Consider the following 60,948-nt stretch of genomic DNA (forward strand, 5'->3'; position numbering starts at 1 on the left):
GGGATGAGATGGGCTGTGCAGTAGGCTGTGCAACGAATGCTGCCCTCCAGCCATGAACAATCCCAGAGTAGAGATGGTCAGAATGGCCCCCTGACATCCATTCCCTCTTTCCTGCAAGAAAACAAGTACCCAGACTCTCCACCCAGCCTGCCTGCACCTACACACTCATCCCATCACTTGCTGTCTCTACAAACAGTGGAGGGGACCCTGGTGAATAGTGAGCTGCAGTATTTTGCCATAAATCAGTTTTTTTTCACCCAAGGAATTAGGCAATCCTGAGCAGTGGTCCATATCCCTGGTTCCAGCTATGTGTCCAGTGAATTCTCTCTTTGTTAGCCTGGATCAGTTGGGACTGCTCTCCTCATTCCCTTCACATCCTGGAGCACATGGGAACCAACAGACCTCACATCATCCCTGATCCACAGGACCTGCTTACTGCAAAGTCACTGTGACTTACTGCAAAGTCACTGTTTCCCTACTCAGCCCCTAATCCTAAACATAGCAGAACCCAGCTGCACAGCACTGCATTTCCTGGCAGGATCAGACCCTGGTTCCTGCCCTCCACTGGGGCAGCTCACCCAGGATGGGGTAGGGGAAGGCTGCACAGCATCACCTGAATGTGCTGTGAACTGCCCACGTGGGAGGGAGGCTCAGCTCCAAGGAAGTGACTCCTGGCTTTGGCAGATGAACCCTCCCACAGCCTGGGATCCTCCCTGGAGTGTTTGGCACTAACCTAATATGGGGGACAAGCCACGGGGAGAGGCTGGGCAGAGCACTCTGGGGGGTCATGGGGAGAAAGGGAACCATGGACAGGCCATGGGGAAGGGCAAAATTCTTCTCCCTCTATCCCACCCTGAGTCAACACCAGGGACTGGTAATGCAGAGCCATCCCTGCTGATGTCTTGGGGGATGGAGCAGGTTTGGTCTCACCCACATGGACTGGCCTCCCCCCTGCCTGCAGACCAGCCAAGGCACACTCTCCGTGTCCTTCATCTCCTGCTGTCATAGGACAGCCAGGACCCAGGGTTGTTCCACCTGATCTGTAAATGCTCCTCAGCACTGTTTGGTGAGCAAAACCAGAGCAGGAAGGACAGGGCTGTGCTCTCAGCAAAGCCTTGTGCACAGAGGAGCACCCCTGATGCACTGCCTGCCTCTCCCTGCACACTTCTACAGTGCAAAGACACACTGTGGGACCATCTCACAGAGCTCACCTGCCAGGACAGGCTTGTTCCCCTCCCACTGGTGCAGCAGAGAGATCCTGCTCCCTCATGGAGGGGCCCCCAGGCCTGGGGTCTCCACCAGTGGGAGTGTGGTCACACAGCCTGTGGGTAGGACACGCTGCTGGTGCTCCTGGTGCCACCCGAGTGCTCTGTCTGTGCAGGGTGGCCATGGCAGGGTTTCACAGAGCCAGCCTGCCCTGCCAGGACAGAGCCCCCTGCAGTGCCACAGAGAAAAGGGACACAGCATCATATAGGCCCTTGATGTGCCCCACAAGAGCACCATCCCAGGCCAGAGCCCAGCACTACCTGCCTGCAGGCTGGCTGAACACCCCAAGATACAGCACAGGGTCCAACCTCCCTTCTGTGTTGGCTTTCAGTTGCTGACTGCAAGGCGCCACCGGAGCTGGAGCATGGCTTTGTCACCTTCTCCACCAGGAACAACCTGACCACCTACCAGGCAGCCATCCAGTACCACTGCCAGCACCCCTACTACCACATGGCCCCCAACAGCACCGGTGAGCAGTGGGGCCAGGCCACGTCCCCACGGCACAGCCAGGGTGGGCACGTGGGATGCAAGAGGGGGAGCTTGGGATGGCAGCTCCAGAGTGTTCTGCAAACAGGCTGCACATACCAAAAAACCTGTGTCTGCCCTGCCTGGACTGTCAGACTGGACAAATCCTGCTCCACAATGATGTAGGATGGAGCTGGCCCTGCTGGCTGCTTTGCCTGGGTGTTTCACAGCCTCGGCAGAGCGGTGTGGGTGTTTGTTTTGCATTCTGCCTTCTCACCCTGCCATCTGCTCCCTGCAGACTACAAACTTTTCTGTGTCTCTGTGAAAGGAGCTGCTGCTGGAGAGAGTACCAGGTCCAGCAGCCTCTGGAAGGGCTCTGCAAGGCTCCTCATCCCAGCACCCAAATGTTCAGCACAGACAAAGCTGAACAGATAGTGGTGGGATCATATCAGACTGAGTTTTTCCTGCCATCCCCCTTAGTCCACAACCACAGAAAAACCAGAAAGTGGTTTATCAAGCACCACAGTTCTCTGTACCCTCCAGATCCAGTTCTGGACAGTAGAAAGGGTGCATACACAGCCCAGCCCTTCTCCCTTCTCCTCCCTCAGCAACCAAAGCCAAAAGAATTCTTCACATTCTTGTCTTCCTGCTTTTATCTCCCTGCATATGGTCCCAGCATCACATATGAATTATCAGAATGGGCATTGGCAGCATTTTTATATGGAGGCAGCTGCCAGCAGAGGCTGAGGCCATAGCACAGCCCTCCAGACAGCTCCAGGCAATGAAACTGAGGATGGAGACATGTTCCTGCATGGAGGCAGGGCTACCATGGCCAGGGCATTAAAAGGGAGGTCACTTCCTGCTCTGACAAAGGGTTCAAAGGGCCCTGACAGCCAGGCAAGGTCTCCTCACTGGAAAAGACAATCCCTCATGCCAGGACCAGAGCCCAGCTAACACTTTGCTCTCTTGCAGCCACCTACACGTGCGATGCGTTGGGGCAGTGGAGGAGTGAGGAGCTGGGGACCAAGCTGCCATCCTGCAGACCAGGTACTGTGCTGGGGTGGCTTCACACAGCCAGGGGTGCAGAGCAGGGACACAGGGAGGGGATGCTGCCATGCAGGAACCCTGCTCCTGGTGACACTGCCAGCTATATATACCCAAGTGCCACAGTGCATGGCCAGCAGGGTGGTGGGGACAGAGGCTTCCTGCTATCCCAGCAGGCCCAGGGGGTCAGGGTGCAGTGGTGGCACTGGGGTCACAGCCATCCCAGCTGTCAGGGCTCCCCAAGCTCCCCACTCCAGCACACAAGGAAACCAGCCACCCACTGGCCATGCTCAGCTGCCAGCATCCCTGGAGATGGCTTTAGCCAAGAGCAGAGCATTACCTGGCTGTCAGCTCCTGTTGGCAGTGTGCACACATCCAGTAGCAATTATCACCTCTTCAAGCCTTCCAGAAAAAAACAAACTGCTTTACAGGGAAGGAAAAGTCCCAAGTCTTTGAGCAGTGGCAGAAATGTTTGCAGCCAGCAAGTTTCCAGGCCAGGCACCTGCTTGGGATTAAACAAAAGTCTCTGGGAGTTTCTGACCAAGCATGGGGCCAGACTGGCTGGCACGTCAGGGGCCTGGAGGCAGTTTGGGTGTGGGCTGTAGTGGGATGTGCAGGGATGGTTCTCCAGAGAGGTGCAGGCATCCATGCCATGCAGCAGCTGCAGCTGCAACCACCCTGGGTTCAGACACTGGCCCAACCCCATGGAGGGTATCTGCTCTCCGGCCATGCTGAGACACTGCAAGGCTAAAGGAAGGACTCCTAAGATTCTCTGCATCCCACAAAACTCCAAGACCAGGGCTGTGGCTGCTCTTGTTGTGGCAGCTGCTCTCTGCATCTCTGCTTGATGTTTCAGCCTGAACTAATTTGAGCTGGGAGCATACGGGGACAGCTTTGGGGCCATAGCTGCTTTCATGGGCCATTTCCAGGCCTTGTGATTAGTGACAGGAGTCAGAGAGACTTCAGGAAAATGGAAAATCCCAGAGAGAGGGTGATGCTCTCCTGAGATCGGCATCTGCCGGCAGCAGCTGGCCAGCTGCTCTTCAGATCTTCCCGTGTCTCACGCACCTCCCCATCAATAGGAACCTCTCTTCCAGGAACCTCTGCTCCATGCCTGCCTCTGCCATTAGTGGGAGCATTTGCAGCCTGGTCAGCATTTTTGATATGTAATTTAATAAATATTTGGCTGTATGCACTTCCTCTAAAAGCATCTCCCTGGGACAGTCATCGGCTTCAGTGCAGCAGAGCAGCTGGGCTGGACACAGGAATTCTTTTCCTGAGCATGTTTTTGATTCCTTTCAGCACTGGGAAAGACAGGGGTGTGGAGCACATGCAGAGACACATTCACCATGTTCTCTCCCTGCTAGAGTTACATTTTTCCTAGAGACAGACCCCAGCCTCAACAAATCCACAGTAGCAGCTTCCAGTGCTCCTGCCCTGGTTCCAAGACTGATTCTCACCCTGACCCCACCACCTGAGGGGTCAGAGCCTCTGTTTGTGAGGCTTTGCATCCTCCCCTCACAGCACAGGTGGCATTGAGGCAGAGTCCCAGCACTTTCCATGGAGGATCTGGGGTTTTTTTGCAGACTGAGGGGGATGAGACCAGCACCTGAGTTGCTGTGATTTGGGACTCTTTCAGATGTAGGACAAGCCCAAATAGGCTTCCATAACCTCACAGTGACATCAGCATTCCCAAGCCACCTGAGAGACATGTTCCACAGTGCTGCCACAGGCAGGAATCAGCCCCACCACCAACAGCCATATCCCAAGGCTTAAATTCCCCAGGGACAGGATTGTCCCTCCCCACCCTGTCGAACCTCTCAGAGCCACCTTCAGCATCCTGATTCCCTCATCTTCCTAACACCGTGCTTCTGGGAACAAAGCAGGCAACATGTCAGGGCTCTTCAGGCATTAATTCTGGTCTATTGAAGAGCTGAGCAGAGAGCTTCTGGTTTGGCTGCCAGAATTGTGGCTGATGAGACGCAGGAGTAAAGCCCATGGTGCTAGGCAACATCCCATGGCTGAGCCTTCTCCAGCCACAACAGCTCCAGGAGGGCAAATGCCATGGCTGTGAGAACACAGACCTCGTGACAGGTCTCAGTGAGGGGTGAGACTGGGTTGATGTCAAGCTCCAGTCCTCCCACCATCATTCCCCTGGGTCTCTTGGCACACTGAGCAGGAGCCAAGCAAGAGCCTGAAAGGTCTGGGAAGGGCTGGGTGAGCTCACAGGTCACAATGAGGCTGTAAGATTACTCATTTGGCCTTTCTGCTTCTGAAGTGGTGTGGATCTAGCCAAATCCCTCCAGAAACTGAAAATGGAAAAAAAAACCAAAACCAAAAAGGACAAAAGAGAGTGTTTGGTTTGGAGATAACCAGCCACACGTCTCCTTTCATTTGTTCCCTAGATAAATAAGCTGGAGGTAACTGTGCTGTCCCTTCTGTCCCCAGTGTGTGGCCGGCCAGCTCGTCCTCTGCCTGGCATCATCAAGCGCATCATCGGCGGGCGGAACGCGGAGCCCGGCTTCTTCCCCTGGCAGGCCCTGATCGTGGTGGAGGACATGTCCCGGGTGCCCAACGACAAATGGTTTGGCAGCGGGGCCCTGCTCTCAGAGTCCTGGGTGCTGACAGCCGCCCATGTGCTGCGGTCCCAGCGGCGGGACAAGACCGTCATCCCCGTCTCCAAGGAGCACGTCACCGTCTACCTGGCCCTTCATGATGTGAGGAACAAGATGGAAGCTGTCAACAGGACAGTGGAGAGGATCATCCTCCACGAGGAATTTGACATCCAGAACTACAACCACGACATCGCGCTGGTCAAGCTGAAGGAGAAAGTGACCATGGGGAAGTACGTCATGCCTGTCTGCCTGCCCCAGTTTGAGCACGAGTTGGAGGGGCCTCACCCCAACACGCTGGGGCTGGTGGCTGGCTGGGGGATCTCCAACCCCAACATCACGGTGGATGAGATCATCAGCTCAGGCATGAGGACCCTGTCTGACATCCTGCAGTACGTCAAACTGCCCGTGGTGCTGCACGCCGAGTGCAAGACCAGCTACGAGTCACGCTCAGGCAACTACAGCGTGACCGAGAACATGTTCTGTGCTGGCTACTACGAGGGGGGGAAGGACACTTGTTTGGGGGACAGCGGGGGAGCCTTCGTCATCCAGGACCCAGGAACACGGAGGTGGGTGGCCCAAGGGCTGGTCTCGTGGGGCGGCCCAGAGGAGTGCGGCAGCAAGCAGGTGTACGGTGTGTACACCAAGGTCTCCAACTACGTGGACTGGGTGGAGCAGAAAACAGGCTCCTCAGAGAGATGGACATTTCTGGACCCAGAGCTGGAGAGATGAGTGACTAAGCAGCCTGCTGCCACCGCGGCTCCCTTTCTTCTTGTTGTTATTGTTTAATGTGCTCCAGACTCGGGTCTTTCGCAAGCAATAGCCACGATACTCCGCGCATGCCAAGCCCTTGCCAGGTCATTTGTTTCACTTGGTCCCGCATCCCTTCACTCGCATTCTTAGGAAATGCTTGCTAGGGAGCTGGAAGGAGGGGGCGAAGGACAAGATCTCAGCTGGTGTCCTTTGCATGTGCTGCCCATCTGCAAACCTCACCCACACTCCAGGGAACTTCCCTCCGAGCCAGGAAAAAGGCACAGCGATTGAGGCAGCGTTTCCCTGACACCAAAGCTTTGTGCTGTGTACAGGGAATTGTCCCCACCCCCAGGACTCTCTGGCCAGATCTCTCTATCAGAAGATGCAACTACAGAGCTTCAGAGCCTATGGACAGTGCAGGAAACCCATGTGGGCAGGCCTGGACCTCACAGGTTCCCCATGCTGGTGAAGCTCTTTTCTGCGCAAGGAGTAGTGAGAGAGTCCTGGGAATTTGCGATTATTTTTATAGGCAAATAAACATCTCTTCTTGGTAGCATCTCAGGTGATATCCACCTGGCCCCAAAGATGTGAGGATGCATCCACATTTAACCCTAAACTTCAGCCATGGCTGCCAAGACAGCACCAGCCCAAATGGGATACCTGTATCCCACCATGTGGGATGAGTGACCCACAGAGAACATGAGGACACAGAGCAGGGTTTGAATTCAGCATGACCCTGACCTCCAGCCACAAAAATTTCTCCAATCTTCTGTCACCTGAAGCCCTCTCCAGTCCCACCCTGAGATTAGCTCTGTGGTTTCCAGCCACAGCAGATCTCCCAAGGAAAATTTTCCATTACAAGACAGCTTCACATCAGCTGTATCTAAGCAATACTTATTTTCAGCAGAATCATTTCATATAAAACACCCTTTCTTGCTTTCATCTCTTTCTCAGGGGCCTGGTTAGTCCCACATGACAGTTTATTCATTCTTGCAAGAACCTAGTCCCTTTTCACTGCTTTTGAGGCCCCTGATTTTGCTGATTTACAGGTTACCAGTGATGTTCAGTGTTTGTTCATGGCTCTTGTGGCCTATTGCAGGTGTCCAAGTCCTTCTAGACTGACTCAAATCCATCTAATACACCAGAAGTATTCATATCTCCCCAGCTCCTCTCCACAGCCCATGCAGACAAATCCCAACAAGGAACAAGGTCAGGCGAGCTGTCCTTCCTTCAGCAGGACCTTCTCCTTTATTTGCCAGCATAGCTGTAAGCAACATGCAAAAACTGCCTGCTGTGCTCTCTGCGTGCCTGTAGCCTTCTTCAGGCCTCTCTTTCTCCTCCTCCTCCTCCTTTGGTTTTTCCATGAAAGGAAGAAGCCAACAGTGGATGAGCCACTCTGACATTTTGCTATCACCCAAAAAGCCATTTGTAGAACTTGTAGAGGAGCAGAAGGCCTAAGGAAGGTTGAACTTTCAGATACACTATGAACTGTACTCTTGGCTATGTCATGTAACTGCAAGGTATTTTTTAATATATATGTATTTCTTTTTTTATATATATTACATTCAGTAAAATACCTGATGTCAGGTAAGGATGGTTCTCTTAGTCTTCCTCCTGAGAACAAAATAAAACTTTTGTATGTACTGAGCTTGTGCCCTGTGGCTTTTATTTCAAGAGGAACATGGTTAAGGCCGGTTGCTGATATCTGCCATGCACGCCTGCACTCCCAGGAGAATCTTCACACCATCCCTCACTCTGACGGCTGCTCAGCCTTGGCCTGTGCAGCTTCCAGGGCTGAGACAGACCCTAGCAGCCCCTGAATACAAATCACAAAAAAAAGGCGACAGAGGAGATCCTGCCTTCAATTATTTATAGCCTGAGCACATCACTGAAGATGGGGGTAGTGGTAGGAGCAGAGGGCAGCAACCTGTTTGCTGAGAATAGCAATTAAGTCTGGGTTCAATTAACATGAGGGATGTGACTTTTGCTTTAAAAGGTGTGAAAAATCAGCCCATTCCCACTCATCATTGGACTGAAGGAGCATGTCCTCACAGCAGAGGACCTGCAGTGAGCTCAGATGTGAGCTGAGGCAGGGGCAAAACTGTGCTGGACATCTCTGCATCAGAGACTGTGAGAATCTCCACTCTGGAGAGAGCTTCAAATAATGGGGGTGTTTCCTCCCATGTGCCTGTATCTGGGCTGGGAGCTGGGTTATTGATCCCTATTTTCCTATGGCACAGAACTGAAAAACAGCGCCAGGCTCCTCTGCACTGATGGCAGGGAGGAGGGCAGTGGGTCTGGCTGGCTCACAGGTCTGCTAACAGATCCAGAGACATCACGGGAGTAGAGGAGAGGACAGAGACAAAGCAAAATAAAGGCCTGGTCCCCTGAGCATTAAACCATCCTCTATGAGATCTGAGCCTAGACAGCCCTGGGGCACATTATAAAATATTGCTGCCCTTTAACAGATCGCTGGTGAATACAGACTCTCCCCGCCTCCCATCAATAGCTCTGCCGGGAAATCCTCGACCCAGCTCAGCCCTTGCCCCCTGCTCACCAAGCTGCGGCTGCCGAGTGCCAGCCCCGAGTGACCCACGGGCACTGCGGTGGCTGCAGGGGGCTGGGGACAGACAGCCGAGGAGAAAAGTGGGACCAACAATGGGCTTTGCATTTCTGGCACCTCGCAACCTGCCAGAGTGGTGAGAGCTTCTCTCCAGGGAGACAGGCGTGGAGACAGCTATTTATCAGTCTGGCTGTGGTGGAAAGCCAGCAAAACATCCCTGGGTGAAGTTTTGCTGTCCCTGGCTGCAAGTGCCAGGCATGAGCTGAGAGTTGGCTGTAGCAGAGCCCAATCTCAAACAGACTGGGGGGGCAGACAGGAGCTGCACAGAACCCACAGAGAGAGCATCCTTCTTCCCTCATCCCCTGGGATGGGCTCGCTGCTCCCATGACAGATGGGGGCCTGGCCAGGCCAGGAGTGCTTGCTCTGAACCTCAAAAGTGCCAGGAGCCACAGAAAGCAGAATTTTGAAGGCAGTTTGCTAAGAAACTAGTCATGGCCACAACTGCATGTTGGAAAGGGGTATCCTGGAAAGGACCCCAAAAATGAGGCCATGGCTGAGAAGCCCATGCATGCACAGGTGGCTCTGAGTACTGGGGAGGAGATGAAGGGGTTGCATGAGGGAGGGGACATGCTTGCACAGGATGAGGACACAGGCAGGCAAGAAGGCAGCAGCAAGGAGGGGACGAGGGGAAAAGGAGCATATTCACACAAGGCCATGGAAGGGGGAGCACAGTGGGTGTGTAAAAGACTTGCAGGGGAGCAAGGGGTGGGTCTGCCCTTGTAAAAGAGCAGAGAGACTCAAGCAGGAAAATAGGGATCCCTGCAGGGATGTAGTCTCCACCAGAGCTGGCGTCTCAGGCAGAGGTGAGGGAGTTCCCCCTCGGCAGCTGGGTGGCTGGGAAGGCACAGACAGCCCAGACACGGTCACTGGGGCTGGGAAACCCTCAGCATGGAAAGAAGAGGGCCATGGGCAATGGCAGCAGGAAACTTGGCCGTATCTTTGCTGTCGGGGAGGGGCGGGCTGCTCGCAGCACAGGAGGGAAGGAAGCTGGTCCGGGCTGCCTCGTCTGAGCACAGCAGAGAGCTCATCAGAGCCACTCAGCCACAGACCAACCCCGGACACACGTAGGGTGGGCTCTGGGGGGACCGTGCTGCCGGGCAGCAGCTGGCCACAGAAACGGGAGGGAGAGCATCCCCCATGCGGGGACTGCTGTCCCCTCCCAGTGCTGGCCGGTCACTGGTCCCAGTGGTTCCCGGTGCAGTGCCGGAGATCTGCAGCTCCATCTGGTGGCCCCACGGCCAGGGCTGCTGAGGCTGCAGAGAAGGCGCTCCAGAAGAGAAAGGCTGGTGGGATAGAAGCAGATTAGAACATTTAAAAAACCATATCCACACGGCGTCTGGACCACACAGTGTTTTCTTGTTATATTTATTTTTTAACCAATTTCTTGTTATATTTTTTTTTAACCAATTGCCTGCAGGTTGCCTAGCTGAGAATAAAGAGGAACCTTACAGTAGCAGAAAAAGCAGCATAAAGGGCCCTTCAAGGTACAGCAGGGAGGAGGGGACAGCACCTGGGAAGCTGCACAGCCAGGGATTGGTGCTGTGTGAGCCACACTGAGTTTGGTTATTTTTTTTCCTTTGGTCCCTCATTCTTCCACTAATTCAGTCACGAAATCTTTAATATCATACCCATCTTCAGCATCAAATCATTTGCAAAGCAAGGAGAGGACGGATACAGCTGCCTCAGTGGTTCTGCAGGTCTGCTTCTTGCTGGAATAATTTGACAGGTCTAAAATCTATTTCAGTACCCAAAGTTGTTTGGAGGTTGTTCAGTTCAACTCTTGCTGCTCAGATAAGCAGCATGGCTGCATCTCCTGGATTCTCCTGTGGCCCCATGGAGATGGATTTCCCATGGCATCCCTGGTGTCCCCAGGGCACTCCCAGGTGACAGTGCTCACAATTCTCTCTCTCACAGGGTACACCATGCCCCCCACCACCACTTGCTCACCCCAGGATCCTGGAGAAGACAGACCTTGGTAACCATGGTATTGTTTGAGGCTTGTGATGTACAGGCTACAGACTATTTCAAAAGTTTATTCACGTTGCTTTGGTTTAAGCTCAGCCAGTAACTAAGTACAGCACAACCTCTCACTCAGTCAAACCACCCTGCCCCAGTAGGATGGGGAGGAGAATTGGAAAAGGGTAAAGTCTGTGAATTGAGATAAGAACAGTTCGATAATTGAAATAAAGTAAATATTATTAATAATAACAATCATGAACTGAGAGATAGAGAGACATAATAAAGACAAGAGATGCACACTACAGTTGTTCATCACCCTCTGACCGATGTCCAGCCCATCCCCCAGAGCAATCAGCCCATCCCAGCCAACTCCTCCAGTTTATCCACTGAGCAGGATGATCTATGGTGTGCAAAGTCCCTTGGGCCAGTTCTGGTCAGCTGTCCTGGCCCTGCTCCCTCCCAGCTCCTTGTGCACCTGCTCCACTGGCAGAGCACAGGAAACAGAAAACTCCTGGACTTAGAGTAAGCACTACTTGCAACTACTAAAACATCAGTGTGCTATCAATATTATTATTCCCATATTAAATCCAAAGTACAGTGCAGTAACAGCTACAAAGAAGAAAATTTTCTCCATCCCAGCTGAAATCAATTGTGGCCACAGGATATGCTGTGCCCTTGGGTAAGTTCTGCAGGAGCCCAGCTGCCCTGCAGGGAAGGTAAGAGTCAGGGTGTTGGGCTGCATGGGGACAGCACGTTTCCTCCCAGCCTTATGACACCCACCAGGTCCCTAAAGCCCTGAAGGGTGAAGTGGCAGAAGGCAAGAGTCTGCATCTTCCCCTTTGCCCAGACTCTGTAGCCCAATATTTGTAATTTCTGCATAATTGAGGCATAGACTTTGGACTTGCTGCCACAGCCTTCTTGCACTTGCCAAGTTTGGCACCCTTTGACCCCTCTGCAGGGTACCCAGACAGCTGGCCAAAGGCAGGACAGACTGGGCATGTGCCGCTCTGGAAGCAGAGCTCTGCTGGGAGATAAAAACAGCCCCAAGCTTCCCTTCAAGATGCCCACACACACCTAGAAAAGGCTTTTGAGACATTAAAAAGTGCAAATGTATTCCTGAGCTGAGAAGAAGGGGGTTGTTTTGTTCTTGCAAGTAATAAACCTCATCCTGTGCGTGGGGTAGCTGGGAGATTCATCCTCATACAGAGTATGTCCCATAAGAATCCACCAGACCCATCAGTCTTCCAAAGGTTGTTGGGTAAGGTGCCTGGCTGAGGCATCCCAGTGTGCTCCCATGCCACCAGCAGCTGGGGAGCTTGCTGAGCCAAGAACAAGGGCTGACCTTGGGTATCCGATTTTCCAGGCAGTTCATCAGTTTCCCTAGCCATAGCCTCAGCTCCTCTTTGTGATCCCCAGGTCCCTCTACATCAGAGTAAAATAAAACACAATGAAGATGATCAGCGCCAAAACACAGAGCAAAGAGCTGCCAATGCAGCAGCACCATTTCCAGGAGAAGTTGCTGTTGGAGGGTGAGGGGTGGTGGGTCGAGGCTTCATCGGTCCTTAAGCCCTGGTGTTTCAGGGTCTGAGATGTCCTGGATTTGTTTGTATTCCAGGCAACCCATGCCGGGGCTGGCTGCAATTTAGTGTGATGGGTCCTGGCCTTGCCCACACCAACCAAGGGCTTGCAGTTCTCTGATCCCAGGGATGACCATGGCTCTGTGTGATGGGTTCCAGCCTCCCCTGTATTTGTTAAGGACTTCCAGACATCTGATGGCCAGGCCAGCCATGGCTCACTGTTGTGCATCCTGGCCTTGTCCTCATCCATCAAGGGCTTCCAGGCATCCAGTGCCGGGGGCCTCTGTGACCTGTTGCAAATGCCGAGCTCACAGGCCTCGCAGTGGGCACAGTCATGTGGCCCCGTCGCTGGTGTATCCACCACGACTGCCAGGAGGTCAGAGGGCTGGACAGGCTTCTTGTAGAAATACTGGAGGATCTTTATCACCAGGTTGTGCAGAATTGTCTCCACAGTGTCCAGGCTGAACTGAGGATCCTCCAGCCGGGAGTTAGGGCAGCGCCTGCATTTCTGGCGAAAGATTCGCATCCACACCGTGCCCCAGCCTGGGCAGTGGTACATGTGGAACAGAATATGCACTTTGGCAGAAGACCAGTTATGAAAGCACTGGGAGCACTGAAACCTGTCAGGGCAAAGAGGAGACCAGCTCATCCCAGGTGCCCCATGCTGAGCTCTACAGATGTGAGCTGAGGGCTGGCCCCAGCATTAAATATTTCAGAAGCCAGGCTGTCTTTTGGGATCCTGGCCCCACTGCCAAAAGCAGGGGCTCTTGGGGGGGTAGCATCAGGTCCCTATTCGGGACTCCAGCCTCTCACCCATGCTGGCTCATCACAGCTCAGCAGAAAGACAGCATCAAGCCCAAGACTGGGTGAGACAATAAAAAGCAAAATAGAAGGAAGGTGTGGGTGGAGGGTGCAGGGCAGGTGCAAAGATATCTTGAGGAGCCAAAAGGTGTGCAGCCCACAGCTCCTCATCTTGCACAATCTGCATGGGGGCTGGCAACCAAGGTCTTCATTTGCTGCCACTCAGGCAAGGTGTCTGAGCAATGCCCAGGGTGGAAATGTTTGGGATGGGGCTTCTCATGAGCAATGCAGAGCCACAGCCTCCCTCTGCCCAATGCCCTGCAGCCTGCTGCAGGTGCAGGGGCTGCTGAGGCATCACTCCATGTCCCAGAACACAGTGGTTCTCCCTCTCCTCACACTCTGAGTGCAAACCCAGAAGATTTGGTTCTAGTGAGGTATAACTCCCCCTACTTGCTGAAGGAGTTCTTTTCATCTTAACAATGACATGGAGAAATTCTGGCCAAATAGCAGCTGCCCTTTGGACCTGCTGACCTATTCTCCCCTCCAAATATCATGTTTTTCAATTTGGCAATAACCCACCGAGATTCAAACAAAAATGAGGAAACCCTTCACAGCCTCATCCACCTCCAAACTCCCCCTTTTGCTCAAAAACCTGTTTCCTGCAAGCAAATTTTGCAAAAGGAAAAGGTCCACATGGCAACCCATCAACCCTGATCCCCCTCCAACAGGGTCTGTCAGCAGCCCCCTACCTCCCAAGAGCACGGCGCTGCACAAACTCCTTCCAGCCAGGCCTGCAGGCCTCCACCTGCAGGGCATCATCCTCCAGAAGTGTCCACTGATCTGTTATGTGCATTTCTTCAATCTTCACTGCAAAAACGTCCTGCCACATACTCATAGTTCCACTTTGTCCTGGGTTGATAAGGAAGTGAGTTTTTCAGGAAGTTGTGGCCAAACCAGTGGGTGCTCAAATTTGAATATTGGCACCTGGTGTGGCCACTGAGGACATGGACACGCCTCTGAGAGCACAGGGAGTTAAAAAGCAGAGAACGGCCAGGGGAATGCTCTCTTGGTTTCAGTTTGTGGCAGAGGTCAGGCCTGCCCTGGCCAGCTGCAGGCTGAGTGCAGTGAGGAGGGGGGAAGCCATGTGTAGGCCGGAGGCCCTGCAGGACGGAGGGATGGAGGAAGGTTTTCATTTTGAGTTCTGTGTGTGTTCCTTTTCACATATTCTAAGTTAATAAAGTTTTTTCCTTTAGTCCTAAGGTGGAGCCTGCTTTGCTCTATTTCTGGTCACATCTCACAGCAGCCACTGGGGAGAATATATTTTCATGGGGACACTGGCATTGTGCCAGTGTCAAACCATGACACACTTGAAGCTGGGGAAGGGGTAGCGACCAAGCTTGCAAGTCAAGCTTGCAGCTTCTAAATGCACATGTGCAACTGCCTTTTCCTTATACTATTCCTCCTTGTACAATGCTTTTGTGCTTGGAGAGGGGAACCTTTGCTCCTGCATGAGCAGCACCACCCCATCCCAATCTCTGGGTCAACAGTCTCTGCTGACACTGCACCAGGTCTTGGCCAGGTGAAATGTCTCCTAAAGTAAGGACAAGGTGGGTTTCCTCAAGATACGTACATGAACCCCTGACCTTGGAAAGCCACAATGCTGCTCTGTCCATAGGCAGAAACACTGGAAACAAAACCCCCTGCCAGGCTGCCCACGCCCATCACATTCATGGCAGAGGGGGGATTTTAAGAGAGATTTGCCCAGCTTAGGAATAATGAAACTGAAACCCATCGAAAAGCAGGACTCAGCAGCTGATAAAGCTCCAGATAACCTTATCTATCTCAGTAGCTGCCACCAACCATGGGCTATTTTTACCTATTTTCAGCCAATTTGAGCAGAAAAAGGCCTAACATGAAACTTCAGGGTGGAAAGTTGGGGAGGACAGCATAGTACATAAAACCAAAAGAGATGAGGTGTGCTCTGAGCTGAGAGCACCCAGGCAAGGTATAAACAGCAGGGCTGGGGCCGCCTGCTGCCCTTGCACCCGAGCTCACCCATCTCAGGGTGCACAGGTCCCCCAGGAAATCCCATGGAGAGCAATGCAGGATGGAAAGCAGGTTAGATAAGATGCCAAATGATAACAGGACTTGTAAGGCAGGTTTAACTCCAGGCAGTCCATGTAGGTAAATCCCAGGAACTACAGCCTGGCAGGGAGGCTCTGATGTTTGCTGCTGGAAGAGAAAAGCCTGCAAGTCCTTTGTACCAAGAGCCCTGTAACACCTTCACAACGTGCCCTGCCCCTCCTGTGACAGCGGAGGCAGGAGACCCCAGGAGATCCCAGGGCAGAGCAAAACTTCAGCTTCCACATTTTCCTTCTCTGAGGTTCCTTCCTTCCACTCTCAATTACACCTTGATACCATCATCTGGAGCAGGACTGGAAGGACAGAAAGTGCTTGGAAGCAGAGAAGCCAAGACAAGGTCTTCAGGAGGCTTATGAAGAAAGCCCTAACCTATGGATAGACCCTGAGTCACCCCCTTGCCAAGACCCTTGCCATTGGTTCATTGGGTCCTGCTTGGGCTGGGGCAGTGAACTACAAACAGGGCAGTTTGTAGGAGGGATCATCCCACCAGTGTTTTCAATGTTCATAGAAAGGAGCTGGGGGACATCCCTGGCTCAGGGCTGGTGCAGGAGGAAGAGACGAAGCAGCAGATCTTTACAGTCTCCTATCATTCCTTTCCCTGGGGCTCCCATGTCTATAGGATCATTATAGAAAACCCCTTCATGTATCCTGCCACAGAGGGGTCTTCAGGGCTCAGGGCTGCAAATCCCATAGTGCAGAAGGTGGAGCTAAGTAGGGAAAGGGTTGGCCTCACAGCTGGCACCATGGCCAAGCATGGCATGGGGACCCAGCCAACAGCACAGTGACAAGGATGGAGCTCCCATCCTGCAGCATCTGCCTCTCCACTTGACCGCTTCTGTGTTATTGACCAAGATTTACCCTGTGGGGGTTGAATGCAGGCAAGACCTAAAAGTTTTGACACCTTGCCTTTATATCTAGGGCATACCTGTGTTAAACATCTCCAGCTATTTTAAGGAAGAGAAGCCCCCTGGGGACACTCTCATATTCACCCAAACAAGGATCTGTGATTTCAGCCCAGCTCTTCCTCCTCGAGGCTGCTGACACAAGGCATTCTTCCCACAGGACAGGCACCACTCCCCATGCTTCCCACCCCAGGGGCCAAAACACTGCCCCTCTGGCACACTGCTCAGTGGGGATACAGTGGCATACCTGGTTCCTGGTGTGGGAACAGGTCCCTGCCTTCAAAACCTGGCTGTGATGGAAACCAGTGTCCTGTTACGTCATGGCAACACAACTCAAATCATGACCCACAGTGTGCTGAGCCCTCACAGTCATCTCTGACACAGCCGAGTGCTGGTCCCTCTATTAAAGCTTTTGACTTGCTTCTACTAAAGGGACTTTCCTAGAACAGCCCACAGAGACGAAATTGCTTCAACATCCTGTTCCATTTCACACACACCTCCTGGCTCTGCCCAAGCACCTTGCTGCTTATCAGTACCTGCCTGGAAACAAACACCGTTCCTACAGGATCTCTCCACAGCCTGGCCTCAGCAGGGAGTGGGGACAAGCTCTGTCCTGCACACAGTGTGACCTCATTGGGCTGGCAGTTCTTGCCAGGGTCAGACCCTGCCAATCCTCTTCACTCCAGCACGCTGGCCATGGCTGCTCCGTGGGATGCATGAAGGAAGCACACGAGGTGCAGCCTCAGTGGTAATTTCCCTGCTGTTTTTGCACAGCACAAAATTATTTTTGACTTGAGCTCCCACCCCTGCATGAGCCGCCTCTGTGTGCACAGGAAGGTTTCCCAAAGTTCTTTCTCCTCCTCTTCATCTCTCACTATGTGTCAGACTCCACATTCCCCACTCTTCCAGCCAAGGGACCAAGTGCCCACATTGCCCATAAGGACAGTCCTTGGCCCACATGCGCCCCATTCCTGCTGGGACATCCATCCCTTCCTTTGGCATGGATCACCCCATACCCTGGTGGCTCCATCCTGCCAGCACTCTCTGGAAGGGGCAGAAAGGGGCATTCAACCCCAGACCCCATGCAGGACTGCAGAAAGGAACATCCCCTCAGCAGTGGGGATGCTGTGTCCATGGGCACATCAAGGTTTACAGGACAGATGAACTGACATCTAAGCAACAGGGCAGAACCCTAAACACTTCTCACTGCTTGCTTCATATTGAGGCTTTTTCCCATTCTGAAGACTTCCCTCATTTTTTCCTGTACTGAACAAACCCAATTATTTTCCATCAGTCATTCTTTCAGGAAATTTTTGCTCTTTCTTCCAGGTCATGAGGATGAATTCAATTTTTAATCCCCCACCCAAACAGCCCCTACACCCTCTTTCAATAGCATCTTGCTTTCATATGAGCCTGGCTTCCCCAGAAAATCTCTGTTGGATGTGTCTGCTGCACGAGCTATTGATAACTGCTCATGGGATAGAGCTTCTTGAGAATCCATCCACCCACAGTGGCAGAATTTCCCATTTCCTCATTTGCTTATGAGAATGTCATGTAAGGCAGCACAAAGATAGCATCACTCCCGCTTTCCCTGTGGTACCCAGTCTGCCACCCTAATGAAGAGAAAATGAGGATGGTTTGACACAAGTTCCAGCTAAATCTGTGTTCTGAGCCTCAGCACTGCCCTGTCAGTGTTTGATACTTGGTGGTAATTTGTTCCAGCAGTTTTCTGGGTACTGAGGCAGGTTGACTCATCTAGAATTTCTTGGATGCTCTTTTTTCTGCTTCCATGAAGCAGATGGTGAATTGGACATTCACATCCTCCTGAGACACAGCTCCATGACAGCTCTTTGTCCCTCAGTCCCCCTCCAACCTTGATGCATTTGACAATGAATGGCTGTCACCCCTAGCCATGGTGAAATCCACCAGCTCTAGGGACAAGCAGTGGCTTCAGGTTCCCTTCCATGCTGGACTCTCTGCACAGCTGAACCTTAAGAGCAGAAGGGTCCACCTGTCTAAGGGTGGATTTGAGGAAAGAAGGATCAGTTCCTCAGGAATTAGGGCTATGCCCAAGCTGGACTGTAGAGAGGGCACATTGCCCCATCATCCTGGACTTCTGGGATGGAGAGGGATGTTGAGCAACGGAGAAAGATTTAAGGGGGCAAATGGATGTGAAGATATGGGCAGGTATCACCCCACAAGGGTTTAGGCTCCTTGTTCTGTACTGGTCCTTCCAGGCATAAGGAGTGAACTCAACCCCCTCCAACAAGGCTCTGTGCCAGTACCATGGGCAGAGAGTTTGGCCTTGGGACAGAGGAGCAGGCAGGCACGGGGCTCCTGCCTGGCTCTCCAAGCCCCATGCACCAGGATCTGGACTATCAGCTTCTCATTGAACATCACATCCTACCAAAGGGAAGAAGAGAGAGGAGAAGAAACTCTGGAGGCAACTCAAAGCAAAACTAGAGAAAGCAGAATGAGGGCGGGAGGAGGAAACACAGATACTCTGTAAGCTACAACAGCTCAGTGACAGGTAGGGTGAGACTCTCAGTGGGACAGGATGGAGGAGATGTTTTGGACCCAGACCCCTCAGGACACACCAGAGCTGTGCAGCCTGGCCATGGTTAGGGGTCCAGGCAGCCTGCACAGCAGCCCACCCCTCCCACCACCAACCACAGCACCCACCAGCTCCCTCCAGCCTTTCTCTTCCAGGAACAGCAGTCACTTTCCCAGATAGTCAAGGACATGGCAATGCTCCCAAACCACAGTTCCTGACAGACCAGTCCCACCCACAAGCCATCTCATGAACCCAGTGGACAAATAACCCACACACCTGATGCATCACCTCCAGTCCAACTTCTCCTAATCAAAAACTTCTGAGACATCCCAGTGACCAGGACAATGCTCACTTGAAACTGACCCTGCTGTCCTACAGCCTGACCACCCCTTCTCCCCTCAACATCTGCAATGCCCTGGTGATCAGGAACAGTCATTTGCTCCTTCATGGCATGGCTCTCCTCAAAGACACAGCTGTAAAGTGCAGGAGAGGATTTCCTTTCCATCTTCATCTGCCTGTACAGTTCTCCCAAGACATGGTTTATGAGTTCAGGTTTCTTGAAGAGAAGCTTGCTCACATGTTGTTTCCAGCTACCTTTAATCAAGGCTGGGGCGTATAAGGAGCCAGGCTGGCTCTCAGGCATCATGTAGGAGGTTTTTGTTTGCTTAGGTGTAGCATGTTGCCACACATCCAGCTTCCTGCAGATGCTGACAGGGACCAGTCCCAGCTCTCTGAGGTTTCCCAGAGGGTTCTTGCCATTCCCCATCATCAAGACCCTAGTGTAGGACCAGGCTGAGGCTCTCCAGAGGTCTCAGCAGGTGTGTGGTCTCAGAGGGCTGACAAAGCATTTTGGCACTGAGGTAGTGGCAGCCACTCCTCAGGGGTGCCCGCGGTCGGAAGCTGCTGCTTTAACTGCCAGACCAGACTGCACAGGAAATGCAGCAGCTCCAGCACACACAGCCTCCCCCTGCCTGGTCCTGGGTCCCAGCACAGCAGATGGGGGGCTCAGGGATGGGAGCCTGAGGGGATGTGTGTCTGCAGGGGGGTGGTATTTGGTACAGTAGTTGTGCAAATCTGGGGGTGTGCACACAAATTTGTCTGGTGACTTGTTTGCACATCTCTGTGTCATGAGCATTTGTGTGTGCTTGCACGTGTGGGCACATTTGATTCCCCATTCCCAAGAAGGATACTGAGGTGTGGGGCCTGACACTCATGTCAGGGCACTGCTTGGTCTGGGGATGCTCAGGCAGCACAGCCAGTGCCCTGCCAGGTGCAGGGGAGTATAGCTCATGTCTGTTAGTGCTGGGCATCCTGTGCTCCAAGCAGGGATGGGAGATGGTGTCTGGCAGCCTGGAGCATCCCCAGCACTCAACCCATGCATCTTGAGGCCCCAGCCTTCCTCCCTGCAATGGGCAGGACTGTAGCCACGCTGATGGGGATTGGAGGAGCACAGGCACTGTGGCAGGCTGGATGCTCTCCCATCCCAAAAGGCAGTGGGAGAGGCTTTTGCTACACCTCCAACCCCACTGGATGGCTTGGGAGCCTCTGGTCAGCTGCAGACCACCATCCAACCAGAGAGAAAAGGACTCAGCCCCAACTGCACCTGGAGGAGTCATAGCTGCAGCCAGGGAGTGCAGGAAGTGCTGAAGATCTGGCTTCTCTGCTGCCTGAGAGGTAGGATGGAAAATATGAAGCAGGGTCCACCCTCTGAGCTATGTCAGTGTCGTGTCTGACGGGAAAGCAAAATGCAGAAGTGCTGACTGAGCTCCCACTTTCCCACTGCAGCTGCCTCCTGCCTCGTTTGCTGGCACAGCAGGTCTCTGTCAGGGCTGCTGGGGCAAGGAGCAGGGCTGCTGCTGGCAAACAGCCCCGATGGGCTGACCCATGAACTGCCACGAGTTGTGTGAGCTATGGGCAGTTACGGCACTGCCTGTGGAAGTTACTGGGAGCCTTCAGCAGCACTGGGGACCAAAGGGGACACCCTGTCCACTGTCCTACCCTGAAGAAAGGTGAAAGCTATCCCAAATGGATATTTATCCCATCTAGTCCCGTCTGGAAGTTTCTCATGGACTTTCCAGTCCCCACAGAGTACAAGATATGGTGCCTGGCTTGCCTCACCCCTTCCCCCAGTGCCCAGGTTGGCTCCCACAAGGCTGTGCTGGTTTTACTGGGGGGTAAGGGAGGAAGAAACCTGCTGACAGTGCTGCCAAAGTGTAAGATGCAAGTGACTCTTCTCAGTTTTCACTGAGTTTCACACTCTCCTGGCAAGCCTCTGCTGCCTCCAAAGCCACTCCTTACTGGGGTTTCTCCTCTCTCAAGCAGCTGTCACTTCTTTCCGCTCTGGTTTCTGGCACGTAGCGCATCTCTTTCAAGAGAGAAAGTGGAAGTTTGAAGCCAAAAAAGCTGCACTGAGCACCACGGTATGAGCTTTGCCCTGGCTAATGGCAGCCAGACCCCTGGCACAGCAGGGATGCTCATCCCCATGGAGTGGGTGAGTGCCCCAAGACAAGCCTGATTAAGGAAGAGTGTTGGCTTGCAGCCATGCCTGGGTGACATGGCAGGGGCAGCCATGCCCCTGCAGCCATGCCCCTGCTCAGACAGGGGCAAGGAGAAAACGAGCATTGATCTCTCTAAATTCTTAAGAGCAGCTTTGTGGAAGAGCAGCTTGCATATGTCACAGAGAGGCCCAGGAACCACAACAGATGCTGCCACCTCCCAGCTCTGCCCTGCACTGCAAGAGCCGTTATTTGCCTGCCCACGCACTTGCCATCACGAGTTAACAAACTCCTGGATGCAAAACTCTTTATTCACCCCCATGGCCATATCTGACTCCCACCTGGGGAGGGAGGGACACAGGGATAGATTACCCCTCATGTAGAGGAGGAAAATGCCTGGAGACAGGCAGAAGACCAGCTGCCTGCTTCCCAGGGATTTCTGAATAGCAGTACATAGGGCAGCCTCTGCTCCGAGCAAGAAGCTTACAAGAAGCCTTGGGCTCCTGTGAGCAGCATCTCACAGGATTCACTCCAGTTCTGATCTCCAGCACTTTCTTCAACAGTCATGCTTTGATAGTTGGCTCAGACCTAGGGCAGGGAAGCAGCATGGCTACTCCAGAGAGCACTGGGTAGAGGTAGAATACTGTAAGTCACCTTTGGGACAGACCTGTTGGCATCACTGCTCTGCCCCAGCCCATTCTGCCTGCCCTGAGTGAAGAGGCAGCACATGGAGCACAGCAGGGGACCTTCCTGATCCTGTGGTACCCACCCCATGGACACAACAACATTGTGGCCAGGACTGTTCAATATTGACTCCAGCAGCAGCATCTCCGTTGCTTTAGTCCTGATATGCTGGATTTTCCCAGACTGAGGGGCTGGGGCAGCCTGTTCATGCCCACATCCTGGTGAGGAGGGACCCTGACCCTCAGCAGGGCTGTGATGGCAGCTGTCGTGTCCTCTCCTCCCGGTGTTTCTTGCCGCGCTCTGGTGTGACAGGTTTCTCCTCAGGGAAGATGATGGTGGCATATTCAGTCTGCTCAGCTGGCTGAGTCTTGGGGGGCACTGGGCTGTGCTGGTCCCGCTGAAACTCCAGCACACCATAGTCCACTGTGGATACGAACACCTCGGGGGGCTTCTCTTCCTTCTGCAAGGTAACCTCATCGTGGTGGTGCAGCCTCCAGAGGTACCCACCATCCCCACCACAAGCCCATTCTTACAGCAAGTGCCAAAATCAGCTCTGAAGCATCATGGGAGAGTGAGAGTGATACACAGCAGAAAGATGCACAGACCAGGGGCAGAACTACTCACTCCCTTCAGCCACCTAATGAATGGGTTTGGGAGAGAAGATGGAAACAGATCCCTCCTAGAGGTGCCTGGCTAAAGAGAGAGGAAAGCAGGCACCAGCTGCAGCAAAATAAATTTTATCTTGATACATTGGAGGGAAACATCCTCCCATTCTCTACAGTAACACAATCCACTCTCAAAGAGAAGCCTGCTTTGAAGAAGAATTGGATTAGAGAGTCACATCCTATCTTAGGTAGTTTTATTTTGATTTTGTGAGGGGGCTGTGCTGCTCCAGGTGCAGAAAAGCAGTTGTAGCTGTGCAGAAAAGATCAAGCAGCAGCAGAGAAGACAGACGTGAGATGCTTGTGAAGAGCTGATAAAGGAAGGCCCAGCACCCTCCTTGCCCCAGTGATGCCATAGTGCTCTCCTGCAGCACAGCAGGGTGACAGAGGCAGAAAACTCACCACTGGCATGTTTTCACTCGCTGGTTTCTGCACATCTGCAAAGTAACACACTTGATTAGAATGGGTTTGTGTGCCGTGTAAGCTGGCCCAGCCCCACTCAAGAGCACTGGACACCACAATCTTTTCACCACACATCCTCCTTGTCCACAGGGCCTAACACCCTGAGCATTATGAGGACAAGTGAGACATCAGCCCACAGTCTAGGGTTTGATTTGGGATTAGTGGAGTGCAGCAGAACTCTCTGTGAGTCCTTGGGTGCCTGTGGCATTTCTGAGGTGATGCCCTGTGCTGCAGCAGGGTGAGGTGCTCCAAAGGTACCTGGGCAAGGTGCATGGGAGGGATTCGAGTGCACCATTAAGGCACAACATTAACGAGTGATGTAGAGCCACTGCACATGGTCCGGGGGCTCTACAAAGGGCAAGCGGGGCTCAAAGCACCCCTCTCCTCCCAGCATGGAGATATCTGTCCCACAGGGGCATGCCACAGCTGAGTTTAGCACATTGAACCAGTCCATGTACCCCAGGCAGCTGCAGACATCTGGCTGACCCCAGGTTCCAAACTGGGTTTGCGTGGCCTCCAGGGGAATCATACCTCCTCTCCTGTATGTGAAGGTGAGGTAGCCGAAGATCAGCAGCACAACCACTCCAGCCAGCAGGAGGATGCCCAGGAGCATGGCCTTGATGTGCTCTGAGGGGGTGCCTTCCTCCATCTCCGGCTCGTCAGTAGCGTTCACCTGGGGGGTTGCTGCAATAGGCATTCAAAAAAGGGGGAACAAAACAGCAGGTCAGGTGTGTAACATGGCCTCTCCAGTCCTTGTGAAAGGCACGAGGGGAACATGAGGCTGTCCTCAGAAAGGGCTCAGTGCCAGGTAGGCTGCCATAGTCCCATTTGTCCTCCAGGGTGCAAAGGAGACAGGACAGGGCAGGGCTGTGCTCTCCTGACCCATGTCAGGTCCTCTGCCAGCAGATTACTGCCTGCCTTAACCACTGGTGCTACAACAGGCTTCGGACCCATCCCCATCAGCTCAGCCCCCAGGCTGACCTGTGACTATCAGCTGGGCCCTCTTGCTCTCCATCACTTTATCAGGCTCATAGAAGGTGATCAGTCCACAGTAGTAGGAGCCTGAGTCATTCTGGTGGAGGTTCAGGATCTCAATCTCAAAGACAGGAGTGTGGTTGATGAGTCGGTACTTCTCTGTCTCTGTCATGGGCTTGTATCGGCTGATCTCAGCAGTTTTCTGGGCTTGGCTGTGGTTGGTCTCCTTGTACCAATTGAGGCTGTACTCTGAACCAGAGTCATTCTCCATGGAGATATTGCAGAAGAAAGTGGCTTTGTCACCTTCAGAGAGAGTTAACACTGCTGGGGAGATGGTCACTGTTTGGGAGAGAGGATACAAGGAGCAGACATGGTTACAGCAGGCACAGGTCTCAGAAACAGCCATACCCTGTGTGGGAGCCAGGGATGCAAGCCCAGTCCACATCATCACTCTGGGACATGGGCAGGTACATCACTCCATGTCTCTGCCATTCCAAATGTATGCCTGCTGGCTGGAGAGGGACTCTCAGAGGTAGCAACTGTACTGTGAAACAGTTTCAGCAGACCAAATTGTGCTCTGGGCTACCTAAAATTAGAACTGAACACCTGTACCAGGGAAAACAGACTTTGGGGGTTGTATTATTTTTAAATATATGCTGTATGCTCATGTCTGAGTCATCATCTCTCCAGCTGAGGTTGACTTTGAAAGTGAGCAGAAGGACAGAGTCCCAGGCTGGGGCAGTGGTGTCCTGTGGTGCAGCCCATCACATGCCTGGCTGCCTGCTGGGATGCTCTGGCTCTCTCCACTACACAATGCTGGGAGCTCAGAGCAGGCAGGGGCTGCCCATGGCACAGTATTTGTCATCTCCAGCCTGAGACCACCTGACAAGGAAGAACAACCTGGAGCTTACAGTGCCATCCCTTTCCAGGGGCTTGTCCTCTCCTTATGTGTGCGTGGGCAGCCAGGTCCCGGGGCTCCAGCTGGGCTTGCCAGGCTGTTCCCAACACAGAATCCAGCCAGCCACAGCCACAGGCTCCTCTGCTTTAGCACCAGCCCTGCTGCTTCCCCTCATTTCCCTGCCCACTATTCCGGCGGGTTCATCCATCCTGCGTGGTGGGAATGCTGTGAACGTGGGCCAGGCACACAGTGTCCTCCTTCAGCCAGTCCCACACAGCAGAACAGCTGCTGTAATTATTTCTGTTCAGAACAATGAAAAGTGGGAAGAAGCCTTTTTCACAAGGGTCACCCAACCAAGCTATTCAAACCACTATGGCTTTGAAAAGTGTGTCAAAGGAAATTTGCCTTCCCCTTTTAGAATTCACCACTGAAAGCAGCCCCAGGGCTTGCACACAGAGTCAGAAAGTCCCTCCCGTCCCCCAACTCTGCCCTGAAGCCATTAGGACCATAACCTCAGCATCACCAACCAGAAAAGGAACCTGGAAATTCTGTGAATAAATACAAGATCAGATGGAAAACTGAGTTGAGAAATGAGGGTTGAGACCAAACAGGAAGAGGGAGAGAAGTGCCCCAATTCCCACAGGTGGCACTGGCTGTGGCAGTGTCCACACCAAGAGATGGGATTTCTGCCATGTTTTGGATTTCTTGTGTTTAACAGGAAATATTTGGCAGGTTCAGGGCTTTATTTCCTACCAGTGCCACTGCCAACAATGAATGAAGCGTTCAGACAACTTCTGAAAGTAGATGTTGGGTTTACACGTTTTCCTGTATCTTCCCAGCTCCAGAGGTAACATCTGCTCCAAGGGACACCCAGCCCTCTGCCCACCCTCTAGGCAAAAAATACATTAATCCACCAAAGAAACAGCGGGCTGGAAGGAAAGGGAGACACAGCTTCATCAGAGCTCTCACTGACCCTGCCCAGACTCACACCTTCCATTCAACCTCTCCTTCTCCCACAAAGTTCACCCAGAGCAAGGACCCTGGATCCCTCAGGATCAAGTCCAAACCAGGAGTTGCAGCCCAAGGGCACAAACTGAAGCCACAAGAGCTAGAAAGAAAACCCCACACCCCACTGGCAAATCCATAAGTTCAACACCAAGCTCCAACCACTGTCACCGTGTCACAATACAGTCTGGTGTCCTGTCCTCTTCTCCATCCTTTAATCCCATTTCTGCCCCAAGAATCCCCAAGTCCTTTGCTTCAGCTGCACATACCGAAAAGCTTTGAGGTTTCTGCCTTCTTGATGCCAGAGCTAATTTTTAACTACAAAGCTCCCTGCCCTTAGACATTTTCCACCAGCATCAAACGACATGGCCATGCCAGTGAGCCTGCCACACTCCTGTACCTACCCCGGCGGCAGCAGGTCAGCATCGGCCCACAGCAGAGCAGGATGGCACAGAGGTCAACCAGGGCCACCTCCACACTGCTCCACGACTTCTTTGAGGCCCCTGGAGCCATGCAGAGCTGCTGTGTCCCCCGCCCAGGCAGGAGGGAGGTGCTGTGCTGTGTGCGCTGTGCCGCTCCCGGCTCTCTCCGTGCTTCCTTCCCCACAGCAGGCAGTTTGTTCTCTGTCGTACACAGCGAGGGCTGGGTGGAAATGAAACGTACCCATCTCTGCCCCAGAGGGAAACCCGGGCTGCCTCCCGCCCCCAGCTTCCTCCCCACAGAAGCAAGGATCAGCTGAGCCAGACCTGGCCCCTTCCCCTCCCTGCACGCTCCTGGCATGTGCCCATGCAGGTACCCAGCTGCCAAGCAGTGGGGACAGCTTAATACAACAGCTGTTCTGAGCCTGCACCCCTTTTTGGGGAAAGCTTCCAGGGATGGAAGAGGCAGGGACCACAAGGGACATGTCCTCAGCTCTGAGCCTGGCCTGTAAGTAAAAGTCATCTTGGGTTCCCAGGCATCCACAGGTGCTCCCACGGGGTGCCCAAGGCAGTGGGGTTGTGGGACATGTGGCACTGGGTGGACAGGGTCTGAGAAGCCATGGGACTCCCTGTAGGGTGGACAGGGTCTGAGAAGCCATGGGACACCTGTTGTAGGCTGCTCCCACCAGGATGGGATAGCTGGGAGATGAGGAGGGGGAGGAGGATGAGTTTTGCCTCCTTAGGTGTTTTTCTTCTCAGATTTGAAGAGAGCAAGGGTAGGTGCCCAGGGCCAGGGTGCTATTATTGAGGCAGAAGACTTCTGTAACTTTTTGCCATCCATGCTCCCCTCTCACCACACTGACTTAATACTGGCAAAGGAAATAACCAGCGGTGAAAGCACGCTCTTCCATTTCTCTAAAACACAGCCTCGGTGCCCCACAATTTTGGGAAGTGTCAGGGGAAAATTAGTAACTGAAAATTAATAAGAAGGATGTGATTCTAATGATGACTTCATTATTTTTCCAAGCTTCCACAAACAAGCTGTGGGGCTGGGGCTTGCTCACCTATCACTTTCAAATACGTCCCTGGCAGGCGAGTGGGCTGGGGCAGCCACCCCTAATTTCATAGAATCATGAAATCATAGAATCATTAAAATTAGAAAAGACCTCTAGGACCATCAGGTTCAGCCAAAAACACCATACCACAAGGATGGCCAAACTGGGATGGCCAAGGAGGGGGTTCTGAGCTGGGGCAGACAGGGCTCACCCTGGGACGGTGGCTCAGTCCAGCCTGTCTTGGTCCTCTTTTCAGTCTCCTCCTGACATTTGCAGCATCACTCCTTTCTCATGAGCTGCTGGTACTACTTGAGCTGCAGAGCCAGACTGGGTGCTGTGACCACCTTGTCACCTCTCTACCCCACCTGGCCAGAGGCCACCATGCTGCCTGGATGGGTGGCAAAAGGAAGAGCTCTCCATCATGTACAATGGTGCACGTGGGTTTTGACTTGGACATCACCTCTTCCTTCATAATTTCCTAGATTCCCACTAAAAAAACCCTGACTAAACTAAACTAAGCTGAAGTGAACCCCAGAAAATAAGGAAACTGACAGCAAGGACGTTTTTCCACCTTGAGGCTTTATGTCCCCAAATGATGACACCAGGCACTTGAGCCAGGTGTGGGGAGGCTTGTTTGGCACTTGCCACATGTTTTGGTTTCTAGAAGTGGAAGATGTGATGGATATCACTACCAACATCACAACTTAGCAAGCCAGGGGGATAGGCAGGAAAAACTGGCTCATCCTCCCCACCCCGTGTGGCAGCAGCAGAGGGCTGATTAGAATCATAGCACAAATTGCTCAAACTTTCCAATGCACACTTGCAATAGGTATAAACTGGTACCCAGGGCGAGGAGGCTGCTGTGTCCGTGAGAAACTAACAATGGCAAGATGCCCTTTTCTCTGAAACAAAAACCCATGGTGATGAAAAGAATAAAAGAAAAGAAAAGATCAAGCTGCTAGGAAGCTGCTGTGGAGGAACGTGAAGTGTGTCAGCATTGCAGCTCAGGTGTCAGCATTGCAGAGGAGCACGGCCCCAGCCCCACAGCAGCCCTGGGGCTTCAGGCAGGCTTTGAACCCTGCTTGCAGCCTGCCAGACCAGCACAGCTCACCCTGGCTCCTCCACCAAGTTGTCCAGCATGAAGGAAAACAGCCTGGCTCCAACCATGATGCAGCTCCCTTCTTGTGCTGGTAAATCTGCCCCAGCCCAATGGGGTAGATGGTACATCTTGGAGTTTGCTGACAAGGTCATAAAAAGGTCCTTTGGTGCTTAAAAAAATATAAATTCTTTCTGTGAGTTGGAGCATGGCAAATTGCATAGGACAGTCCTTTTCTATTTGTCCACCAAAAGATGAAAATGAAGTCTAAAAAGTAAGGACAAGCAGAAATAAGTGAGAAGACAGTTATTTAAAACTAAGAAACAGCAACTTCAGCAAGCACGTGTCACACCAGTTCATTGGAGCACAAATGTCATTGTTTTTCTCCAGCCAGAAGCTGGTGAGTTCTATCTGAGACCCAGAGGAGGACCTGGTCTTCTGCAGCCATCACTGCTGCAGCACACAGCTGTCACCTGAGCACTCACCTCAAAGGGTAGAGAGTCAGCCCCAAAATGGTTTAAAAGCAGCTGGGGTATTTAAGGAGCACTGAAAAACTGGATGAAAAAGAAAGCTGTGATCAAACATCTCTGATGGAGCTGACTGAAGCCCAGAGGTGCGTGACCTTGAAGTCCAGGGAAAGCATTGCTTCCCAGGTGAAAGAGGAAACACAAACTGCCACAAAAAGATGCTGAGGAAGAGAAGCCCACATGTTCCAAAGATCCTTCCCCCAGCGGTTTAACTGAATTCACATCTGTGGGTCTGACCCAGGCAGCTGAGTGGCTGGGGTGAGAGGAGGAAACGGTTAATAGTGTTTGCAAATAAATACAGAATCTTGAGGTCTTTCAGATACTTATCAGAAATTATGAAGGTCTCTGCAAACGATTTGCATGAGCAGCAACATCTGACCCTGTGGGGACAGGCAGCGTCCTGTGGTTGTGAGTAAGCAGCGGTAAGCAGTGAGTAAGTACAGGGATGGAACAGAGACACAAAACTGTTCCTTAACAAGCAGAAACCAGCGGGGCCTGGGCAGAGCAATGGTAACTGTGATGGGAAGGTGACACATGGGTATGGCAAGGGACCTATGTCACTTCCAGCATGGCAGTGAGTGTTCCTGCTGGCGGGCAGAGCTGACACCCAGCCCAGTGGTACTAAGGACTCTGACGGTCCATCTCTAGCAAGAGGTGCTGGTAAAGTCTGTGGAAATTATGAGCTGCTGCTGCTCAGGGTCTCAGCAACCCATCCATGCTCAGAGCAGGTTGGGGCAGCATCTGGCACCAGCTAGGATATGCCTGTGCATCCCAAGCAAAACTCTGGCAGTGATCCCGCTTTCCTCCTGGGGCAACCTCACACCTCCTGTACCTGAGGGACACCTCCAGGCACACCTAGCCCTGTCACAGTTCATGGCCCACTCCCGCCTCTCATCTGGGGCAGCAGCATCACTCCACAGCAGCACTGGCTGTGCCTTCACACTGTTTCCACTCGGAGCTGGGTGAGGCACACAGGGACCTTTCTCAGCCGTGTCATCCGCTGCACGTGGGAAGCACAATCGATCGCAAAGATCGCTGCTTCGAGATAACCTGCAGAGGAAACAGAATGTCAGCTTCTCAGCAGGGGCTGCAGCACATGCAGCCTTCCCTCTGACACACACCAGCTATGGGCAGGGAAAAGGGCACAAGGGGTAGGATTCTGGGGAGCAAGAATTTTAGGCCTTTATGGAGGATTGAAGAAGTTGCTGGAGGAAAGAAGCAAGGCTGGGATCTCCTCCCTGATGTCTGGGATGTGTTGTACAGAGGCAGGAAGGGAGCCTCCAAGCCCTGGCCAAGGCTGAGTGCCGGGGCTGTGGCTGCTGGCTGGTTTGGGGCAGAAGGAGGGCACCAGGGAAGCACCCAGTGAGGCCAGGCTGTCTTACCCCGCTCTCTCCCCATCATACCTCCAGCCACAGCCCAGGCAGCAACCTCTTCAAACCCTTTACTTACAGAATCACAGAATGAATCAGGCTGGGGAAGACCTCTGAGATCGTCACATCCAACCTATGACTCAACACCACCATGACAACTACAGCATGGCATTAAGTGCCAAATCCAGTCTTTCCTTAAACACCTCCAGGGACAGTGACTCCACCATCTTCCTAGGCAGTCCATTCCCATATTAATCACCCTTTCTATGATGAAGAAATTCCTCCTAATGTCCAACCTAAACCTCCCCTGGAACAGCTGTGCCATCTCATCTTGTTGCTGGTTGTTTGGGAGAAGGGGCTGACCCTCGCCTGGCTGCACCCTCCTTTCAGGGAATTGTAGGGAGGGATAAGGTCCCTCCTGAGCCTTCTCTTCTCCAGACTAAACACCCCCAGCTCCCTCAGCTGCTCCTCACAAGATATGTGCTCCAGACCTTCCCCAGCTCCACTGCCCTTCTCTAGACTTGCTCCAGCACCTCAGCATCTTCTACAAGCCATTGCAAAATTTTACAATTTTTACAGCCTGCAATTATTTAACACTTATTTACCAACTACTTAATTTAACAAGTATTATTGCAAAAAAAAAACCACCTTTTCTTTCTTTCTCTTTCTTTCTTTCTTTTTCTTTCTTTCTTTCTTTCTTTCTTTCTTTCTTTCTTTCTTTCTTTCTTTCTTTCTTTCTTTCTTTCTTTCTTTCTTTTCTTTATATCTTTCTTTCTTTCTTTTCTTTATATCTTTTTCCTTTCTTTTTTTCTTTTTTCTTTTTTTCTTTTTTCTTTCTTTTCTCTTTTTCTTTTTCTTTTTCTTTTTCTTTTTCTTTTTATTTTTATTTTTATTTTTCTATTTTTCTTTTTCTTTTTCTTTTTCTTTTTCCATTTTTCCATTTTTCTTTTTCTTTTTCTTTTTCTTTTTCTTTTTCTTTTTCTTTTTCTTTTTCTTTTTCTTTTTCTTTTTCTTTTTCTTGTTTTCTTTTCCAGTACAAAATGACACCCCAGGCTGCAGGGACACACTCCAAGCCCAGTACCGCACCCCGGGCAGCCGTGCCCGGGCGGTGCCGCGCGGCGGAAGCGGCGGCGGAAGCGCCGCGGTTGTCCCGGTAACCAACGCCGGGGCCTGCGGGGCCATGGGCGAGCTGGGCCCGGACGAGGGGGCCGAGAGGGCCGAGAACACGTACAGCCTGCGGCCCAGCCTCCAGCACCGGTGAGGCCGCCGGGGAAAGAGGGGCCAGCACGATGGGGAACTTTGGATTGGGGCGGGTGGGCCCCGGTGGGAATGTGGAGCTGCGATGGGAATGGCGGGAGGGCGTCCCTGGGCGTGAGGTAGAGCGGGTGTGGGGAATGGGGAGAACCGAGGGCTTGGGGGGCACCGGGCTCCCACACCAGCTTTACACCCACTCGAGTGGGGGGTGCTGCTGGAGGGGCAACTTCCAGTGCGGCTGGTTTCACCCCTGTTGATAGGTGTTTGGCTTTTGGCAATATCTCCATTTTAGTGGAGCTTTTTTTTCATCTATCACTTTTCTCTAATACACGAAAGCTGTATTTTCCCAGGAGTGGCATTGCGTGTGTTTCTACACATTGTGTGCGAAGTTTTCCACTTTTTTTTTTATTACTGTTTTTTTTTTTTTGCCATGATAGATTTAAGTCCTCCACAGTAAAAGAATGCATCCGTGCGATACTGAAGGAGAAGCTGACCGATGTACAGTACAAACCAGAAGAAATGCCTGAGCTTACAAAGTCTTTATCAGACACAATAAAAGACAGACTGAAAGGTAAGGAGGTCTGCTGGGGATGTAATTTCTTTTCTTGCCATGTCCTCTCCCTTTTGACGTGATCCCTCTTTCTTCCTTTATTCTTGAAATGTATTCCTTCCCCGTTGCCTGACTCGTGTCTGCTGGTATGAAGCAGTCTGCCCTATATATGTGCATTCCTTGCCTGCAGAACTGGAGATCTAATTCAAGCAGACAAGATTTGTTTTCGTATAACTTGGCAGGTGTGTGATGTCAAACTTGGAGGGTCTGCAGGGGGAAAGCAGCTGCATTAGAGAGAAGAAAGAAGTGATGTTTCATTGCTTTTTGATTCTATAAACAGAACCATTCCTGCTCTTTTCCTGCTGTGAGTTAGATTAGAGCTGGAATAGCAGTGGAGATCAGAACAAGGCTCAGGGGGCACAGGGAACAGGGAGAGAGGAGCAGTCAGCCCAGGAGGGGTGTGACTACAGCCTCACAGCTCTGGAAAAAGGTTGTGCTGCTGCACAGGATGCCCTCCAGCATTTTCGAGTTCAAGAAGAAAAGTGCAGGCACCAGCAGGTGTTTCCTGAGTTTTGTGCTGGAATAAGTATGTGGATGTGTGTGCTGCCACGGACATTTTCTCCCCGTTCTTCCTGGGGACACGCTGGTGCTCCACCTGCTGGGCTGGCCTGCCGTGGTGGCACAGCCGCGCGGTCACCCTCGGCAGGAGCCGTGCATTTGTGCTTCTCCCAGAATTACACATCTGCTTCAAAGCCAGCAGCAGCAGCTGTAGTCCCTGCACGTGTTCACGCTGAGCTCCTCTACACAGGGCTTGGCTTCAGTAATGTGTAACCACAGTGGCAGCAGCCTGAAGCTAGGCTGGCCCGGGGTGGCCACTCTTATCAGCTGGCATCTCTGATAAGCATTGACGTGTTGGATGTTAGCAGAGCCAGCCTGCTGTGTTCAGTCCTCCAGTGGAAACAGAGTGCTGGAGTCGTCCCGGGACACTGCTTTGTTGAAAACAGGCATTGGGATCTATATTTGATTTCAAACATGCTTGTTCTGATTTGGCTTTTGGAACATTGCCATGGCCTGATTAGATCTGGCCTGTGCCCCAGAGGTACTTTTTACTTTTTACTGTTGTGAAACAATAGCATATCTCTGAAGACACAAAAATAACACAGCTATTATGTGGCCTTTTATACCACTCAGGAGCAAAGGAAACACCTGTGTGGCAGAAGAATCTCACAATACCTTTGCATCAAACAGTTTTAAAATAAGACAGTTTTTTTCAAATTGCATTTTGGCCACCAGCAGCCTTGTTTGTGTTTTTTCCATGTGGCCAGTTCTTGAAAGTTGTCAAAGAAGAATGCTGACCCACAGTGTATCTGCTCAGGGGTGTCCAGTGCCTTAAGATGCATCTTCTGATGGATGCCAACTACTCTGTTCACTCTTCAACTCCAGCAAAACCATGGTACTCCATACTGGGAAAATGGAGCTTTGCAAGGCAGTCTGTCCACTTGGGTACTTGCATAGGCTTGTACAGCCACTTGCTTTGTAGCCAGAAATCTTTAGCTTTCAGGGTCCTGTCTTGGGCTCATATTTTTAAAAAGTTATTACTCTCACTATTATTTTTTTCTCTTTCCAGAGGAGGGATTTGACAGGTACAAGATGGTGGTGCAGGTTGTCATTGGAGAGCAGAGAGGAGAAGGAGTGAAGTAAGTTTTGCATCTTCTATTTGTATTTCTAGCATGTTTTCTGGGTTTAGGTGTAGTTTTTTCCTTTGGAAGCTGCTTCCAACTTCCCTTGCTACAAAGATCTGTCTGCAGATGATGAAGTGTAAATCACTTTCTTTTCCCTTTTAGTGGCAACTTGAGTGCTTAGGTTGTGATTGGTTGAATTAGCCAGTGATAATTGGCTCTATAGTGGTTCTTAGCAAGCTGAAATGCTGAAAATCATTTTTGAGGAGTGTGGTAGAAGCATTTTGTGTTGTATTCATGATGAATTAGGGTACACCCCTCATCCATTCCTGAGGCCCCGCTAGAGCACAAAAGCCGTGGTAACTCACTTCTGTCTAAAGCCAGAAAGCTTCCATAAGCACTTCATTTACATTTTTCAGAAGTTTCAATTTCTATAATCCCACTGCAATACTGCCATGGGAACCAAGCCTAGATTCCCATGTGGGTGCTGAGCACTTGCAGTCAGCTCCAGATGCCTGCAGCCAGATGAAAGAATTCCTCTTGGCTGCAATAGTGGGCTGTAGCTTTCCATTACTCATGGGTAGGGAGAAGACAAAAGGGAGCAGCTCACAAGGCTTATATGCTTTATCTTCTGGGCTTATCTTTATTATTGTGCCTGGTACTCCAGCAGAAGATAAGTGCAGCAGAGCTGTAATCAGATCTGCTGCCTTCCTGTTCTGGAGGTCAGAGAGGAGTACCTGTACCTGCTGCTCAGGCTTTTGTCAGGAATGTCTGTCTGCAGGCAGGCTGCTCCACAAGCACTGTGCCAGGGTGAACAGTTCAGTGTTCAGGTGGTCTGATCTGAAATGTGAAGTCCAGCCACACAGGCTGACAGAGCAGTTGAAATTTTCCAGTTTGCAACAGACAGGAGGCAATATTGAAACACAATCACTGACATCCTTAATGCAAAATACACCTTAGTACAGTCATTCATACATGATGGGACTGTGTCCCAAAAGGAATCCTGTCAGCTGAGGCTCACTGGGGCAGGCAGGGAGTGGGAGCCTTGCAGCAGAGAAAAGGGAATGTCAATGCCTTTAGACAAGGCAGCAGCAAGATCTCCCATGCAATATCCTGTTATGGTCTGGTTGTTTGTGCTCAGGATAGGGCTTGGGTGTAGAAGTCCATCGGGATAGTCAGGGAGCAGAGGGTATAGATACAAAAAGACTTGAAGAGGTTGTGGTCTCATGGTATCTGCCAAGGAATACGATAACTCCCTATAAATAACTTGGGAGTATGTGCCATGAGGGTGCAGGAGGTGAAGGACAAGAACAAATAAGCTAAATTAGCCCCTGATATGCATAGGCCAGAAGTCAAAGATTCTTAAGCACCACAGCAATGAGATCTCTAGCCCTGCTGCACAGGGAAGGTGGCAGGGTTGAGAGCTGATGAGTTTGAAAGTGGAGCACATACAGAGGGGATTACAGCATGTGGTAGAATTCAGCAGTAGAAAACTAGGCTTGGGATTCAGGAGCATACTTCCCAATGCCATTACCTTTAAAGCAAGCTCAGTTTTGTATTCAAGGGAAGTATCTGTGATCACTTAGGTCATTACACATGAACTCTGGGTAATGTCCCTGTCTGGCTCCTTTGTCTAGCATGGCTGCACGATGTTTCTGGGACGCTGACACTGACAGCTGTGCTCACGACGTGTTCATGAACGTAAGTGTGGGCTGGATTCTCATGGGAAGTGCAAGGCTACTTGCTTTTGTATGAGAGGCAGAGTGACCTTAAATATGGAGCAGAAAAGAAACAACTGCTAGAAGGAAGGAATCAAGATTATTGAAACAGCCTGTTTTACATCCTTGTTGACAAAACATACTTAACTATAACAGCCAACATAGTAAAAGTTCTCCCCTGAGTAGGTGACACAGTACAGTACAAAAGTCATTGTAGTCACACCATTTACTGGTGGGGAGAGAAAGCACAAGAGACAAAGTCTTTTCTTACATACTTTGCTGAACTGCAGTCATGGAGCATGACTGAAATCCAGGACTGAGCCAAAGTCAAGGTTTTACTTTATTATTATTTTATTTTAAACTGACACCTGATACCTGTGTGTGTGTGGATGGATGAAATTGAGGTGCTTCTGGCATTCAGATGCACTCAACTGGGTTACACCACAAGTGAGGTGAATAAGAAACTTAAATAAAAGACAGAAAATTGCTATATATTACCATACAGTTATGATCTGGTCTAAATGTTCCCTGATGTTTGCCTGTTCCACTAGAATAAAAAAAGCTTGCCTTGACTAACACAGAGCCTTTCTCTGTTTTCCCCAGGACAGTCTGTTTTGTGTGGTGGCTGCATTTGGCTGCTTCTACTACTGAAGGTGACAAACATTGCACAGAAGGATGGACGTTGGGGAGAATGCTTTGGAGTATTTAATTTTTAAGTACAAAAACATCATATTCTTCCTTTAGTACATAACACAATTAACTGCTCTACGAAGCACGTCCTACACCTGTGCTACACACTACAACATTCCCTCTTCCTTGTGGATATTTATATAGCTTTAAACACAATATTAATATTATTATTATTATGTCCTTTATTTAAATGGCCCTTTGTTTTTTATATAGTGCTGGTTTTGTCCTAAAAGTATATTGCCAATAGCCATTGCTTCTAAGGCAAACTCAACTTTTGTCTCGAAAGGGTTCTGTTACTTTTATTTTTATTTCTATGAAATTAATGAAATATTTATAAGAAAAAACATAATAAATCTATGTATTTAATATTCTTCTCTTGTGGCATTCTCTTCCACTCTACAAGATGCACTATCCTGGATAGCTTGTCTGCATTTCTTAGGTGAGCATTTTGACAATTCTTTGTAAATTAATCCATAAAGCTGATTTCTGATTCTGGTTATCCAGATTTGTTCCTATGACTCCCACAACAATTGGGCTATGAATCCCAGCTGTGTCACATGAGATGGTATTAATTGATGGAAAGTCGAGGTATTTAGGACATTAGGTCAGGCCAGCAGCCCACACACCCCGTGACTGCCAGAACGCCTCCCTGCAGTAAGTGCTCCTTGGTTTGGTGCAATTTGGCACCCATGGATGCTGTGAGTGATCACTGCTCCTCAGGCTCTTCAGCAGATACTGCAGTGATTTCCCAATCTCTCTATAATTGTTTCAGAATATGAGGGTGGATGTTTGGAGACCAAGGGATGGTGTTTCACCTGGAGAAAGATTGAGCCACTGCTAAAGCACTGCACATCGGTGTGGACAAGCAGGGCAGCTCCCTCCTTCCAGAACCTCCGGAATTTACACCGGATTCATCCATACACTGGATGAACAGAGAAAAGACTTCATCAGTCTCCTCTCCTCACGGCAGAAGCAGAGGGGCAGACACTGATCTCTTCTCTGGGGTGACCAGTGACAGGACCCAAGGAAATGGCTTAAAGCTGTGTCCTGGGGGTTTAGGTTGGGTATCAGGAAAAGGTTCTTTCCACAGAGGGTGTTTGGGCACTGACCAGCCTCCCCAGGGAAGTGGTTATGGCACCAAGCCTGGCAGAGCTCAAGAAGCGTTTGGATAAGGCTCTCAGGCTGCTGGTGTGACTCTTGGGGATGGTGCTGTGTAGGGCCAGGAGTTGAACTCGATGATCCTCGTGGGTCTCTTCCAGCTCGGGATATTCTGTGACGCGCAGAGCCGCGGGGCAGGACCGTCGCGAGCCGGAACGGAGGTTCCAGGCGCGGATTCCCGGGACGCGCCTTCCCCACGACGGGCCGGTCCCTTCCCGTGGTTCCGGGCGGACACGCAGCGGCTCCGCCCGCGCCCCGCTGGCGTCGGCGGGAGCGGGGAGGGGCCGGGAGCGGCGGCGGGGCCGGACTCACCGTGCTGGGCTGCGGAGCGGCGGCGGCGGCGCTGGTACGGGGGCGTCCGGCGGGAGCGGGGGGCTGTCACCGAGGGGGCTGGCGGTGCAGGGCACGGGGAGCGGAGCGGAGCCTGTCACCGGAGCGGAGGCTGTGGAGTGCGGTTAGACCGGCGGCACATGAGGGCATCGCTCGCTCCCCCTGCGGAGCCGCTCAGGGGTCCCGCCCGGGCCCCTCTCCCGGCGTGGTGCCCAGGGCACGGGCAGGGGGCTCCGGGCAGTGCTGGCCGGTCGGGACGTGGCTTTGGGCGAGAGGGCAGTGTCGGCTGGGCTGGTCGTGATGCGCTGCGTCCCCTTTGTGGGGTCTTGGGCAGAGGCCGGGGCTCGGGCGTGATCCTCCGGGATGGCAGGACTGGCAGCCGAGAGAAGATAGAGGCGGATCAGTGGGAAACTTCTGTAGTGCACCCTCAGCGCCTGGAGCGCGGGGGCTCCGGGGGACATCCCCCCAGCCAGGGGACACAGTCAGGGCCTAGGGAGGACAGTGACGAGGTGGCCCTGGCTGCAGCGGAGCAAGGTGTGACCCAGCTGCTGCGTAGGCACACATCCTCTCTAACCCTCTTTTTGTGTCCACCAGAGTCCTGGCTGCACTGATTAATGGTTTTGTAATGGGACTTAAAGTCCTCAGGAATTCCGAGAGCTGTGATGCTCCTCTGTAGTCCTCACTCGCTGTGGAGGGAGGTGCAGAATGCTGCAGGGGGCCTTCTCTCGGTCCCCACCCTGTGATGCTGGCAGGACCCTGGCAAAGGTTGAGTTGTCAGAAACAAGTAATGCTGGGTTTCCATCTGCAGGACCCCAGGCTCTGAGGACAGCCACTGTATTTGGTTTTGAAATTCAGATGACAAATACCCACGCATTATTTACCAAACAAGTTTGCTGTATATACACAATTATCAAAATTACTGATTTCGAAGTTTTTCGCTGTGAAGTCTGGGTTATAACACTCTTGAAATCACTGTACCAAGAGCCACAAACAATAACTGTTGCAGTAAGGAATTGGTATTGGTGTGTAAACCTGCTAAAGGAGGTTTACACCTCCAGTCTCAAGAAGCTCTGTTGCTAATCCCTAGAAACAAAACACTGCAGAAGTCGGATCAGAATAGCCACCTATTCTCACACTTTATTGTCCCTGACAGTATTTTTTGTGGTATTCTGTAATAAGTAAGCCCTGTTTCTGCTGCTTCACTCACCCAGCAGGGGCTGTCGCATGTCGAGACACTCAGTGCCTGGAGGTTATGGTATACCCAGAAGGTCTGTGAATTCACAGAGGTCCTGACAGCATTTTCTCTTTTTTTTGTGTATTACTTAGCAACACTATCTAGGTGATTGCACAGAACTGTTTTCAGTTGTGGTTAGGCAGAGTTATCTTCAGCCATTTGGGACTTTGTTGGAGAGAAGCAGCATCTTTCCCTCAATTGCAGGACATGGGTACCAGAGCTTTTGCTTGAGACAATATCAGCCTGCCTGGACCAGTAGGGGATGCAAGGCCTGGGGGGTTGTTTTAGCAGGTATAGCAAAGGTGAGGATGCTGTTGGACTGATGTGTGGCACTGGCTGGACAGGAATCCCTTTTATATGTTCCTGTGGCTTTTAACACACTGTGGGACAGCTGCTTTTGTTGATCTTGATCCAAAGTAGCTGAAGCAGCCTGTGTTTTACAAGTGGACAGGACTGTGCCAGATCCTGCAGTAACCTTTTTAAGGGGCTCAAGGACTGACCATGCAGGTAGAGCAGATGCTGACTGTGGGGAGCGTTGCAGTGTCTGGAGGTGAGCAGGCTGGGTCATAGCCAGCAGCACTCTGTTCCCAGGCAGGTGCTCTGAGTCTGGAGAATGGGACAGAGCTGGGCCTGGCAGGCCTGGGCTGGGCATGAAGTTGCCTTGGAGATTGGGCAACTTTTTTAAGCGCTGGCAGAAGAAAGATCCATGATGAGTCTTCTGTCATTAACCTCTCCCAGGTCTCTGTGTCTCCACAGATCTCCATGGGGATACACACCAACCAGTAAGGTTAATTGGAGACTGGGTGTTGCACATGAGGGAGAACAGGGAAAAGGATTCTCTTCACTCTATGGTCAAGGAATGTGGAGTTGCTTTGGTACTTTATAGCCTGGCAAAGGACCTATCTGAAGTGACAGGACTTCTGCCTTTTCCCGGAGGCTCTTGCTTACATGCTGTCCGTGTGTCAAGGCAATTCTCTGCAGACAGCTGGCAGAGTGCAAAGTTTAGTAGTGTTGCCTGCAGATGAGTCAGCAGAAGAGAAATATCTCGTTCCTGTAAAGTGCAATGATCTTGTAGGCAAAGCAGCACATGACAGTCACATCTGACTGTGCCAACGCCTCCCAGGTTCAGAGGGACGATAGGACAGCCTTGGAGCAGGCGGGGCCACCCAGGGAGCTGTGGGTGTCCCAGGGCCTCCCTGGTCCAGCTGCCAGTCTTGTGCTTTGGATCCCTGGTGGGAATTGCAGCAGCCTTGGGCTGGAGCATTTACTGAGTTGTTGCAGCAAGCTCCTTTTCAGTTTAAGTAGCAGCATTTATTTTGCTTCACAGGTAAATCTGCAAGTGAAAAGCAGCAGAAGTGGCAGAAGAAATCCTGCTACTGATGTAGGTTTGCAGTTAATATTCTCCAAGAAGTTTTTCAGGACATTAAAAAAAAAGGCAGATGGGCCAGGTCCTCATGCCATCAGTGTGCTTAGGGTGTAGAAAGAACTGACCTGCTTCTCCAGTGTAGTGTGATGCTGGAGTTCTCTGACACCACCAAGACTGAAAAATGGCAGCACTGTCCATAAAGATGCAGACAGTGAGGTAAAGCTTTGGCTAAGCAGGAAGATTTGCTGGGTCTATTCTCACCTCTTCCACGTGCCAGAGGTGTCAGCTTTGGTGTTGTGGTTAAATTCCAGCTCTGACGATGGTGTAGTTAACTGACACCAAGGTAGAAGTTTTAAATTCCTTCCCTGCCTATATTTTGTTTTCCTCTCTAGTAATCAATGCTTGTCCTCTTACCTCTCCCAGAAGTGGCTGTGTTTCAGTGGGATCAGTGATTCCCTGACAGGAAAAGCAACTCTTTCCCCATCCGGCAGTCAACTGCTCCTTGCAGAGCCTGTGCAGGGGTCTCTCTCTCGATGAGTTAGCTGGCAGGTGATGCAAGGCTCTTCTTTGATACAGGATACACCAAAGAAATATTTAAGAAGAAAGCCCTGAGTGTTTTATAAAGCAGTGCAGGGATTGTGATATGCCCGTGGCTTTTCCGAACGGGGCACTTCCGGCTTTGCTCCTTTGGAGCAGTATCTCATATTCAGCCATGAACTCAATAATGCAGGAGGGTGACACCTTAAAATAGAACAATATTAATATTTTACAGCAAGGCTCTTTCTTCTGGTTATGCTTGGTTTCTATCTTGGAGTGTTCAGAATGAGCTTTGAGAATTATCTTCTCTTTCCTCTTCCCCATCTGCTGCAAATGTAATTAATTTTAGAACAGGCAGTGTTTTATGCATTTGGAGAAGCAAAGCCATGTCCTCATGTGTTAAACTCAGCTACAGATGCTGGATCCCACTGTTGATAAATAATTGTTTGGGATGCTATTTTAGTCACTTAGGTCAAAATGAAGCATTCTAAGATTAGTAGGTTTATTGCAGTAAGGTGTGGTGTATTCCTTGTTTTTTGTGAAGCCAAGCCTGGTGATGGGAGGACTTCCCAGAAATGCACCATCAACAGGACAGAGGTTTTAAAGTTCTGAATAGTGGTAAAATTATTGTTTCATTTCTGTGTTAATTTGAGTAATTAACAGAGCTGTGTCACTCATGAGGTGTCTGGACACTGCAGAGGCTACTTCAGCAACATCTCACCTGTCAGATCAGAGCAGACAGAGCATATTTATCCCACCCTTGAAGCTGGTTTCTCACTTGGTACATTGGGTACAGCTGCTGCTGCGTGGCTGATGCTGTCTCACCACTGCTGCTGATTTAATGCACAGCGAATAATAGAATCTGTCAAGTTGGAATCCATTCACTTAAGCTGTTTTTTGCCATCATTTAACTGACTATGTATACCCTGAGAAGTGGAAAAGTTAGGGGGTAGATGGTTGGGTGTGGGAGGAGCTGGAAGAAGCTGTTGGAGTTTTCTCCTGAGCTGGGACAGTGCTGCCCTGTACTGTAAGCTGCAGTTCTTTGCCTGGCCATGAGATCTGCACCCAGCAGCAAGGGGCTGCTGATAATTGAGCAGAGACTGTACTTGTGAGCAGTGAAGTGTGGTTGCTCTGATGGGGGAAGACCTTCACCTGGTTGTGTGTGGGGCTGCCGTGTCAGTGCTTCAGCACCAAAGCCTCTGCTTTTGATGTTTTGCTGGGCAGTGGTTCAGAATGTCTGCATTCAGCACATTAACAGACCTTTTAATTCTCTCCTAAGGGAAGGAAAGAAAGTGGTCAGAGACCAACAGGTGGCTTGAAGCACAGTGAAATTATTTTAACCACATAACAAGAAAATCGGTTGCTGTTTCCCACCAGTGTTTCCATGAATTCTGGAGTTACTTGAACCAGAGACAGACATTTGCTGCTTTTTTTGAACTTCATGGTTTCTGTTAGGACCAGGGTGGTAATGACTGACGCAGAGTGTGCTTGCAAGATGACACTTTGCAAAATGCAAGAATGACTCGTGTCATACCCTGTGTTTTCACAGAGGCACTCTGGAAGCTGCTGCATTTATAGCACGGATCTCACCTGAAAGTCAAATGCTTGCTTAAATATTTGAAAACCTGGACCTGAGGGTTCCAAACTTTGTTGCCTGAGGTTATGTTTGCACTCTCCCATATGTTTGTTCTCAGGAAATAGTAATTTAATTACTGGAATGGGGGAAACGGCAAGCTTGACTCACAGTGAGTGCTGGATGGCTCACACAGTTCTGGAATGTCCTTGTGACTGCTCCTCACTGTCACTTTTATCTCCTCCACAATACTTTTTTGGCTCCCCACTGACCTAAGATTCTCTTTCCCTGTTTTAGTACATTGTGGTAGGTCTAGCAGAGCAGCCAGGGATACTTATATGTATGTAGCCCCAAACCAGTTCAGCTGTGTCTGACCCTCAAACTGCCCATAAGGTATCATCATGCTGATGCTCAGTGGGGAGGGAGAGATATTTGCATCTCGTCAAACTGCATTTGACTTGTTACTTTGGAGCATTCCTTAACCTTGAGTCATGTGTGCTTGAGTAAGTCCGATCACTAAATCTGCTATTTAGCAGCTCTTTCACAAAACACACCCTTCTTGGCTGCCGAACAGCAGAGCTTTGCCAGTGGCCCTTTGAGGGCAGTTACAGCTCCTCACGTAGCTCATCCCAACAGAACACTCAGCAGAGCCCCTCTACTGCTGGAAAGGATGGTGGTATTCAGAGGGGCATCTGCTCTTTGTCACACCTTGCACTTGCCCCACCTAACATTCCAGCACACCCACTGCATGTGGGTGGGGAGACCTTTCTAATTCCACACCACTCTCATTATTAGGGAGTTGGAGCACGCACCTTAGGATCGTTAAGGGTCGTTGCTGGGTGGAGGGGGTCACGATGCTCTCCAGGCCAGAAGTGCCACGTGCTGCACTGGAGAGGTGCACACTTCAAGCCAACAAGAGAGATAATGCTGTTTTTTAGTTTTTGCAAGTCTGGCACCCATTTCTAACTCCTGCAGCAGCTGGAAAGGGAATATTCACTGCTATGCCTTCCTATAAATCCCTATTTTTGATTCAGCTGTGTGAAGTAGGAGTTACTAATACTCCAGGCCCTTCTGCAAAGGTACAGTGACTCCAGCCCAAAGCACAGATAACTTGCTTCTTTATAACTGTCACCATTTCTGTCCCAAATTGGTGGTATGTCTGTCTGTTCATCAGAGAAGCAGCTCAGCTCAACCACCACTAATTGCAAGCTAGTACATAAAGTGCCAGAAGTGTGGCCTAGTGTGGTGTCAGCAGCTGCTTCACCATCTGCTGAGTCACCACTGCGGTGGGGACAAAGGACAAGAGGGGAACACGGTGGCAGCTGTCCCAAGGTGGGCTGTCCCCACTGGGGAGCTGCAGCTTGGTCTTACACAAACAGCAAAGCAAACAGCCAGCCTGTTTAAAGTCATTTAAGTTACGAGCCCTTCCCTTGCCTTTATCCTTCTGCATAGACCTTCCTTCCTCTCTTCAGGACTGTACAGGGAAGAGAAGGAAGAAGGACTGTACACTGCACACCCACCAGCTGCCCTTGGGGGTGTAAAGGGTAAAGAATCCAAATGAGAGCTGGACGAGGGCTGAATGTGAACTGGGCATGCCATAATCCTTAGGTTGACTTTTACATGCGAAAATAGCATTATTAACCTCATAGTAATGATTTATAATTTGCATTGTAACTCTTGTTTCAGTGTCTCTCCAGCCAGCTGACTGCTGCACGCTTCTCTCTGCAGAACAGCTCTGAGTTGCATTAAATGATTCAGTATTCCCACCAGGCACTGTTTGTCAAGCCTTTGGCAGCTGATGCCAAATACAACTGGCTAAGCCCCTTGTGAGGTGGCTGTGTCTTTGCACTGACCTTCTGTGCACTGTACTTGCTGTTGACTGACTCTGTTTTGGAAGAACTGAGAAATATCTCTTTTCTTTTTTTTCTTTTTTCCCTCTCCTTCATTTTGTTCCAGTTCTTTCTGGACGTGCTTGGCAAGATGGAGCCGCCGACCTCGTCCAGGCTGAATTCCCGAAAGAGAAGAAAAGATGGATCAGGCCCTAATGGGGCAACAGAGCTGGATGGAATCCCTCCAAAAATGTCCCGACGCTCACTTGTAAGTAAGCAGAGATAAGAATTTTGGGAGTCTGTGAGATGAGGACACTGAGCTGTAACAGCAGGAAGGTAGAGGTGGTGGTTTATCTGTGGACAGAGAAAACAAGGCAGGGGGCAGGGGATAAGAAGCAAATGATAGTAGCTCTCCTTCTTGCAAATCCAGTTTGGAATCTTCCTTTGTTCATACTAATAACATACTTACAACATGGGCTTAAATTAGGTCTGAGGCAAGCATTGCTAAGCTGCTTTTGTGGTGTGTCCAGCTTGTCACTTAAGCTGAGCCAAAGAGGCATGCCTTTAGATAGCCATAGAGAAGCAGGCATTTCTCACAGGTGGATTTTAAGTGACCCACTGGGAGGGAGAAATACGCAGGAGAAGTACATAACAGCTGCAGGAGGGTCTGAAGCCTGTAAGCACCTGCAGAAGTGATCTGTTGAATCCATGCTCTGACACATGGGGGAGATCACTGTTCATTTGATTTTCTTGGTCTGGAGAGGGACCACATTTGTGTTGCTGGTACTTTGGGAGTGCCCAGAAAAAGAACCACCACAAACAACCAAAAGGATTTCTTTTCTAGGTCATCCTTGGGATGGCTTTAACTAGCTAAAGCCAGCGGGATCTTTTCTGAAGGGGGTATGAATGATCCAGTTAATGCTACTGACAAGGGCTGTCTTTAACTTGTCCTTGCCACAAGATTGTGACAATTGGCTTTTTATAGTTCTTCTCTGCCCTCTTCCTGGAGCTGTCCTGTGCATCACATGTGCTCTAGTTGTTCTTTTCTTATCTCTGTCAAAAACCAGCTACCATCCCTGCCACATCATACCAGGGTCATGGTCCTTGGCAAAATGTGGTGATGTGTTGCAATCTTCCTCCTCGATGACAACATTTTGCTCTTCAGGAGGGCTTCAGCCCTGTCACAGGGCATTGACAGTGGTGATGAAGTAAGAGCAGCACCAGCAGTGAGAACTGGGGAGGCAGGCACTAGGAATGGAGGCTTGAGCTGTTGTGTGACTTATCCCACAGAACATTTATGTCCTTCACTGTTGCCAAAACCCACCCTGTCCCTCTTAAAGATCTCATGTATTTCAGTAAGGAAAGAGAAATGTGCAGGTTATTTATTATTCTGTGGGAGTCACTTGCTCTTCAAGTTGCTATCTGTCCTGTGTTAAAAATAAAACATTGGCAAACAGCACAAGACAAGTAATATCCAGCCACTTTCTAAGCTTCCTCCCTGTTTTTTAGCCACAGGGCCAATACAGTTAGTTCTGCTGGTGAAAGATTTATTTTTTTCTTCTTTTTGCAAAAGTTTTATTTATTATAGCAAGAGTAATAGTGTTGCCTAACTGTGAGATTACCTTGAAGCCTTTTCCACTCCCAACTAAGCAGCTGTTGGCAGAATGTTCCCCTGAAGCAGCAGGGCTCAGCAGCAGATGGTGGTAACAAACCTGCTGACACATAAGCCTGTTGTATTGTGCACATCAGGTTGGGTTTTGACCCTCACTGGCCCTGCAGGGGAAGGGCAAGATTCTGGCAGGACCTTTTGAGGACATGTCTCTGTGTTCCTCTGATAATTTTGATAGGGCTTTTTTTGTGTTTTTATTCCTTACTTCAACTAAACTGCCAAGAATCTGGTTTTATAGGGAAGTCATAGACTTAATGGCAGTGAGAGAGGAGAGACCTGCAGGCCTTATCTGACAGTAAGGATCCTGGTAGAGGAGGTGCTGTGTGAAATGTGGAGCCCTTGGTAACTTAAAGGAGATGTTCAGCCGTAGCAGCTTGTTTGACTGTCGTGGTCAGTGGTTATTTTCCTGTGCATTTCACTATAAGCACTCTAATAAGGATTGACACTGGCCAGAATAGCAGCAGTTTTTCTGGTTGCAGTGCTGCTGGACTCTGCCAGGATTCTGCAGTGGGACAGGAAGCCAGAGAGGAAACTGCAGATTAGCCTTTGCAGCTTGAAGGTATTATTGTAATGATTTGCAAGCTTGTTTCCTAGTGTTCTGACTCTGGAACAAGATGTCCATTGCAGCCCTACACCTTCCAGCTAGAAGGAAATTCAGCTGTTTGTTTTGTAATGGGAAGGGCAGATGTTTCATTTCTATTCAGAGCAGACCAGAAATGATGGCTGCACTTCAGCTGTTGGTTAAATGTACTGCTGTTGTCAAGCTAGCAGGCTGGAGGGGTTTTCTTGCAGCAGTTGGAGTTATTCTGACACAGATCAAGATCAGTCTCTCACTTCTATGGCTCAGAAAGGGTGACAACACACACATGCTCTCAGAGTTAGTGCTGCATTGGTATTGCTCTTCTGCTTGTTCATATACTCAAATCAAGGAGCTGTTACAGTTTGTACATCACAGCACAAACACTCAGGCACAGCAGAGTGATGGTCTTGCCAGAGTGGGCACAGCTGGAGCTGTGACAGTAACGTTTGAAGCTTGGCTTGTGCTGCTGTGAGCTGCTGTTTGTCAGAAATCTGAGTTTACCAGCTGCAGCTCTGACCCTCTGATTTTCTTGCTCCAGTAGAAATACTGTTTACTAAACTCTACTTTTCTGTCTCTCTTCTTCTCTAAACTCAGGCTAATCAGCCTGCAAGGCTGTTTTGAGGTTTTACACTAATTATTCTTTCAGTACACGTGTCTGAATTATGCAGAGGCAGTGAGTCACCTGGTGACTGGGACACTCTGATGGCAGTGCTGCCACTACAAACTGCCCTCACTTTTGCACTCTCTCAGTGAAACTCTCCTGGCTGTTTAGGGACTGCGGGAGCCAGCTCCGTTCTCAGATGAGGTGGAGATCGACTACAGCAAGCCATACGTCAGAGTGACCTATGAAGAAGCCATGAGAGGGACCCCTTGTAAGTAAGAACACAGACTGGAAGGAGATTGTATAAATGGGATATCTCTGAGACCAAAGCAACCTTGTGTGTTTGACCAGGTTTACAGCCAATGACAAAGTGAGTGCTTTGGTGATTAGATAAGTGTTTCCATGGGAAATTTGGCCTGTCAGTACACCTGAAATTCAAGTTTGTATGTGTGAGGAGATACAGATATTTGTTTTAAACTCTAGCTGAGCCACTGACAGCCATAGAACTCTACACTTTCTGTACTACTTTGTCTGAGATAGCTTAAGTTAAGCACTTTAAAAGTCGTATTTTTTAAAAGTCATATTTTCTGAAACTTGAAACTGGCAAGTAAAACCAATTTATATCCTTGTCCAGAATGTCCCATTCTAGCCTGGATTTGAATTAAAGTCAGTGTCATTAAACACCACAGGCCAGCCCCTCAATAAGAATGTGTCCTTTTATTCTCTAAACCAGGCTGGGAGAAACACTGTTCTCTTTGCAAGTCCACAGAGGACGCAGAGGCACAGCTGACTCCTGAAGGCCCTCTCCTGCCAAACAGTGTGCAGACAGTGCTGTCTTACCTGGGCTCTCTGTTGTGGCTACAGAGGCAGTAAAAATGCTGCACTTCTATCTACCCAACTGCTGAGAGATGAACCAGCTCTGACTGAGACCTGGCTGTGGTTTCCTGTCAGAGTTTCTGAAAATCCAGTGTATTTCACAGTCTGCATTAATTTCCCAGCTGAAAATCTCCAGAGTCTGCACAAAGGTCTCTGATTCAGCAGTGGTGGCTCTCCTGCCTGCTGAGACTAAAACACAGTGCACACTTCCTTGTTGCTGTTTGTGTCTGTGCTCAGGAACTGTAGCTGCTGCAGGTACAGAGGAAAGATAAGGATGTCCCAGCCACTTTCCAGAATGTGAATGAATATTCATAAAGGTCTGCTGGGACCAGTCCTCTTCTGGCATACAGAAAGCTTTTGCAGTCACAGATCTCCTTGGCTCTTCAGAGCCTTCTGGAATCTTCAGATTGAGGTCTTGGAACCACTAAAATTATTGTAAGAGGCTGTCCTCAAACTGACTCCTCTGCTTAGCTTGAACTTAACAACCCTGACCTTTGCATCAACTCCTCTTCTTGCTGCCTCCCAGTCTCTGTCTCTGGGTATCTCCAGGGCTCTGCCCAGACCTATGGGGTCTCAGCTTCCTGTTGGGTCTTCTCTCTGCCCTCTCTCCACTGCAGCTTTGCTGTGCCTGTGCTCACCACTCCTCTGAGTCTGTCTGTCTGAACTGAGCCAAGAGAGCAGCAGGCTGTTCCCAAGTGTGTCACAGACAAAGACTTTGGCCTTTGATTATCAGCAGCAAGAGGACTGTGGTCCTGTGTGATCCCAAGATCAGAAACCTCCCACTATTACATGGCAGTGCTAGACTATCTCACTTTACCTCTGTGATGCCCTCAAAGAACTGACCTACAATTTCCCCTGGCAGAGGTGGTCTGAGGGAAGTTTCATTCATCATCATCATCATCATCATCATCATCATCATTATTATTATTATTATTATTATTATTATCATCATCATCATCATCTATGGGTTTAGCTGATAATGCCAGTGATTCAGCAGAATTGTGTCTGCTTTTCTTTGAGCAGTTCAGCTGTGTTTTTGAATAAAGCCATACACTGCATGTTCCTGGGGAAGCTGATGCTGCAGGTCCCTCAACCAGACTGTGGCAGCAGACTGCAGAGAGGGATGCTGTAAACGGTCCTGAGATGCCATCCTAGCAGGCACCTGATTTGAGCCAGTTCCCCTCTGGTATCTCACTGTTGTGCAAAAAGTTAATTCTGCGTTTGGATTTCCATAGAAGGGAAATGTTCATGGTTTGCTTTTCCCTTGGTCTCTCCTTCACCTTGTTTGGGTGATATATGGTAGGTTTTCAGCCTGCCTTTACATGTGGCTGTATTTCAGCTCTGTGCTCAGATGCATTTGTTTCCACACGGGAAGGCAGAGAGCCAGGCATTTATCTTCACAGTTCTGTCCTGATTATGGTTCTGCATTCTGTAACACCTCCATGACTTTCAGAAGGTCCTCAAATGTGAGTATGAGCAGCAGCTGCTTCTCCAGGAAGGCATATTCACAGCTGTGTCTCTGTTCCTTTGGCACAGTGGATCGCCCTGTCAGAGTTTATGCTGATGGAATATTTGACTTGTTCCACTCTGGACATGCCCGGGCCTTGATGCAAGCAAAGAACCTCTTCCCAAACACATACCTCATTGTTGGAGGTAAGGAGTGACCTTGTTGACTTTGGCTGTTGCAGGAGTACAGTTTAGCTCTGTCTCTGGTTGTGCATACTGGGGTTTTGTCTTTGTGGCCTTAGTGACTCTCACTGCAGACACTTGTCCCAAATGTTGCTAGAGTCTTATTGCAAAACTTTGAGGGCTGGATATATCTGCAGAAAGATATCCTGCACTAAATGAGTACTTAAGGAAAAGATTTTTGATTGTATTGTTTTAATTTGACCTCTCTATTCTGTGACAGGTACAGGTGAGTTGCACATCTCAGTATCAAAATATATTAGGTATAGTTGAGCATCTACTTTTGACTCATAAATGAGACAGCTAAAGTATGAGTCCCTCCCATGGCTGCTTTGTTCACCTCTATTGCCCTGCAAGTCACTCCCCAGCTCCAGTTTCCTGCTGGAGACTGCTGAGTGTCAAACAGATCCCAGTGGGAGCATGGAGACCACAGTGGTTTCTTGGGCATGTGCCTGGACACCTGGAAATCAGTTAGGCCTTCCTTTTCAAAACAGAAGTTCCCATTTTGTCTGTCGGGTCATAAGTCTTTAGATGGTACCAGGAATATCCTGCTGAGTGCCTGAAGGGATCTAGCAGAGGTGTTTCAGCCAGGCTCCTTCAAGCATGTAACAGGAAAAAAGAGACCCCTTTTCTGGCTGCCACAGTGCATGGGCCTCTGCCCAGGCAGTGCCTCTGCTCGTCCCTCCACCCACACTGAGGACACATCAGGCTGTGCATGTTGTCTGTCAGGAGCTGACCCCTGGTCAGGCTGCATAATGATGCTGAAGTATGGGAACTGAAAATACCTTTAACGAGTTTTCTCAACTCCCATTGTCTTTGTGAAGCAAAATGAAATTCTGACCCTGCCATAGAATGATTATAACATTCTTGAGTGTTTGTTTCCTTATCACAGTTCCAGTCATTGCTGAGAGCATTCTAATAGTGGTGTGCCTGCACTTCTTGTGTGCTACAGTAGTGTCTGGAAGGGGAAGGGAGGGAGGAGAGCTGAAACAGTTGCTCCAACCTACAAACTGCCCTGAGCTTAGAAATCTTAAAGGCTGAAAGACATCCCCATTTACATAAACACTACAACAAACAGGAAAATAACTTCAGGTCAAACTATTGACATGTTAAAGTAGCAAAGAGTGTAACTGACTGTTCTGTGCCTCTGGGAGACTGGTGAGGAGAAGGGCAATGAACTTGCACCAGGACTGAGACAAGAGGCCACATCCCAGGAGAACATGAGCTCCAAGCAGGGAACAGTCTCCCCCAGTCTTTATCATCTGTTTGTCTAGAACGTATAAATAAATCCAATACCAGTGAGACTGGTAATGCCTTGTTTACTTTTGAGTCTGATAATCAAATAGAACTCCTTCCTCAGTATCTTACATTGCAGATTATGAAGAGTTGTTAATTTACTTTCTCATAGAACATAATAATTAAGCTTGATTTCCTGTGAACTCCCCCTTTGTTTTAACATAAACTTTCCAAGAACTAGACTGTGGTATGGCATTTTATGAAATCAAAAGTTCAGGCAATAAGTTTTTTCAGATTTCAAGCCTGAGACATCCATTGCTTTAAACATAGATTTCTGAGCAGCAGGCCCCCCAGGTGCCATTTCTTATAGAGAGTGGTCTTCTATGTTAGCTGGTTTTCTTGATAAGTGTTGAAAGCTTTGGAGACTTTAAAGGCTTGGGGTGTGTGGGTCCCCAGCTTGGGCAGAAATTGTCCAAGCAGCCTGCCCAGAATTGCTCAGGAGTTTAGTGCCCTGCAGTGCTTCCTGTTCCTGGTGTTTTGTGGCTGGAAGAGCTGGGTTTGAAACACCAGCCTCTGTCAGCTGCTGGCATAGTCAGGTTCAGCACAGTGTGGGCAAGGTCCTTTTACTGTAAATCATTGGGGTAAGTGCCTCAGACTGTGTTCTCTGCCTGTTTCTGCAGTCTGCAGCGATGAGCTGACCCACAACTTCAAGGGTTTCACGGTAATGAATGAAAACGAGCGCTACGATGCTGTGCAGCACTGTCGCTATGTGGACGAGGTGGTGAGAAATGCACCCTGGACCCTCACACCCGAGTTCCTGGCAGAGCACAGGGTAATCTGTGACATCTGATCTCTTTGGAATTTCGATTAGCCTCTCTCTGTTTATAGCAAGAATTCATCTTTGGGGGTGACCTCTGCTTGAGCAAACTATTTCTGTTGAAGCTCCTTAAAGATAGAATGAACTGGGTTATGGGAATTGAGTGGGTTTCTTGGGAGTGTAGAAGCATTTGCTGAGCTGGTATGTAATGTTAAAATAATGCAGAGATTGTGACATAAGGAAAAAGGTTCTCGCTATTTCAGGAGAGGTTGGTGCTGGTTACAGATAGGTGTGAAATGCAGTAGAGAGAGGAATACATGCGTTTGAAGTGATTTCTGGGTGGTGTCTGGTCCAATTCCCTGCTTACAGCAGGAGCAGCTTAGATATACATCAGCCTCCTTGCCACAGGAGACCAGACAAGCTGTCTTGAAAGCCTTTTATCAGCTGGTGAGATAAAGTGAAAGGAATCTCTAAACATCTGTTGAACAGCTTTGGGAGGTGAAGGAGTCTCCAGGGAAGCTTGCTTAGTTTACCGTTGTTGTCGTTAACAAGCCATTTCTCTGTGGAGCTTAAAGCAGCTGTGTCCCTATTCCCAGCCTTTTCTTTCCTCTCTGTCGTGTGCTTACAATTCACAGGCAATTGCCACTGAGCACTTGGGACTGCTCTGTGTTGTGTTGTAACAGAGGAAACGTCCTGCTGTTCTCTCTCATACCCCTGAGTGGAGGTGTTGAGCCGAAAGTTACCATCTTTCAACAGCAGCAGGAGATCTGCACGTTCCAGATAAAACATTGACTTGATTTTTAATTTTCAGATCGACTTTGTTGCACATGATGACATCCCCTACTCTTCTGCTGGCAGTGATGATGTCTATAAGCATATAAAAGAAGCAGGTGGGTCCCCCTCAAATCCTCCAGGGCTTCTTATCAAAAATCCTCTGTAGTTTCTCTTGTACCTCTATAATACGAGATTATGCCACTCTGATCTGCCCAGGAGCCTGTGGTGGCAGGAAGAAGCAGCTCTGGGCCCTGCTTCATAACACTAGGACTGTTCTGTGTCCCAGCCCAAGCATGGCCCAGTATTAATTCCTAATTTCAGTCTAGTTATTTTGATTGAATTAACAGCAACCTCTTGAAAACATATTACAGTTTGGCTTAGAGATTTGCCATGTGCCAAATGAAGAGTCTTGTGAACTTAGCAGAGGGACACCTCTAGCTGTTTGCTGTTAAATTCACTGGGGATGCTGCTTTTTTATATCTATCCAAACTCAGCCATCAGAGTGTTACATTTCCATCTGTTGAAATCTTGTCCTGTCCTTGTCCCCACACTATTCTGTATGCAGTCAGTATTTAAACCAGCTAAAGTGAAAACCTTTTCATTAGAATTCCTGGTATTTTGACAGGGTTTTGACATATTTTGATCTTACTCAGGCATCCCAGAAAGGATGGCTCTGGTATTGTACATTTAAAGACAAAGATGTGAGAGCAGTTAGCAAATCTTGACTAGAGAAGTTGTTTCCTGACAGAGGTGGCAGCAGCTTTTTGCCCTGTGTCTTGCTCAAGCTGTCCTGGGTGCTTTTCCCCAACTTTAGGCATGTTTGCACCAACCCAGAGGACCGAGGGCATCTCCACATCTGACATCATCACGCGCATCGTGCGGGACTACGACGTCTATGCCCGGCGGAACCTGCAGCGGGGCTACACGGCCAAGGAGCTCAATGTCAGCTTCATAAACGTGAGTTGAAGTGGGTCTCACCCCACGCTACAGGAGCCAGAACCTTGCTGAGTGTGAAGGGAGTCTTGTCTAGTGATAGCACAGTCCTGCCATGTGCCAGTGAAAGGCCTGTCTGCAGAGCTAAGCGTTGGCACCAAACCAGTGTCCCTTGGAGTAAAAATTAGACTTCCACCCCTGAAATCACCTCAGGGACCCACTCAGAGGAACTGGGGGGTTGCTAATGCTGCTGTCTTGTCAGAGATGTCTTGATGAAGTCTTACCTATTGAAAGAGCTGGAGAGAGGGCGTGTGGCAAAATGTACGTTTTTCTTGAATGAAGAGTGAGTTGTTCTTGACAGGAGCTGCTGTCTCATCTCTCTCCTCTTCCCCTAGCCACCTCCTTAGGGTAGAGTCATTTGTTAGGATAAAATCTGATGCTGTTCCCACTGTACTGTTCTCTTCCTGGAGCTGCAGGAGCAGCAGTGCTTGGGTAGGACAGAAGGATATGCCCTGATCCTCTGCTGTGCAGCTCTAGCCCTCTGAAAGAGTACGTGGCAGAAGACATTTTTGAAGTTGGAAGTAAAGTCGTAAACATTTTTTTTTATCACTCAGATACTGTGCCTGTGAACAGCAATGAAACAGGAGAGGTAATGGCTGCCTGGCCTCTCTTTGGCACATAACTCTGCCTCTGTTTAAAAACACCCAGCAGAAAGACTGGTGCTGTTGTGATATGCAGAGACCTACAGCAAGTCACTCGAATCTAATCTGTGTGCTGTATAAATATTTCCCTCTTCAATGCACTCCTATTAGATAGTGCTTATCTCTGGCTTTAGTCTTGCTTTGTGTACTGTGCCAGTGCCTGCCACAGAGGGTGTCACAGCCCCACTGTGTCTGCCATGTAGTCTAGGAAAGAAGTGTCATAGAAGTGAAGGAGGAGTGTCACCAGACTAATGGAGATGCCAAGTCTCAAGCAGCAGTTCAGTGTAGTAACACAGAGCAGAGATGGCCTCCACTCAAATCTGGTGAGCTGTATTCTGATCCACCACTCTCTGTGCAGGAGAAAAAATACCACCTCCAGGAACGTGTGGATAAGGTGAAAAAGAGAGTGAAGGATGTAGAGGAGAAATCAAAGGAATTTGTCCAGAAAGTGGAAGAGAAGAGTATTGATCTCATTCAGAAGTGGGAAGAGAAGTCCCGGGAGTTCATCGGCAATTTCCTGGAGATGTTTGGCCCAGAAGGTGCACTGGTAAGGAGCTGCTATGGGAAAAGGGGAAAGGGAATTTTGGAGACATTAACAGACATCGTGGGGCTTCTACAGAGTCTGCAGAGGAAAGGTTTGGCTTTTGTTGCAGTGCTCAGTGTTCTGCCAGTCTCCAGACAAGTTGTCCCAGGCTTGGGCAGCCTGTTTTCAGGGAGTACTCACCATTGCCAACGAGATAATGCCAGTTACATTGTAGAGTGAAAATATTCCCCTGTTCCACAAGCTGGCCTGTAAACTCCAGTTTGTGCCCTGCTGACCACTGAGCTGCCAAGAGGATGGTGGCCACTTTGTCATTGGCCTAAGACGAGTCTGAAGCTAGTTGTTTATGCCAGGCTTTCCTGCACTGTTGGGTGAATACCACAGGTATTTCATGTTAGAAGTGCTTGAAAACGATTGGTGGTTACACTGTGTGCAGTTTCCAAAGCCCAGAGTGATGCTGGGGCTTTTTCTGCTCTTAAATAGCATGAAGTTCTGAAGGGGCATGACTCAAAATGCTGCACAGGCTGTAAGTAGTGTCCATGTCCATGAGTGTGTAACCCATGCTAACAGTCCTCCTGCTTCCCTCTCCAGAAACACATGCTGAAGGAGGGCAAGGGCCGGATGCTGCAGGCCATCAGCCCAAAGCAGAGCCCCAGCAGCAGCCCCACACACGACCGCTCCCCATCTCCCTCCTTCCGCTGGCCCTTTTCCACCAAGACACCTCCTTCTTCCCCTGCCAACCGCTCCAGGAACGAGTCTGCAGTCACCTATGACATCAGTGAGGATGAAGAGGATTAACCTACCTGCCAGGATTTGCTGCGGGCCGCTAATCGCTGAATCCTAAGTCCAGACCCACTGGGGAACTCTAAACGAGCAAGAGAGCCATAGGAACAGGGCTGATGGCTGAGCACAGGGCCTTGGAGGCACCCGTTGCTCATAGCAAGGGCTGCTGCCTGGAAGCACATTCAAACCTCCTCTCCCTTCTCCCCAAATCCCCTTTTTATTGTTTACGTTCTAGCGGTTTCCAGGGTGAAGATGGTTTTTATATTTTAAGAAAATATTTGTTAAAAGGGCAAGGAATAGCACTCAAGCGTGGCTTTGTTTGGTTTCTTTTCCCTTGTTAAACCTCCAAGCAAGAGAGAGAGTGGGAAGACCCATCTGTCTCTTCTTTCCTTCAGCTCCTCTGTCTTATCCCCCCCACCCCCAGGCAGTATCTGTGCCACTGCCAAACGAAAGACCCCTCAGTTCCTCAACCAGCATGACCTCGAGAGCATGCACAAAGCAGTGGTGTAATGAGGCTTCTAGGAAATAGAGACATCCCTGCTGGGCTGGAGCTGATAGGAATCTCTCCAGCAGACGCTGTAGTGCTCACATGCCTCTTAACTGAGCTTCCCAGTGTGTTGCAGTGAGGACGTGCTGGGCAGGGGTACCAGCTTGGCACGCAGGAGTTACACCTGGGGAGGACTTGCAGCACTGTAGAGTGGCACACCTCGTAAAGTGCACAGCATTCACAGCTCCAAACTGTAGAGGGGCTGCAGGGGAAAGGCCTTTCCAGCTAATCTTAACAAGACTGCTAAATCCTGAGCTAAAATTGAGCCCTCAGTTGCTGTTGGAGAGAAGAGAATGAATCTTTGCTTCAGGGCATTTGCTGTTGTACATTTCCTTGGGTGTGAGAGCCCAGATAGGAAATGAATGTGTGTAGTCTTTTGAGAAGTTCCTTGTTCCAGTCTGTGGTGTGTTACACATTTTAGTGTCTGTCCAAACGGTCCCTCAGCACCATGCTCTGTGTGTGTTTGTCTGTGTTTCAGTTGCTGTGCTGTAGGGGCTGGAGGAGTCCTTCACACTGGTGCCATGAAGTCGCTGCTCTAAGGGCAAAGCAGCCAGTTTGCTGCTGCTGCTGTCAGTGTGTGCAGCTGGACAGATGAAGGGCCCCAGTTCTGTGTGACAGTTACCTGGCTTGTGCAGTACATGCACAAATCCATGCCTGCTCACTCTGCTCCATGAGGCAGGATGGAAGGAGCATCAGAGAGTGCTGCAGCTTTTTAAGGTTATTTAAATACAATGCTTGTGTGAGTCCATGGTCCAAGTTGTGCCTGCTGTTGTGTCTGTGATGCACACTAAGCTTTGTGGCCTGTGGCTCCCCAAGGGGACTTGCCCTCCTCATGGCTGAGCAGAGCAGATCCAGCACCCTGTCCTGCAGCTAGCACTGGAGAAACTAGCCTTGCTGTCATGTAGCTGTGGAGCTTTTCTGCCAGGGTTTGCCTCTGATACCCACTGTCTCTGGGTGGAGCTGCTGAGCTGAGTTGCCTGTATCCTGTGGTGCTGGGAACAGAGGAGGGCTCAGAGCCCTGTCAGCAGTGCTGCTGGGAGGTCTCCAGAGCAGGATATGAGGCTTGGGGAGAGCACGTGCAAGGAAGAAACTCGTCAAGTGCTGCCACAAGCTCTGCACACTGTGATGCTTCCAGAGCACCTGGTGGCCCTGGGGTAGGAACAGGCTGCAGCTTCTTTCCAGCTTCTGTCTTGATGGTCTTTTGTCACACTGCCCAAAGTGCTTGACAGAGGTTGTGTGCTTCTCTTGAAGCCAGAACCAGTATGGGAAAGGGTATTTTGGGGATCACTAATCTGCCACTTGGACCTCTTTCAGCAGGGATGTGCACAGCTGTGGGAGCATGGCTGGCTGCCGTGGATTTTAAACTGTAAGGAGCAAATAACAGTCACGTGCTAGAAGCCAGTTGTTAATCCTCTGGTTTATGAGTGGTAGAACACTTCCTTTGTATCACTCACATTGTCTCTTCCCTCATCTTCCTTTCCTCACCTTTCCCTCAGTATGGGTGTTGCGGTTGCTTCCCTGAGCCAGATCACAAAGGCCAGGCTGCTTTAGAGCCTTACTACTGTTTTAAACACAAGTTATGCAACAGTGTTCTGTAAGTTTGGGTATCCATAATGTTCTGGATTGTGGCTTGTTGTGCAGAGACCTTAGCAAGCTTGGTCTCTTTGCAAATTCTGGGGTGCTTGGTAAGAAGCCAGCCATGGTTTTACATGTAGCTTGGAATAACAGAGCCGTTTCTTGTAACCAATAATCTCTGCTTCCTCCTTGCACTGAAATTAAATTGGACACTGAAATCCCAGTCTAGCCCTTTATTTTTCCTTTGTTTTGTTTTCTCCTGGATTGCTGGACCAGTCTTCTCCAGCGCTGTCATATTTTATCAGGAATAGGTAAGAGCTTGATCTTTCAGTAAAACATGAGCCAAGTTCCCCAGGGTCATTTCATTCCCACAGATACACCCAGTGCTGCTGCTTGGGCTGTTCTGTACAACTCTAAGCCATCCCCTGCTCTTCAAAAGAAGCATCCAGAAGAGACATGAAGTAAAAGGTGCAGTGGAAAAACAAAAGTTTACTAGCATGCAGTGAAGATCCCTGTGGAGTTTGATGCTGCCAACTCTAGAGGCATCTACTCTTGTGAAACAGCCCCATTTCGCTTCTCTGTAGATCTGGGGTGCGAGCCCCTGAAAAGGATTTTCTGATGGCAAACAACAACAGGACAGAATTGAGAAGGACCAGGGATGGTGGTAGAAGCAAGAGCATTGGAGAATGCTGCTACTGTTTTTAACATGTGATCTGCTCATTTGAAACCATGGTCTGAGTTGTGCTTCTGGCATCTGTAATGAACACTTGGAGTCAAAAGATTACCCAGTGGTTTCTGCAAATTGTTATTGCTCCTGATGTCCATCCCTGTGTCTAGAGCAGATACTGGTACTGAACTGAGACTGGTTAAGGCAGCATTGACTAATTCCCAGTGTTATGAAGGTGCTTCAAGGCTTCTTCCTTTGCCTGGCACCTAACTGGTGTGGATGCTCCCTGTGTGCTTTCAGGAGCAGCCAGTCCCATGGAGAACAGGCCCAGAGACAGGTCAGACCCATCCTGATATCTCAGGAGAAATCACCACTGGCCTGGGCTCACTTTGGCTGTGGGACCCCAGCCAGCAGCACCCAGAGCTCAGTGTCACAGCTGGATGTTGGGCATCCTGTGACAGTCCCATGCCATGGCTGTGTTAGTCTGGGCTCCATCCTTCTCCCTCTGTATGGAGTCATCTCCCACCCAGCCTAGGCAGAGATAATATGAAGCCAGTCACCAACGCAAGACTCGTGTAAAAATTTATCTTTACTCAGTGCTAGACAAGAGCCCCTGGGCTGGAGGTGGCTCCATGGACCCCCCTGGTTTATGGCTTTTAAGTTTCAAACCTTTCATTCTGTCCCAAGAAGCTCTTTCCCCTCCTGCCTCTCCTGCTGCCAGCAGCTCCCCAGGGCCAGGGGAGGAGGAGAAGGTTGTGCAGGGTAGACCAGCCCCTCACCCCACTCTGCCTCTGGCACCCCAGTTTGTCCCTCCTGCTCACGCCTTGGCGTCGGTGCCTGTGGGTGCGAAGCTGACGGGCTGGTAGCCTGGTTTGTCGTCCTGCTTGCGGTAATACATCCGTGTCAGCACCGCCAGGATGAAGGTCTGCGGGATCAGCAGCTGCACGTTCATCTCTGGAACAGGAGACGGGTCATTTGAAGCTGCCCTCAGCCACCATGCACAACCCCCCATGCCATCCATGTGATGGAGGGGCCTGGCTGGGTGTGCTGCTCTCTCATCTCCCTACTTACGCTGCGACCTGGCCTTGGAGGAGAAGGGCGGCGAGCAGGCAATGCTGCCATTGTTGGCCAGGATGCTGAAGATGGCAGGCTGGAGCGCCGTCAGGAGGAGCAGGATCTGCGACCACCAACACCCTGCTGTGAGGGCTGTGCCACTGCCCAGCTCTCAGCCTTCACCTTCCCCCTGTCCTGCAGCCAGCGGGGCTCTCACCCAGCAGTGGCTCCTGCCCCACCAGCTCCCCTCATGCTGCCTCAGCCCGCAGTGCTGCAGAACCCCCTCACCTAGGAGGAGCTGGGCAGGACAGGGGCTCACCTGGAAACAGGTGAACTTGGCCTGCATGTTCTGCTCAGCCAGGTGCAGCCGGGCCTGCCGGAAGAGGATGCCCAGGCCCCACAGCCCAAAGAGGGCAGAGGCACCAACCAAGGTGTTGATCCAGAGGGCCACACTCTCCCCTGAAATCTGAGGGGGACATACAGAAAACATTACTGGGCTGACAAAGTTCAGGCAGAGGCTTCCTGTCTAGGTCATCAACCTGCCCATCCCTGTGCTCTGGCACTCACATCAGCAGGGTTGTAATTCCCATCGGTGGCCAGGATCAGCCCCAGGAAGACAGCGACTGCCTTGAAGAAGGCGTACTGGAAAGTCCCCAGGATCATCAATTTAAGCTTTTTCCTGGCATGGGGAGAGAAACCAGTAGCACTCTGAAGTCCTCAAGTCCCTGCCCAGGGAATTGTCTTCCAGCCCAGCAGCAGCACGGGGTGAAAGCCCTCCAGGGGCAGAGGTTTATCCCAGCTCCCCCTCACCTGCTCATGGTGATTTTGGGCAGGCACGGGCAGCAGCAGCAGCAGGGCCCAGTGCTGACCACCATGGGCACATCCTTCAGGGTGCTGAGCAGTGCTTCCTTCCCCCCAAAGCCCTCCACCATGACCATCATCAGCAGGTAGAAGCAGACAGCGAAGTACCTGGGGAGGAGGAGGAAGGGAGGTCAAGCCCTGTGGGCTCAGTGGTGCCCTGTCCCAGGGTGGGTGATACTCACGCCGTGGTAGCCATCTCCACCACCATCATGGAGCGCGGGAACCACAGGCCAAAGCAGCTGATCACTGACACAACCTGGGGGACACGTGAGCTTGGCACACTGGCACTCCCCCCTCCTGTGGGCTGCCACCCCTTGAGTGGCCCTGGCCCCCCAGGGCGATGCCCCCGAGCACCCCCGGAGCCCAGCTCACCGTAGGAGCTGAGCTGCTCCAGCAGAGGGTCTTCATCTTGATAGGGCAGCGGATCTTGCGGAAGAGGTACGAAACCTCTTCCACGTAGATCACAACCGACAGCAGTGTCATGATGGTGCAGAGGCCCAGGATGATGAGTTGGGCCATGTCCAGCTCTGCTGGGGAGGGGTGAGAAGCTGTCTTCATCCTGTCTGGTCCCTCCTGGGGCCACTACTACAGGGAGCTGCCCCTCGACCCACCACTGCCCTGTGGTGGAAGCTCTGTGCCACGCCCTGGACATGCCTGTCTGTGCCAGAGCTGGCTCTTCTGCACCACTGTTCCCCGTGACACCTGCCCCAGTGCTGGCCCTTCCTGGGCTGTCCCCATCCCTACAGGCAGGACTATGGGATGGGAGGCTAAGACCCTGGCAGCA

At 50.5% G+C, this 60,948-nt stretch overlaps 5 protein-coding genes across 5 annotated transcripts in view; 3 read left to right on the forward strand and 2 right to left on the reverse strand.

Annotated features, from left to right (window-relative positions):
* MASP1 (MBL associated serine protease 1) overlaps positions 1-7,628 on the forward strand; it is a 22,749-nt gene extending 15,121 nt beyond the window's left edge. Inside the window, exons 9-11 of the mRNA XM_036388804.1 lie at positions 1,598-1,735; positions 2,704-2,778; positions 5,224-7,628. Coding sequence (XP_036244697.1) covers positions 1,598-1,735; positions 2,704-2,778; positions 5,224-6,119 — 1,109 coding nt within the window. The 3' untranslated portion in view covers positions 6,120-7,628. The remainder of the gene's footprint in view (positions 1-1,597; positions 1,736-2,703; positions 2,779-5,223) is intronic.
* A 14,490-nt stretch (positions 7,629-22,118) lies between these two features.
* On the reverse strand, positions 22,119-26,444 carry PDCD1 (programmed cell death 1). The gene is made up of 5 exons (XM_036388980.1): positions 26,284-26,444; positions 23,983-24,315; positions 23,533-23,685; positions 22,942-22,976; positions 22,119-22,337 (listed from the first exon to the last, which is right to left on the reverse strand). Exons 1-5 carry the CDS (start codon positions 26,390-26,392, stop codon positions 22,119-22,121), a joined length of 849 nt encoding a protein of 282 aa, XP_036244873.1. The 5' UTR covers positions 26,393-26,444.
* A 5,035-nt stretch (positions 26,445-31,479) lies between these two features.
* On the forward strand, positions 31,480-36,605 carry DYNLT2B (dynein light chain Tctex-type 2B). The gene is made up of 5 exons (XM_036388754.2): positions 31,480-31,603; positions 32,038-32,171; positions 33,778-33,847; positions 35,467-35,530; positions 36,151-36,605. The coding sequence occupies exons 1-5, from the start codon at positions 31,527-31,529 to the stop codon at positions 36,196-36,198; spliced, it is 393 nt and encodes a 130-aa protein (XP_036244647.1). The 5' UTR covers positions 31,480-31,526; the 3' UTR covers positions 36,199-36,605.
* A 1,051-nt stretch (positions 36,606-37,656) lies between these two features.
* Positions 37,657-57,806, forward strand: PCYT1A (phosphate cytidylyltransferase 1A, choline). The gene is made up of 9 exons (XM_036388752.2): positions 37,657-37,741; positions 44,392-44,532; positions 47,286-47,385; positions 49,527-49,643; positions 51,593-51,744; positions 52,541-52,619; positions 53,318-53,460; positions 54,496-54,684; positions 55,270-57,806. Exons 2-9 carry the CDS (start codon positions 44,416-44,418, stop codon positions 55,474-55,476), a joined length of 1,104 nt encoding a protein of 367 aa, XP_036244645.1. The 5' UTR covers positions 37,657-37,741; positions 44,392-44,415; the 3' UTR covers positions 55,477-57,806.
* A 1,050-nt stretch (positions 57,807-58,856) lies between these two features.
* SLC51A (solute carrier family 51 subunit alpha) lies at positions 58,857-60,714 on the reverse strand. Its single transcript, XM_036388991.2, has 7 exons — positions 60,537-60,714; positions 60,347-60,420; positions 60,114-60,272; positions 59,871-59,982; positions 59,623-59,769; positions 59,322-59,427; positions 58,857-59,204 (listed from the first exon to the last, which is right to left on the reverse strand). The coding sequence occupies exons 1-7, from the start codon at positions 60,681-60,683 to the stop codon at positions 59,068-59,070; spliced, it is 882 nt and encodes a 293-aa protein (XP_036244884.2). The 5' UTR covers positions 60,684-60,714; the 3' UTR covers positions 58,857-59,067.
* Positions 60,715-60,948: the final 234 nt, after the last annotated feature.

The sequence above is a fragment of the Molothrus ater genome, chromosome 10, assembly GCF_012460135.2.
Source record: "Molothrus ater isolate BHLD 08-10-18 breed brown headed cowbird chromosome 10, BPBGC_Mater_1.1, whole genome shotgun sequence".
NCBI classification, from domain to species: Eukaryota; Metazoa; Chordata; class Aves; order Passeriformes; family Icteridae; genus Molothrus; species Molothrus ater.

What these genes read in the sequence shown, in the direction of transcription:
- PDCD1 (XM_036388980.1), bottom strand. Translation starts at nt 26,392, where the DNA reads ATGGCTCCAGGGGCCTCAAAGAAGTCGTGGAGCAGTGTGGAGGTGGCC. An exon ending in GGCCCAGCTGATAGTCACAG is followed by an intron (nt 23,686 to 23,982) that starts GTCAGCCTGGGG and finishes TGCCTATTGCAG; the next exon opens with CAACCCCCCAGGTGAACGCT. An exon ending in CGAGTGAAAACATGCCAGTG is followed by an intron (nt 22,338 to 22,941) that starts GTGAGTTTTCTG and finishes GTTACCTTGCAG; the next exon opens with AAGGAAGAGAAGCCCCCCGA.
- DYNLT2B (XM_036388754.2), top strand. Translation starts at nt 31,527, where the DNA reads ATGGGCGAGCTGGGCCCGGACGAGGGGGCCGAGAGGGCCGAGAACACG. An exon ending in CGGCCCAGCCTCCAGCACCG is followed by an intron (nt 31,604 to 32,037) that starts GTGAGGCCGCCG and finishes TTGCCATGATAG; the next exon opens with ATTTAAGTCCTCCACAGTAA. An exon ending in CTCACGACGTGTTCATGAAC is followed by an intron (nt 35,531 to 36,150) that starts GTAAGTGTGGGC and finishes TGTTTTCCCCAG; the next exon opens with GACAGTCTGTTTTGTGTGGT.
- PCYT1A (XM_036388752.2), top strand. Translation starts at nt 44,416, where the DNA reads ATGGAGCCGCCGACCTCGTCCAGGCTGAATTCCCGAAAGAGAAGAAAA. An exon ending in AGCCATGAGAGGGACCCCTT is followed by an intron (nt 47,386 to 49,526) that starts GTAAGTAAGAAC and finishes CCTTTGGCACAG; the next exon opens with TGGATCGCCCTGTCAGAGTT. An exon ending in TTGGCCCAGAAGGTGCACTG is followed by an intron (nt 54,685 to 55,269) that starts GTAAGGAGCTGC and finishes TTCCCTCTCCAG; the next exon opens with AAACACATGCTGAAGGAGGG.
- SLC51A (XM_036388991.2), bottom strand. Translation starts at nt 60,683, where the DNA reads ATGGCCCAACTCATCATCCTGGGCCTCTGCACCATCATGACACTGCTG. An exon ending in CCCAAAATCACCATGAGCAG is followed by an intron (nt 59,983 to 60,113) that starts GTGAGGGGGAGC and finishes TCCCCATGCCAG; the next exon opens with GAAAAAGCTTAAATTGATGA. An exon ending in CTCCAAGGCCAGGTCGCAGC is followed by an intron (nt 59,205 to 59,321) that starts GTAAGTAGGGAG and finishes CTCCTGTTCCAG; the next exon opens with AGATGAACGTGCAGCTGCTG.